This window comes from Phalangium opilio, unplaced genomic scaffold (assembly GCF_054372755.1).
Source record: "Phalangium opilio isolate 3A_F unplaced genomic scaffold, DU_Popi_V2 ptg000209l_1, whole genome shotgun sequence".
NCBI classification, from domain to species: Eukaryota; Metazoa; Arthropoda; class Arachnida; order Opiliones; family Phalangiidae; genus Phalangium; species Phalangium opilio.
Genome location: NW_028324217.1, coordinates 13,738,033 through 13,810,121, shown reverse-complemented (window position 1 = coordinate 13,810,121; position 72,089 = coordinate 13,738,033). Strand labels below are relative to the sequence as shown.

Genomic DNA, 72,089 nt, shown 5'->3' with positions numbered 1-72,089 from the left:
GTAATTCGGAGCAGGTACTTAAAACTATTAAAAACCATACTTAAACTTTGTTTTTCTTAATGAAACAAAAATTGGCGCCCACTTTAAAAATGGGGCTTTCATTTATGACCGTTTTCAAATCTATCAAACGTATAGTTATTTTTGTAAGGGTAGTTACAAAATGGGTAAGTTTGGAAAATTTACCATGTTATTTCTATGGAGATTCTCTAGTTTTTTGCCAAAATCTGTGATTAATTTTATGGAAATGAAAACCACCCTTAGCAACTTTATGCTTTATAAAATAAACTATTGGATGGATCATCTTGAAATTTTGACCACATATTAAGTTCCCGGATTTTAGTTCAGTAGAAAAATTTCAAAACAATAAACTTAATACGAAAAAAGTTAAAACCAATCCAAAAACCTTCCTTATACATTAGAGCCGTCATCAGGCCTTATCTAAGGGAGCTACCGCTCCCTTAGAATTACGATTTTATTTCCTGGATGGTGTTAATCATAAGTTTTGGTTTGAATAATTCAAACAACCATTATGCTGTTTTCGATATAAACCCATTCATCTATGCTGAATATGCGATGACGCCTCTACAGATAAACCACTATTGAATTGAGGAGTTCAAAGGGAAAGATAAAAAAAACGACGCCATCATACGATAGACTTTATATACTATGCTACAAAACGTTATTAGGATTTTTAACATTGATTCAATCCAGATCATTCCGGAATATTCACGACATTAAAGGAAGACATTTAGGGTTCAATAAAGTTGACTATACCTGCTTTATAATTGTAAAGTGGGCTCACAAACGATAATCAAACTTACAACGTTGTGCCTTGATTTTATTTATCGAAGTTGACGAAATGTGGCTTTGAAGGTCCGAACTGATTTCAATCATAAGTAAGATAAGGGATTAGAAGTATCGTGGTAAACAAATTCTTCACTTGGCGAAAGTGAATATTGTTGAAACACACCAACAGTTGACCCTCTGGTGGCGGTTTCTGTATTTTCCCTCCAAAACGTGAGACGCTAGCTGCGGTAGACGTTCGATCTAGATTCAAGCACCCGCGTCCGTGTTACGCGGCTTTTGGTTGAGGGGAAGGGGGTAGGAAATGTTTTTGGATCTCGACCAGTTTTTAGCCACATCGTAGTATACGATGAGGCTCTTAGTTTGACCCGAGCCCTAGTAGTAGTGGCCGGGGTTTTCGCTTTCGTTATCGTTACATTTTAGCTTAAAAGAAACTCGATGGTGCCTCAAGCCCAACGTATATGGGTACCTCAGCTCGGTTAGAGATTTTATTCTAATAAAAATTATCCAGATTACACCCGGAAATCGAACCCGGGTCGCTCGCGCAGACAGTCTACCATTTTACCATAGACACTCGATAAAAACTTAAGATTTTTTATCGTTTAGTTTATCTTCATAGTGGGGACGGGGGTGTTCCTGTATCTTTGGGCTCTTTCTATTTATTTTCTTTTTATTTGTGTGTTAATTATATAGATAACGATGAAGATACTATTAAAGCCCAGCCTTTGGCCATCTTGCTTTCTCTCAAGTGTAGGCGCGATGGAAGCGGCATTAGATCCTCAAATTTGTTCACTATTGCCAGGATCTATTACCAATGTTAGAGCACTTTACTTCTAGTCCGAGACGTTTTATTCAAAAACACTGAAAATACTATAAGTTTTGGCATGATACAAATGTAAGCTTTATTCCGAGCAAGAACAAAAATCTGGTGACCGATTGTGCGGTACACTCGCGGGTGTGAGGTGGCTCTTAATTTAGTCGAAAGTACCTAGATCACGTGGGGAAAAGGAACTTAGTTCTCCAGATTGCTATGTTTGAAATTTTAACCTTTCACGCAGATAGAATAAGTGTGATTTTTGTTCTCACTCATTCTTAAAATTTATCAAGGTTCGAACTTTTGAAAACTGTAAATCGTGTTTTTTCCGGACATTCTCGGATAGCTAGGAAAGAGTATGTTATGTTGTTGACTACGTTCAGAGAGGAAAGTCGATCCCAGATACTTTTCCATAACCAATCTCTTTATTATGGGCAATGCGTGACAACAACAAAATTCGTAAACCCACGGAAAACAAAAAATTTTACGAATAATCTGTGGGATAGTATTTAAAGCTACATATCCATGGTTTCAGCTGCCCAAATAAAGGGACGCTTTTCAAATTCCCGGTCGTGGGTTGGTTTGGAATTTGATCAAAAATACAGAGTCTAGATGGTGGAATTCTCTTCGGATCGCTTAAGCCTAAAATAGGAAACGATGAAAATCACTTAAAAATAAACACAAAGTCTTATTCACGTTTTTGAAAAAGTTTGACTATTCCCTTATGAATAAAATCAAATGGTTTGAACCATTCACGTTTCCTTTAATGCATTTTTTTCTTCCTTAAACGTTTCAGAACTATCTTTTTACTAATGATTTGACACTTCAATTTTATTTTATCCGATAGCTGGAATTATTGGCATCGTTACCGTTATCATCGCTATAATAATACCGTTTATTGGCGGGTTGCTTCCAGTTTTGCTCTTAGTTTTGGGCTGCTTTATCGGACCCACTGGAGGCATTCTATTTGTTGGATTCTTCTATAGAAAAGCCAGTTTAAGGGTAAATATATAGTCTTGCAGGTCTGAAAAATTGTTATATAAAGTGTTTAGTGTATCTTGAAATATTGTATCGAATTTAGTTGTTTGATTGCCCCCACTAGTTCTCAACGGTGTTTGTTTACGTTTGATTTTTGTACTATATTATTTGGTGGAGACATTTTGCAACTTTGGCAAATATTTCGTGATTCGTAGTTTTTAAATTTCATTTAAAGTATAGAATTTTTTTTTCGTATATCGAACACCTGCCAAGACCTACTTTTGAATACGTTGACCGTTCTTTAATATTTTTTAGGCTTGCAAGATATCAATTTTATTGAGTCTTGTATTCAGCACTTGGATGTCGCTCGGTTCTTATTTGTATTTTCCTCATCGGCCTCAGTTTATTCACTCAATCGTGCAGAATTGTGAGAATGGACTCAATTCAACTATTTACAACATAACACCCAGTAATTCAACACTGCAAAACCAGAAGTAAATATGAAGTGTTTTTCAAACTGAATAAAAAAGTGAACCACACTTAGGATGATACTAGTCTAAAACCATATTAATGGCTCTTGCCCATTGGCTGACTGATTTATCGCAAGACCTGCATGCTTTGATCTGAAACTTAGGGAGACATTCATGGGTTAGGATTGATGGGGAAGCCATCAAATGAGAGAATCCCATTATAGTGGTCCTCATTACAGCGGTTCCCTAAATAGCGGTTTCCCGAAAATGTGCGGTTTACCCGTTACGGCATTTCCCTATACAGCGGTTCTCGTGAACGTGTCGGAGCGTTGCAATAGTTCCCTAAAGAGCAGTCGACGATAGTCTTTTGCGATAGTGGTATGTTTTGTTATTTTAACCTCAATAGTGTTAGTTTCGGTATGGTTAATTATTTCACGTTTAATTTGGTGATTTATACCTATATAGTATTAGGTTAAATTAGATTTGGTAGTTTGATCCAAACTAGTATTAGGCCAGTTTAGATTTCGATATTTCAACCCAAATAGTTTTAAATCAATTCAAGTGTTGTTATTTCAAAACCAATTTTTTTAGATTAGGTGAAGTTTCGTTAGGTTAGGTTTGAGTTGGGTGAAGTTTCGCTAGGTTAGGTTAGGTTGGGTAGAGTTTGGTTAAGTTAGGTTTAGTTAGGTTATGCTAGGTTAGGTTTGGTTATTTGAACCCTAATAGTATTACGACAGCAAAGGTTAGGATAGGTTAGGTTAGTTTGTGATGATCTATATGTACTTAACAAGTAAGGTGAACTGTAGTGTTAAGACGTTTTCAAAACTCTGGTAAGTTTAGGTTTGGTTATTTGCACCACATTAGTATTAAGCCAACCCCAATAGTATAAGGTCTAGGTTTATTATTTTAACCCCAATAGTAATAGGTCAGGTAAGGTTACGTTCGTTGTTTGAACCCCGATAGTATTAGGCCAGGTAAGGTTTTTTATTTGAACCCAAATATTATTTGGTCAGGAAAGGTTAGGCGATGTTAGGTTTGGTTGATTGAACCCCGATAGTATTAGGCAGGTAAGGTTTTTACCTCTCCGAGTGACGTATGTCACGGAGAGGTTCTGTAACGATCGTGTCTGTCTGTCTGTGTGTCTGTCTGTTGTTACACCCACGTGACCGCGTTCGCAGTTTCCAAATCGCAGCAAACGTGTTCGCCATTTCCGAACTGCTTTCACAGTCACAGAAATGGCTCCGCTACTTGAGTTCTCACACCACCATCTTCTGGTCTTTGTCCATCCCACACGGACACCAGTCTGTACTTACTGGCTTCTAATCACCACCATCTTTTGATCTTCGTCCATCCCACATGGACACCAGTCTGTACATACTGGCTTCTAATCACCACCATCTTCTGGTCTTCGTCCATTCCACTTGGACACCAGTCTGTACTTACTGGCTTCTAATCACCACCATCTTTTGATCTTCGTCCATCCCACATGGACACCAGTCTGTACATACTGGCTTCTAATCACCACCATCTTCTGGTCTTCGTCCATTCCACTTGGACACCAGTCTGTACATACTGGCTTCTAATCACCACCATCTTCTAGTCTTTGTCCATCCCACTTGGACACCAGTCTGTACATTCTGGCTTCTAAACACCACCATCTACTGGTCTTCCGTCTATTCCACATAGACACCAATCTGTCTCATTGGCTTCTACTCCATTATCATCGTTTGGTTTTAGGATATACGCGGCGATCAGCTAGGGTTACGAGAAACGTCTAGCCTCCCTAAGGTGGGATCGCCACCAAAGGTTTTCGCAATTGCGCTTTTTTCCTTACTATTATAATGGAAACGAATCGTATATATACCCCAAAATTTGAAGAAAGCGGGCAAGAGGGGTACCCTTCACTTTAAACCTCAATATTAGCAAAGTTTGAGATGATAATAGGTATAACTTTATTTTAAACGATTTAACTATTATTAATGTTAATTATTGAAGATTAAAATAATTAAAAATAATTATATTTATTTAAATATTAAAGATAATCTTGTTTCTCAACTCAAAATTAATACGGAAAGAGTTAAAAAGCAGTCTATGTTTTTGTCTGTGTGTGTCCGTCCATTGTTACACTAGTGCGTCGCGTTAGCAGTTAGCCTTGTGTTGATGTGTTAAGAAATCATACAGCACCTTAATATTCCCTTTTTCCATAATATAAAGTGAATATGTGGAAGTATTTTTCGTAATTATGATGCATTTAGTACTTTTGTAGCTTTAAAGCTCTGTTTCATTTTGATATTCCAAAATTTTTTTTTAATATTGTTATTTGAAATGGCTGTTTATATATTACTTAAGCTATACTACATCTGTATATAGAATAATCCTTGGTTTAGTGATTTCATGAAGAAAACTAAGACCTAGACTCCGGCGGGTATATTAAGTATCATCCGCAATAGGCTTAGTGAAACAAAGAGTAAATAATTGAGGCCTGAGGTGAAGTAAACTTTGGGCTTTGATTTTCGTGTCTGAAATGAAGAGACATCAACGGTTCAGAGTGAGCCGAAAGTTAAATACACTATTAAATAATCAGGTTAAGGTTTTATAATAGAAGAAAAGATCATGGTGGCAATTAGAATAGTAAAAGGGCTAATTGTAAACGGGTAGTAGCTACAGACTTTTTATTCTCTTTATGGTGCGCATTGACTATTAGTGCGTCTAGCTACAATTTAGCTTTGGTGTTATTTAACGTTAACATTCATGTTGGCAAACTAAGAATATTGTTGAGGTGAGACGAGACGATAGTGTTTACACTGCAAACCAGTTGTGAATGTAGCTATCAGAATATACGGTAAACAGCTGAAGCGTAGACTTCATTTCCTGATCTTTTCCACATTGACTGATTTCCATGTGTCCAAGATTTATCCTTATTGGATGTAAAATGTCGTCTGCTTTACTGTATATTCGCTATGCTTGGAATACTGCTTCAATATTTCGTAAATGTTTACTTCAAAAAAGAGAAATAATTCCATATCTAGGTAAATAAGTTTGTAGTAGTAGACCTCTTGACTCGGAGAGGTAATATTTTGGTTTTCCCAACTTGTTTTTATTTGAACCCAACATTATTTTGTCAGGTAAGGTTAGGTTTTGTTAATTGAACCCTATTAGTGTTAGGTCAGGGAAGGTTTGTTATTTCAACGCCAATAGTATTAGGACAGATAAGGTTAGGTTTGTGTTGGTTATTTGAACCTCAATAGCATTAAAATTGTAGAAATTAGGTTAGATAATGTTAGAGTATGATCATTTACTTGTATTTAATAGGAAAACAAACTGTTGGGTTAATAATTGTTCAATACTTCAGTTTAACATTACTATTTCCCCAAACAGCGGCCGCTATATCTAAAACAGTAGTTTTGAATAACGCCGCTGTTTTTTTGGGAATAGCTGTTGCTAGTTTGGGAACTGCTGATACGAGGTACACCCAGCTTTGATGAAACGGATGGAGCGGCCGCAAGTTTGAATTTAAAAATCCTTTCGTCAAACTTAATCAAAACTTAATCTAAGAGTGGGGAAGTAAAATGACACAGCTACTGCAGTCAAAATAGGAGCCCGTAGTGCGAAACAATGATTTTCCCAAAATTCCCCGCCTAAGAAATAATAATTTTAAAATTTGGCATGTTTGGGCAATGAATCATGACCTATGACCATTAAACAAAATTGACTCGTTGATAAAGACTAATCGCTATCTCACAATGTAGATCGAACTTAAGAAAGTTCCCGACTTTCAGACTAAACACATAATGGACTTTAGCAAAACATTTTTAGCTTCATAAATGCAGGAGTTCATAATAGCCCCCCTTCGGGGAAGTACTGGAATTCTTATTTTAAAGATACTGGGAATAAATTTGTCCAAACCGTTTTAATTTAACCACGGAATTCTCACTCACACATATCACAACAAAACATTAATGACGATCGTTTAAATGTTTTGTAGAAAACTAGAAACCATCGCATAACTTTTTAGCGCCGAGCCGCCGACAGACACAGACGCGAGCCATTTTCGCTCCCAAAATCACAAGATAGAAATAGTGCTAAAGCGGAAGTGTGGAATTTAATGCGCGTGGTCGCTAAAAATTAGTGTAACTATTTCTTTGGGAGTTAAGCGGTGTATAAATCCGCTGAACTTTACGGCGAAATTTTGTTGTTACGGGCTTTTTAACCAGTTTCGTACTTCCCCCTAGAAGGTGGGTTATTATGAACTCCTGATAAATTTTATTGTCAAATTGTTTTAATAGCCACAAAAGTTAAAAATTGACTTGTCGAGATTAGCGGCACTGCCGACTCATATATTTTGATTGCAATACATCATTTTCCTAAATGTTTACACAAAATAGTGCCGTTTGAATAGCCATTTATTTTCTACTAAATTTAATCTTTTCTTTGAAATTAGCAATTTGGAAAGGCATACTTTAAATTTTCAAGAGACCAATCTCCATCGAAGTCTACTTCATTTTAGTAGTCATAATCACAAATTCACAATGAAGCAGGAATCGTTGAGATGTTTATAAAGCATACATTATTGTGTGCTTATGTGAATCACCATACAACCTTTTCCATATAAAACAGAGACAATGAAAGCTCTATCTATGGTTTGAGTTCAACATGGATCGCCATGATTTCATTTGTTTTGGCGTGTATCTTCGCAGTTCTACTATCCTTCATATTTCGTGAGTTGTAACATTTTCATTCATTAGTGTGTTCTCGGTTACTATTAGCGTGTAGTCGGTTTTACTCTAAATCACTTAAATTAAGTCTCGGTTGTGGTTTTGTTAAAGCAAGTGCCACTAGATTGTACCTAAGTCGAGGAGTGTAGTTAACTTTCCCGCGCCGCAAAGGCTAGTTTTAACTCCGCCCTCGTCGACGAATTCTGATTGGTTCATGCCTTTTTAAGGTAAAATTAGTGCGTAGAACACTAAATTTTGGTTTTCGCAACTTCTTATAGTTAAAAGATAACCTGATAATCGATTTTTTAGACATTTTAAATTCGTTAGCGTACTTTTATTTTGTTTTACTTTTTCGCTAAGTAATTTCTGGCAATCTTCTTTATGGTGATGAAGTAGATAATAAAATAAAATAAGAACTCTAGTGATCAGTGTTCATCAATGAACAGAGAAACCAAAGACGCTACATGGACCAGGTGGATGGGAAGGACGAAAAGGGTAGCGAAAAGGGCCAGAAAAATCCTTGGTAAAATTTAGAAGAGAAAAAAATCCCCAAAGTTTTTACCACGCGCGAGAAGATCTACCTTCGATATTGATAAAACGATCCAATAATGCCCGTACTAAGTATAAGCTTATTGTTTTTTACCATAAAATTTCCCTTAGATATCGTTTTCACACTATTATTTCCAATATAATGAATTAATGGATTCGTGTAATCTCTCTCAACTCATTAGTGAAATTGACGTACACTGAATTGAATGTACACTGTTTCTTAAAACATCTAGCAGATCTTTCTGTGTTTAAGCTAAATCCAATTGTGTAAGCATGTAAACTCCTACTGGGGTAGCTGGCTATAAATTTGGTAGCCCCATAGCCTCAAATTCGTAAAGGAAGCGTTCTCTCTGGACCATTTCCACCCCTCCCACCCAACTTGGCGAGGCTGGACATTCACACTTTTGCTCTAGCTTTTCTAGGTCCTCCCCCTCCCCCCTGGCGTCGCTACGACAGAACAGAGTTTGTCAGTTTGAGCAACAGTTTTTACTTCTCTTACATAAAACTTAAATTCAAAATATTCGTTCCTGAGCAACCTACCAAAATATGATAAACCAAACATTTATTATACTCTAACTTCATGGAAATAAATCCATACTTCCAGGTTTCGAGAAAGAACCAGATTTTCGACTACTAAGTCCAGCTGTTTTAACAATTGCGGAAAAAGAATCCCTTTTAAGGTGAGTAAATCATTATGTAAAAACTCATTTCGCGTGAAAGCGTCTTCAATTCAATTTAGATTTCTTCATTATTGTCAAGAAACCTCCATTGGTCCTCACTTTTGTTTTAAGCCCATTTGAGTAGGTTAGTGGAGAGTGGAATATAATTTCTGCTTTGAAAACACTTCTAACAGCAACAAATTCACCATGAATGCTTCAATGCTTTAGAATAAATTCTTACACACACATTACTAAATTACAGAATCAAGAGAAATGATCAAGAAATGGAACTCCTCAAATGTAAAAGTGCAAGCAACACAGAGATAAATATGTAAAAATAAGGGTTTTAACAGAGGAAATAAAACTTGATTTTCTAATTCGGTGATGGAACTATACTGAGAGCTATATCATTTACTGTAATTATGAGCATTCATATACTGTACATAAGATTTTAATCTTCGGGTATCGACGTTTGCCGCGTAATTACTATCACTGTAGACTTTCAGTCGTGGGTTAGTGACGTTTTCATAAATTATCCCATAAGATGCGGTTTAGATTACGTATCGTAGTAATTCGCATAAAAAGCCCAGTTTCTTGATCCGGGATTACTGTTGTATTGCAAAAGAGCAATTACTGAGTAAAATATGTCCGGCCTGGTTCTCAGTGCTAAAAAGAGAAGGCTCCCACAATGACGGCACGATATGGGACGTTATCCATCTGTTCTTGTTCTACTCTCGATACAGGACAATCCTTACGTGTTAAAATAGCATTTTGCAAGATGGGTAGACTTAAGGGCTCATCTAGGGTTATACCATAGTTTCGTTCCATTGCTTTTACACTTCCCCCCTCCTGGGCCGTCACCAGAGGGGGGGTCCAGGTGGGTGGTGGGTCTGACCCACTCTGCAGTTGGTCTGGCCCTCCCTATGAAATTCATGGGGGGGGGGGAAATATGGAATAGCTGGCCCTAAATATACTTTTGGTAGAATATAGAACAACTAATTTCTGCGATAAAATGTTAAATGTGATGTGACTGATGTGACGTCTTGGAATTTTTAAAAAATAATTGCCATTCTGCTATAGACGCTAGAAGATTCTTATCAAAATAGCATTTTCACTAAGAGAATGGGCTATTTACCCGGAGGAGTAGGGCATAAAACAGTTTGCTTTTTTTTTCTCCAGGCAGCTTTTCTTCCTTGTGTGAATGGTATAAATCCTCCATGTGTGAAAAGCAGCTATATCAGGCTGAGAAATAAGCAATTTTTTTAAACTGGAGCTGTGGCCAGTATAGCAAAGGGAGTTTAATTTAAAAGCTGGTCAATTACCATTTTTAACCTTCAAAATCAGGCTTTTTTAATTAATGGTCAAATTATATTTTCTTGTCAATATGTGCTTAGCTGATCTATGTGCACTTTAAAAGATTCAAATTTCAAAACAGGCAAAATTGGAGGTAATTTTTAAAGAAGTCTCCATGTCTTCAAATCAGAATCGTATTATCGTCGTCAACATCACTTCGAAAAAGAAATACTCCGAATCCGAAATTCGGCGGATGCAGCTGTTAGTGAATATCGTGCGGCTGGATAGTGCGGTCAAATTGAATAGTTGCGTGGATAGCCATCAATTTTAGACATGAGTCTTAATAGTTGTAAAACCCAATTAAAACCGAAATCCGCTTTAAGATCTAAACAGAAAGCAGCCTCTAATCCCTCACGGGCCTTAGTTTTGACAAGATTCTTTCTGCCTAAACCTAAACCCGAAAAAGAATTGACCCATGATGGTGAATCCCCTGTTTCAAGCTCGATATGCAGTACAAATGATAGTAAGCATATTTGTAGGGGTGTGCGAATACCACTTTTTGGGTATCGAACCGGTTACCGAATACCAAAACTGTTCCTTATCAAATACGGAATCGAATAGTTTATTCCTAATCGAATACCGAATAGTTAGGCCTTGGTAATTTTTTACTTTCCGATTAATCGCGAATAGTTAAGCCTAGTATTCGCGAATAGTTGAACCTAATACTCGCGAATACTAAGCCTAACTATTCGCGATTAATCGGGTAGTAACCCTAATATTTGCGAATAGTTAAAGCAATGCAAGGAGATAAACATTTAGAAGCTCCTAAATTTCAAAATACCTCTCCTCATTGGTGGCCATGTATTTCTTAAAATTTTCCTAGGCACTTGCTGCAGAAGTAAATAGGGGGAAGTACGTTTCTCCAGCTTTAGCTAGTTTAAGGCGTCCCTTTATTGTAAAATCACGCTTTGCGGCCCAAAATTTGAATTCGTCCAATCAGAGCAAGGCAACTTATCCAGGGAAATTTTCTTTCATGCGCCACCACTCGGTCATAAATTTAACTAAAATCGTTCAACCGGAAAGTAGCATAGATAATTTGAAATAGTTTTTCAAGATCGCCGTTTTATTTAAGGTTCTCGAACATATTTTTCCTATTTTCACATAGCGCCTAGTGAGACCGCCTTGAATAAGTTGAATTCCTCTTTGGCCTATTCACTATTCAGGTTAGTTGTGTAACTTGTGTTGTTAAGCTTAGGCAGAGGCTTAAGTTGATCTTAAAATTTTAAGCATCTGATTCTAATCACATCTAAATTAATATAACCAGTAAATATTTAGTTTAATTATCCTATTTTTTATTTAGAAAACATTCAGTTATTATTAAAAATTTACTAAAACAGGATATCAGGCTGAATAAAATTTTACGCTGTTACCAGAGCCAGGCAGTCGACTCCGTACTCCGTAGTCCCGGTCCGTAGCTGGCCGCGCCGACTACGGAGCGAAGGTACGGAGCCGACTTGACTCTTGAGTTGAATCTGCTATAATGAACAGGAGCAGACGAAAAGAAAACAGTTTCGGCCCTTTCGGGGAAATGTTCCCGCCAAAAACGCGGTTGCGGGAAGGCGCGAAAAATACTATAACTCGACGCCTCTCGAAACCCCCTTTGATACGTACTTCCCCTTATTTACTTCTGCTTGCTGTTAATAGTCAGTTCGGTCAAGGATGATAGGGGGTGGATACGAATTCTGAGAGAAATACGCGCCGTAACTTCGGAAACGATTGGGTCTGGTGGGACGCTAAAAATGGGGGAGGAATACTCGGGTCGAAAGGTGGGCTACCTCAGAATTAAACCCTATTTAGCGCCATCGTGTTGGCCTAATTTTGCATACATATTGCCAAAGTTATTTTAAACTTTTTTTCTCATAATTAAAATTTGCTATTGAAACATTAAATTTTATATAGAGTTAATATTTAATAATTATTGTTTCAAAATTATTGCAAAAATAATAGTGCATGTAGATGACGCTGCAATTGGGAAACGCCGGTTGGGATTTTTTGGAACGCGCTGGGCGTCACCTAGAGTTGTTACTTCCTATTTTATTACATATTTGTAATGAAATCACGGAAGTTCAGCAAGTAACCTGTACGGTAGGACTTCACTTTGCTGCACCCCATCAACTAACAATTGTTTCTGACTAATTAGATCACGGGGAGTTCATAAAAAAATACTGAAAAAATTCCTAGTACGTCGCAAGGATTTTTGAAAAAGTTTTGAACATTTTAAATTTCATGTTGAAACTTGAAACTAAAGGCAGTCTGCACTCAATATTGCAATACTATAAGTAGGGGGGGACTTCAACTAATTGAAGCACTCGCGACGGTAGTATAACTATGAAATATTAAAAACCTACTTAAACAGTAGTAAAGATATTTTTAAAAAGGGGTCGAACTCTTGAGTGAAGTAACAAAATGTAAGCAACAATATTTTGGAAAAGGTGTCAAAAATTTGGTTTAAGTAAAGATATGTAAGCAAAAATAGGTTAGGTTGACACCTTTTCCAAAATATTGTTACTTACATATCGTCACTTAAAGCAATAATTTTGGTTATATTTTGATTTCTTCCACCAGGAATTTGACCTCTCTGTCAAAATATTTTTTCTATATTTCTTTCAGAAATGAATTGTTTCAGTAGGTCTTTGATATTTCATAGTTATACTACCGTCCCGAGTCCTTCAATTTGTCCTCCGTACCTTTATTGCAATATTGAGTGCAGAATGCCTTTAGTCTCAATAGTGGTAAGTACACATGAAATTTAAAATTTTCAAAAATTTATTAAAATACTTGCGGCAGGCTAGGAATTGTTTCAGGATTTTTTATGATCTCTCCACGGTCTATTTAGTCAGAAACTAGTGTTAGTTGATGGGGTATCGTAAAGTGCAACCCTACCATCTGGCCTCTGTAGTCACACTTTCACAGCGGTTTAATAGAAAACTAGAGTTCTAAATCAGTAAATTACCATGGTATTTACCTGCGTGACTCTAATTTAAGATTTTCTCGGGTAAAATACGAAAAGGTAATTACCATGGTAATTTACCACCGACTTTTCAATTTTTATGGGAAATGTTGTAAACGCTCAAGACGCAAATAAAGTCCATTTTCTTTGGCCCTTCCGTGGCCAACCTAAAATGTTAAGCTGGTGACGGCGCTTCCCCCCTCATGTAATTTTAGCGATCCATTAGGTTGAAAATCAAACATTACTCCTAGTACCATTTTTATTGGCCCTAGGGATCGTAGATTGTATTTTGTAGCTAATCGGTTGTATCTGTCAATAACTGGTCATTTAAAAGCAGGAATTTTTGCAGATAGGCTAAGGAAGATTTTGGGCAGGCGGGCCCTTATAAAATTTCAAGAGAAAAATTTAGTTCCACAGCGTCGATAATATTAAATAAACAACTATTTTTATCATATTATTCATACAGAGAAGTTTAATGTATTATAGCAAAGCGCGGGTTTAGCTTGGCGAAGGCTAGTCACTAGTGGGCGGGATTTATAAGTGCACTTATAAATCCTGCCCACAAATGCCTCCTGCCTTCGCCAAGCCAAAACTGGAGTTCGTAAGGAAAGTCAACTTGTAGGGGATCCACTGAACCCGCGCCTTGCTTTAAAGTTCAGTATTATCAGACAAGAGACACATTAATATTAACTATAGTTTGCAAAAATAATAAAACACGGAGTCGGAGAGAGAGGGGGAGCTGAGGTAGATTTTCAGTTAAGCCCCTATGAGCTCACTGTGCACAGGTCTATGGAATCTTTTTATGCGCATGTCTATGGAATATTTTTTTGCGAGGGTCCATAACCTCTGTCTGTTCACAAGTCTACGAAATGTTTGTGCATATAGAATCTTTTTGTGCAAATGACTTCTGCTTGTGCACAAGTCTATGACTTCTGTTTGTGCACAAGACTATGGCATCTGTTTGTGCACAAGTCTATGGCATCTGTTTGTGCACAAGTCTATGGCATTTGTTTGTGCACAAGTCTATGGCATTTGTTTGTGCACAAGTCTATGGCATCTGTTTGTGCACAAGTCTATGGCATCTGTTTGTGCACAAGTCTATGGCATCTGTTTGTGCACAAGTCTATGGCATCTGTTTGTGAACAAGTCTATGGCATCTGTTTGTGCACAAGTCTATGGCTTTTGTGTGTGCACAAGTCTATGACTTTTGTGTGTGCACAAGTCTATGGCATCTGTTTGTGCACAAGTCTATGGCATCTTTTTGGGCTCAAGTCTATGGCATCTGTTTGGGCACAAGTCTATGGCATCGGTTTGTGCACAAGACTATTACTTCTTTGTGTGCACAAGTCTATGGCATCTGTTTTGGCACAAGTCTATGGCATCTGTTTGGGCACAAGTCTATGGCATCGGTTTGTGCACAAGACTATTACTTCTGTGTGTGCACAAGTCTATGGCATCTGTTTGGGCACAAGTCTATGTCATCTGTTTGGGCACAAGTCTATGGCGTCTGTTTGGGCACAAGTCTATGGCATCTGTTTTGGCACAAGTCTATGGCATCTGTTTGGGCACAAGTCTATGGCATCTGTTTGGGCACAAGTCTATGGCATCTGTTTGGGCACAAGTCTATGGCATCTGTTTGGGCACAAGTCTATGGCATCTGTTTGGGCACAAGTCTCTGGCATCTGTTTGGGCACAAGTCTCTGGCATCTGTTTGGGCACAAGTCTATGACATGTTTAGGCAAAGGTCCATGAAATCGGTTTCGCACAGGTATATAGAATATTTTGTTGCACAAGTCTATGACTTCTGTGCGTCAATAGGGTGTGCTATTGCGCACACCTATAGCGTCTGTTAGTTCTTATCATAAGCATATCAAACCACCCGTAAGCGTGAATTCACAATAAGACCACGGGTAATGACCATTGTACAAGGGCGCCAAAGAGAAATTTGAGGTTCTACGCCACCTAGAGGGAAAACAAAGCAATTCTCTCCTTCCCGATTCTCCCTACCACCTTATAACCCGGAAATGTAAGCAGTCGTCTGCTTCTGCAATAAATGGCAGCGGTAATCGGTTTAGTACGGGCTTTTAAGATTTAAGTTGTTTGTTTAAGATTAGGAACAGCAAATTATCTCGAATTTTTAAAGAAAATGGGAAAAACTCTTAGTGATAAGTGTACACAGTACAAATGGTTTCTTATGAATAGGATAAGTACAAAAGATAGAAGTGTAGGTTGCCGCATGCCTTTATTACGCGAACTTCAAAATCCACGTTTTAGCCCCACTAGCAGACGACAATTTTTGTTATGATTACAAGTATTAATAGAGGTAGAGCCAGAAGAAAATGAGCCGAAGTTTCGGAACAGAGAGAAAACGTTGACGGGCGATTTTGTTATAAACCGGCTTGGGGAATGGGAGAACAGATACAGTCCCCCCCCCGGTCTTCTTTTTCGCGAGGACCGGCGGGTAGCTGAAGCGCCATCTGTCGATAAGTGTTTGACCGAGGTTTTTCCCCCTACACGAGGCAAAGACCGCATAAACACCTTGAGCTGCTTTCACTAGTCTATGGTAATTTCAGGGAATTGCGCAATTTTGTTTTTGTCGTCTGCCGGCCTGCCTGGCTCTAATATTTATTCATATATTTAATTGCCTTTAATATCCACAAAGTCAGCAAGGTAAAATTTTAAACTTAATATGGAAGAGACAATTAAAAAACTTAACGCTTTCCTGAGCAAAAATGTTAGTTTTTTTATAAAATCGTCAGTAGAACGTTCAAATTTATATACTGAGTTACTGAAATCGCATGGCATTCAAAGTTATTTGACGAAATTAATAAGTTTATTTGAGAAATCTAAAGAAGAGTGCAAACCAGATGAACCAAAGCCAAGAAAAAACAAGAAACGGAGTGTAGGAGAAAATTTAGAGGCGAATGAAGAATTGTCAAAACTCCGCACAAACAAAGCCATGGCATGGTTAACAGTTTCCTATTTTGAACAAGCTACAAAACTTAAGAAAGAAGTGGACCTAAATCAGTTTCACCGCGTGGATGCGTTTAAACTTCGCAATAATATATCATCCAACACGTTCGTATTTTGTAAAATTCTCACAAAATCGCCCGAAAAACTTGAAGAGTTTAATATTAGTGGGACTAGCAAAAGCAATTTAATTGATACGTCTATTCCGGGAAGTCTTTACGAGGACTGGGCAAACGAACCCGATGCTGGACTGTATTTGCTTGGCGGGGGTACCATGGGAGAGATATACAGGCGAACACTATGCCATAAGAAGAAAAACATCAGCTTTAAACAACAACTAGCAGACAATTCCTTGAATAAATGCACAGTTTTGTTAACGATGACCAATAGCGAAAAAGAAAGAGATCTTCCAATTGAGTTAAAGAACCGAGACAACGGTAACATGTCATATCCTAAGTCAAGTTTTCTGCCATTTATCCGTAGTCTAAATAAAGTTGTCGCTAGTTATGCAAACAAAAATGCACTTTTGAAGTTTGGAACAAAAATGATAAAAGGAAGATGTTTAACCATATATTTAATTTTTAAAGGGTAAAATTTATTATTTAATTTAGATATGTGCAGAGGAGAGTTTTTCTTTCCTAAAATCTGAAACACAGCGAGATATTTTTCATCAAGCCCTTCCGGAAAACTTGCCATTGGACAAACATGCCATAGAATGTTTCTATCAGGAATGGACACGTAAAATGGTGCATGCTAGAATACAGGAATTTGTTTCGAGTAGCCGGAATAATAAAAAAAGGTGGTCACACCTTACGGGACCAATTATATGCCATTAAAGAGCGAAAAAAACAAGAGTTTAAGCCAAAAGTCAAACAGTCAAGAAAAGGCAAAGGGAAACCTTGCAAAACTATTATTTGTGAGAGCAGAAGTGATAGCGAAACTGAATCCCCTAAATTACCACGGAAGATAAAAAGATTGAAGTTGACAAAGAGATTTGAGGAAACTGATGCTTCACAGGAGAGGAGTTTGACTGAAAATAGAATCTCAATTTCTAACCCTACAACTAGAAAGAAGCCAACAGGAAGAAATCCTAGGAAAGCGACTGAAAATTTTGAAATTCAAAGTACGAAAAATAATACCAAGAGAAAACCAAGAGCTAATACTAGTCAAATAAGTGATATTGTAAATTCCCTTAAGTCACCTCAAATGTGCAAAACCAGATCTAAAGCCAGGGAATCAAAAGTTAATGTTCCTACCAGAAATAAAAAGAAGTCTACAGGAATAAATAGTCAATTGAATTATTTTGTAAAATCCGTTAAGTCACCTCAAATGTGCAAAACGAAATCAAAAGGCAAAGAATCAAAAACTATTTTCATAGGAAAAAAGTCCAAGAAGCCCACAGCTAATTTAAGTTTAGAAACGCCAGAACCTAGTCAATGCTGTTTGGAATCAGAATACCCTAAAGTTCGCAATCAAAAACTACCCAGAAGGACAAAAATTTTCAGTATTAGTAAACGTGATCTAAATGTGATAACCTCAAAATAATGTGATACAAGCCAACCAAAATGTATTAAACTCTTTAATAAGTAGATTAAATTGTTTTACAGTTAAATCATTTAATAAATAAGACTTGTTTGTCTATTGCTAAGAACTAAATACAATCAGTATAATATATGTGAATTTAATTATTTACTATCCCTTTATTTTAATCATTAGAACTACAATTCTAATTAGTACAATTAGAAGTTCATAATTATAAACTTCTGTCGCAATTAGTATAAAAAAATTAATCTTAATATTCTATTATTATCTTTTACTATAATTGTTTGAACTACAATTCATATTTTTGATTCTCTGACACATAGTGGTTGATCCCGGTACTGTTTGTTACCACGATGGCTACCATGCACGTTTACTAACGTGAAAATAGCTTTGCATGCAGTTGGATAATTCAATGATGTTAATTTGCTATTGGAAGCAAACTTTAACTGAGAGAAGAGGGCCACATCAAGACCCTCTATAGCAAACCTTCTAGAGAGTACTGCGGAAGCCGCCTTATTATGGTGCAGATTGATTTGAATCGCACGTAGCGTCCCCATGTTCCTTAAGAGAGGGGTTCAGAAGGAACCTGGCTACACCTCATCTGTGCCGAGATGGCCTGTAGCACCTCCCTTCCTGACAGGCGAGTTACTAGTCCCAAGATCCTCCCCCCGTCAGGATCACTAGAACGCTCATCGTCTGGACCCCGAAGGGTCGTATCCGATTTTCCCCGTAGAGGGGACTCATCCATGGAAGATAAATCTTCCGAATGAGCCTCTCCCTCTGTACCTAAAGCGACACCAGCGAGCTCTAGAGCAAGATCTCTCAGCTCGCTGGTCCCGTCCACTGCGCAGACTCAGCTGCAGCCGTTGGCGTGGTTTCCGTGGGCTGCAGGAGCTTGAAAGTACCCTTATCCACTCCAGTAAAGCCCACAAAACCAGCATTCTTAATGGCATCCAAAGAGGAACTATCAATGGACAGTACCCAATACCGTACGGCACGATCCACGTACAGTCGCGGAAATAAGTTTCGGATCATTTTCAATCGACGATAATTTCATGATGGATCGTCGTATCGCAAAATTTTTGACATTATTAGTTAAGTGTGAATGTCAAGAATAGGTCAACACCTTATTTTTGAAAATCAGAAAATTATTGCGCTCGTGACTACTAAAAAACCAAAAAATCACTTTTCGACCAATTAAAATCTTCGCGTCACGTGACATTTTTTAGATGCATCACATAGCTCGCGTCATTTGGAAACGAACCCTTTTTGAAATTTTAAAATCGGTCCAGCCGTTCAAAAGTTATGGCGTAAAATGTGACTAGATTTTGGTCACAAATTAAGCCTAACGTCCAAAAGATTGTTTAAGAAAAGCCAATGAAGCCAAAGGCGGGTAATGTTATTTCAATAGAAAAAGGAAAACACCAAAAAATTGCTTTTCAAAAATATTATAAAATTGAGTAATTTAAATAATTAAAATAAAAAATTTAATAATTAAAATTAAAACTCATTGAATCATATTAAAATTGATTAAATCAAATTAAAATTGATTAAATCAAATTAAAATTGACTAAATCAAATTAAAATTGACTAAATCCAATTAAAATTGACTAAATCCAATTAAAATTGACTAAATCAAATTAAAATTGACTAAATCAAATTAAAATTGACTAAATCAAATTAAAATTGACTAAATCAAATTAAAATTGATTAAATCAAATTAAAATTGATTAAATCAAATTAAAATTGATTAAATCAAATTAAAATTGACTAAATCCAATTAAAATTGACTAAATCCAATTAAAATTGAGTAAATCAAATTAAAATTGACTAAATCCAATTAAAATTGACTAAATCAAATTAAAATTGACTAAATCAAATTAAAATTGATTAAATCAAATTAAAATTGACTAAATCAAATTAAAATTGACTAAATCAAATTAAAATTGACTAAATCCAATTAAAATTGATTAAATCAAATTAAAATTGATTAAATCAAATTAAAATTGATTAAATCAAATTAAAATTGACTAAATCCAATTAAAATTGACTAAATCCAATTAAAATTGAGTAAATCAAATTAAAATTGACTAAATCCAATTAAAATTGACTAAATCAAATTAAAATTGACTAAATCAAATTAAAATTGATTAAATCAAATTAAAATTGATTAAATCAAATTAAAATTGACTAAATCAAATTAAAATTGACTAAATCAAATTAAAATTGACTAAATCAAATTAAAATTGACTAAATCAAATTAAAATTGACTAAATCAAATTAAAATTGACTAAATCAAATTAAAATTGATTAAATCAAATTAAAATTGATTAAATCAAATTAAAATTGATTAAATCAAATTAAAATTGACTAAATCCAATTAAAATTGACTAAATCCAATTAAAATTGAGTAAATCAAATTAAAATTGACTAAATCCAATTAAAATTGACTAAATCAAATTAAAATTGACTAAATCAAATTAAAATTGATTAAATCAAATTAAAATTGATTAAATCAAATTAAAATTGACTAAATCAAATTAAAATTGACTAAATCAAATTAAAATTGACTAAATCAAATTAAAATTGACTAAATCCAATTAAAATTGACTAAATCCAATTAAAATTGACTAAATCAAATTAAAATTGACTAAATCAAATTAAAATTGACTAAATAAAATTAAAATTGACTAAATAAAATTAAAATTGACTAAATCAAATTAAAATTGATTAAATCAAATTAAAATTGACTAAATCCAATTAAAATTGACTAAATCCAATTAAAATTGAGTAAATCAAATTAAAATTGACTAAATCCAATTAAAATTGACTAAATCAAATTAAAATTGACTAAATCAAATTAAAATTGATTAAATCAAATTAAAATTGATTAAATCAAATTAAAATTGACTAAGTCCAATTAAAATTGACTAAATCAAATTAAAATTGACTAAATCAAATTAAAATTGACTAAATCAAATTAAAATTGACTAGATCAAATTAAAATTGACTAAATCAAATTAAAACTGACTAAATCAAATTAAAATTGATTAAATCAAATTAAAATTGATTAAATCAAATTAAAATTGACTAAATCCAATTCTAAATTGACTAAATCAAATTAAAATTGACTAAATCAAATTAAAATTGATTAAATCAAATTAAAATTGATTAAATCAAATTAAAATTGACTAAATCCAATTAAAATTGATAAAATCAAATTAAAATTGACTAAATCCAATTAAAATTGACTAAATCCAATTAAAATTGACTAAATCAAATTAAAATTGACTAGATCAAATTAAAACTGACTAAATCAAATTAAAATTGATTAAATCAAATTAAAATTGATTAAATCAAATTAAAATTGACTAAATCCAATTAAAATTGACTAAATCCAATTAAAATTGACTAAATCAAATTAAAATTGACTAAATCCAATTAAAATTGAGTAAATCCAATTAAAATTGACTAAATCATATTAAAATTGACTAAATCATATTAAAATTGACTAAATCATATTAAAATTGACTAAATCAAATTGAAATTGATTAAATCAAATTGAAATCGGTTCATTCAAATTAAAATTGACTCATTCAAATTAAAATTGATTAAATCAAGTTAAAATTGAATAAATCAAGTTAAAATTGAATAAATCAAATTAAAATTGATTAAATCCAATTAAAATTGAGTAAATCAAATTAAAATTGATTAAATCAAATTAAATATGACTAAATCCAATTAAAATTGACTAAATCAAATTAAAATTGACTAAATCAAATTAAAATTCAGTGAAATTTAAATTTAATAATTAAAATTAAAATTTATAGATTAAAATTAAAATCTATTAAATCAAATTTTATTTTATTAATTAAAATTTAATATTATAAATCATAATAAAAATTTATTAAATCAAATTGAAATTGAATAATTTAAAGTAAAATTCAATTTAAGATTGATCAATTCAAATAAAAATTGATCAATTGAAATTGATTATTTAAAAGTTCATTTACAATAATTAAAGTTCATTTACAATAATTAAAGTTCATTTACAATAATTAAAGTTCATTTACAATAATTAAAGTTCTTTAACAATAATTAAAGTTCATTATTAATAGTAAAAATTCATTATTAATAGTTAAAATGTATTGCAATTCGACTATTTATACGAAACAAATACTATACTAATGGGAGTATGAGCTATAATTATGACTATTTATTTTTTACAAAAATTTGTGCTTTGCCTTAAATTTGTATTCGACGTAAAATCGGATAGGTTTTTCTTGCACGGCATGTGTAATGTGAAATAGGCTTATTGCTGAAGGTTTCACGTCATTTTCTGGAGTGGCTATTTCATTTCCATTAGTCTCTCATTTCGACGCAAGAATCCTTTGAAAATATGAAAGGCTGGTTGCCTGGTTTCAGTGGCTCTGCCCCATTGGACCGAATCGCATTCGGCCGAAACCAGTCCCAATCAACCGAAGAACCCGCACTTTTGGCGGATTCGGTCCAATGGGACAGTCCCACTGGAGCGAAAACCCGCACTTCCCAGGGTTTCGGATACACCTCCAACGTTCAGTGGCAAAGCCATTGTTGAGGACCTTCAGGCGCCGGAACAGCACCGCCGATTCCTTTGTAATCTGGTCCCTGGTTCGGAACATCACCTTAAACGGCTTAGGGAGTTCGCTAGCTCTCATCACTGAGAGCACCGCATCCCCCACCACCAAGTAGGTCAAGTTTTCCTTCAACCATTGCCCAGTAAACGCGTCGTCACAGGAGTACGTTAGGGCCCCGGCCATCAGGCTGAAATTCCCAAGGCGCGGTAGATGGCTCCCCGAAGGTATCTCATCAAGCGCCCCTAGAATCACCTTCTGGATTGGGCCCACATCATCCTCCGTGATGACCGCAGTCGGATCTCCATTTTTGACAATGGCCATCTTTTCTGATCTGGCGGCATCCCTATAGGACTTAGCGAATTGCCGGGCGAAGGAGTCGAGTCCTTCATTCTCGGCCTCTTTGTCGGGTTGTCGCGTGTCGCCGCACCCCTGACTGGGGTGGTGACCGCTTCAGAGCCCAATTCTGCTTTTTGCCGAGCAATCTGTCGTTTACGACGGCGTCGCTCGGTGCGTTTGTTAGTCTTGGGGGGGGGGGCTGGGTCCTGCCAAAGTTAGGCCCTTGCCCCGAGACATTAGCACAGGCATCACTGGAGTCAGACACACGCACCGATAAATATATATATACACATTGGTGCCTGACGTGTTAAAGATTTTTACAGGCGTTTGGTCTAAAAGAGGTGGAATTTGTCCAGATTTCTTGGACGGTTTTCTGGGGAGTCCCTTTGCAGTTATAAAAGGAAATCTTCCCAGAAGTTTTATTGATTCAGAGTTTAGATATGTTCCAACTCTTAAGTCATTTCAAGTGGGGAAGACCGTCTACTCCGGGGTTCAATCCACCTGTTTTGCCTATCTCTAGCATTATGGAGCGAAACTTAAACTGATCTCAACTCCTATTATATTGAGATTTATTGCCATTTTTCAACAAAACGATGGTGATCCAAGCCACGTAGAATACGCAAGTGAAAACACAGCAGCAGCGAACAAATTATTTTTAGCATTATTTCGCCCAAAATCCTATGGGCTGGGCCCTTATTCTTTCCAACTTTAAAATTAACGAACAAGTTTTCTTTAGTTTTCATGCTAATTTTATTTTATCAATTCTATGAATTATTTTATGTCCTTTTTTATTCTCCCACGAGCTGTTACCCGCGGCTTGTAATTAGAGCTTCTATTAAAATGATATAAAGAGTGGGTAGATTATACTGATGACTAATATTTTTGTATCACCCTTGAAGCAAAGGCACCCGGCGTTGCCCGTCAGCCCGTCGGGACATTTTTTATTTCTTTTCACTCGGACATTATTCTATACAGAAATGTTGTTAAGTTTTTGGCAGCTTTTTAAAAAGAAGCCAACAAATCGAACCCAAAAGACCATTCAGCCCAATGATAGGTTAGAGGAAAGCAGTGTACTACAAAATCGGTTGAAAAGCGCGGACTTTGTCGCATAGAGAAGATTTTTTACAATTCTGGTCGCCATTTTTTAAGATGGCGGCGAATTGGAAAAATCTTTCTTAGTACGCGCCTACTACTTATGAGTAACGTTCCGCAAATTTTCAGCCTTCTAGGGCAAGCGGTTTGAGCTGGGCGTTGATTATCAGTCAGTCAATCAGTCAGTCAGGACTTGGATTTATATTTTCCCATATATAGACAGAATACATATACCTAACTGTAAATTTTTAAGAAAATATAAAATACACACTTTATTAACCCTAAACGTTACGCGTACTATTTTTAAAATGATACACAAATTGCATAATAAAAAAGTTAAAAACTAAGATAGAAATATATTTATTACTGAAAAATTGGATATCTGGACTTCAGGGACTTAACTTTCTACATTTTATCTTTTACTTCTTCGCGTCTTTGTCTACAACGTAAATTTTTATTAATATCAGAGATGGCCCAAACGGAATGATACATTACGTTTTTACCACACATAGCCAAAAAGTTATGTTTACCTCTCCGAGTGACGTATGTCATGGAGAGGTTCTAATTTCAACGTTTCTGTCTGTGTGTGTCTGTCTGTCTTTTGTTACACCCCAGGGGACCGCGTTCGCAGTTGGCAAATCGGGGCAAATGATGTAACGTTCAATAAGGTGAATAACTAACGAAGAAAATATAAAATATTAATTATATTTATTTTTAAGATCATCCTGTTCTCTACTCAAACTTAATACGGAAAGAGTTAAACAGCAGTCTATGTGTTTTTCTGTGTGTGACCGACGATTGTTATACTGCGTTAGCAGTTCGCCAAGTGTTGATGTGTAAAGTAATCCTACAGTACCTTAATATTCCCTTTTTCCATGATATAAAGTGAATATGTGGAAATGTATTTCGTAATTACGATGCCTTTCAAATAATAATATAGTAGTTTTGGAGCTATAAAGCTGTGTTTCATTTTGATATCCCAAGGATATTTTTTACCTCTCCGAGTGACGTATGTCACGGAGAGGTTCTAATTTCGACGTGTCTGTGTGTCTGTGTGTGTGTCTGTGTGTCTCTCTGCCCGTTGTTACACCCACGTGACCGCGTTCGCAGTTTGCAAATCGGAGCAAACGTGTATTCAATTTCCAGACCGCATTTACAGTCCCGGAAATTGTATTCCACTTACAGGCTATTACTACATTGCCTGACAAACAACTCTGTTCATTTGTCCACCCCACATGGACACGAGTGTGAACTTACTAGCTTCTAAACACCACCATCTTCTAGTCTTTCGCCCATTCCACATGGACACCAGTCTGTACTTACTGGCTTCTAAACACCACCACCTTCTCGTCTTTGTCCATTCCACATGGACACCGGTCTGTACACTTGGCTTCTAACACCACCATCTTCTGGTCTTTGTTTTTGTCCATCCCACATGGACACCAGTCTGTACACCTGACTTCTAACACCACCATCTTCTGGTCTTTGTTTTTGTCCATCCCACATGGACACCAGTCTGTACACCTGACTTCTAACACCACCATCTTCTGGTCTTTGTTTTTGTCCATCCCACATGGACACCAGTCTGTACACCTGGCTTCTAACACCACCATCATCCTTAAGGTTAAGACATACGCGGCGATCGGCTAGGGTTACGAGAAACGTCTAGCCTTCCAATGGAGGGGTCTTCCTCCACGGTTCACGCAATTGCGATGTTCTTATCTACAGCTGCGATTCGAATCCTTTATATACTACCTATTTGAGTAAGGCGAAACAACAGTCATATCCTTCAATTCAAACGTCAATATTAGTCAAGTCTCTCAAGGTTGTTTAATTATTCTTTATAAAAACGATGCAACGCTCAATAAGGCGAACAACTAACGAAGAAAATATTAAATATTAATTATATTTATTTTAATATTTAAGATAATCTCTTTTCTCAATTCAAAATTAATACGGAAAGAGTTAAAAAGCAGTCTATTTTTTGTCTGTGTTTGTCTGTCCGTTATCACACTAGTGCGCCGAGTTAGCAGTTCGCTTTGTTTTGATGTGTTAAGAAATCCTACAGAACCTTAATATTCACTTTTTCCATAATATAAAGTGAATATGTGGAAATCTTTTTCGAAATTACGATGCATTTAGTACTTTTGTAGTTTTAAAGCTCTGTTTCATTTTGATATTCCAAGGATGTTTTTTAATATTATTATTTGAAATGGCTGTTTATATATTACTTAAGCTATACTACATCTGTATATAGAATAATCCTTGGTTTAGTTATTTCAAGACGAAAGCTATGGCCTGTATTCTGTCGGGTGAATCAAGTTTGATCCGCAATAGGGTTAGTGAACCAAAGAGTAAATAATTGAGACCTGAGGTGGAGTAAAATCTGGGTTTTGATTATCGTGTCTGTAATGAAGGCACATTAACGGTTCAGAGTGAGCCGAAAGTTAAATACACGTTTAAATAATCAGATTTAGATTTTGAAATAGAAGAAAGCATCATCGTAGCAATTAGATCAGTGAAAGAGCTAATCGTTATTCGGATCATAGCTTTGAAGTTTTCATTCTTGTTCCACAATATAAAGTGAATATGTGGAAGTATTTTTCGTAATTATGATGCATTTAGTACTTTCGTAGCTTTAAAGCTCTGTTTCATGTTGATATTCCAAAGATTATTTTTAATATTGTTATTTGAAATGGCTGTTTATATATTACTTAAGCTATACTACAACTGTATATAGAATAATCCTGGGTTTAGTGATTTCATGAAGAAAACTAAGAACTAGACTCCGGCGGGTATATCAAGTATTATCCGCAATAGGCTTAGTGAAACAAAGAGTAAATAATTGAGGCCTGAGGGAAAGCAAACTTTGGGCTTTGATTTTTGTGTCTGAAATGAAGAGACATCAACGGTTCAGAGTGAGCCGAAAGTTAAATACACTCTTAAATAATCAGGTGAAGATTTTATAATAGAAGAAAAGATCGTGGTGGCAATTAGAATAGTAAAAGGGCTAATGATAAACGGGTAGTAGCTACAGACTTTTTATTCTCTTTATTGTACGCATTGACTATTAGTGCGTCTAGCTAATTTAGCTTTGGTGTTATTTAACCTTAACATTCATGTTGGCAAACTAAGCATATTTTTGAGGTGAGACGAGACGATAGTGTTTACACTGCAAACCAGTTGTGAATGTAGCTATCAGAATATAGGGTAAACAGCTGAAGCGTAGACTTCATTTCCTGTTCTTTTCCCCATTGACTGATTTACATGTGTCCAAGATTTATCCTTATTGGATGTAAAATGTCGTCTGCTTTACTGTAAATTCGCTATGTTTGGAATACTGCTTCAATATTTCGTAAATAAACTTCAAAAAAGTGAAATAATTCCATATCTAGGTAAATAAGTTTGTAGTAGTAGACCTCTTGACTCGGAGAGGTAATATTTTGGTTTTCCCAACTTGTTGATATTATTATTTGAAATGGCTGTTTATATTACTTAAGCTATACTATTATCATGGGGTGGAAAAGATCGCCGCGAGCTTGGTACTATGCGATTACCTAGAAGAGAGAAGGGAAAGGTAGGGGGGACGCTTGTCTGGATTCAGACTAGTTCAGTTCAGCAAATTGTTCATTTTCCCCTCCAAACTGGATTTTGTCGTCAGACATTTTTAAAAGTCATAGTGCTGGCTGCGTACAAATTTAACCCGTACATTGTTGAAAACATTTATCACAATTACGCACGTCAGAAATTTAATATCAAAACAAAAACTTCTGGAATGCAAAACAGTGAGTAAATTAATTTATCTGTGATTTAAATCTTTTAGTAGTATTTCATGTTATAGGCCCTCAAACCAATTTCCTATCCCCATTTGCTCCATTGTTGTGTCTTTATGCCAAATATGGTAGAACTAGTCTTTATAATCTTATAATGAAATTAAATTTAGACATTTTTTATGTTTTCAGGAATAGATGAGCAAGTTTATAAAGCAAATTTATCAGAAATTTTGAAAGAAAGCTCAAAGTTGGTTTCGTTACCTAAAGAAGAAATAGTGTCACCAGAACTGCCTTTCGCGAAGGTAGGTAATATATATGATTTGTAAAAAGTACATGGCTAAAATATAACTCCTCTTAAATAGCGGGAAGCCCTCACATGAGCGGTTCCCGTATGAGCGGATTTCATAAAGTTGTTTACTATGTTGTAAGCTGGCCCAGCTGGTTTATATGAACTCAAAAAGAACTAGGTCAGATATGGATAATTTGGTTAGGTAAAAGTTGATTATTTCAACTAAATATTATTACGTCGGGTCAGGTTAGGTTAGGTTGGGTTGCGTTCGGTTTTTTTTTTTAGGTTTTGTTTCGTTTGGTTAGACCAAGTGTAAAAATGTCACTCCTTTTCCAAAATATTGTGTTTTATCTTCATTGACTTCCCAAATAATAATATGCCTTTTTCCAAACATTACTGTTTACAATTATCTACTTCCGAAATAAAATAAGCTTCCTCGAATTATTTCTCTATCCTGGTAAAATGAATTTGAAACTGATACAGCGTGAAGAATAGTACAATATTTAAGTGTACTTTAAAAAAAATTCAAAAACACGATCCGTTACTAGGTCACATCACTGATTAAATGATCACAGAAAAAGTTAGTTTTTGAAACCAAAGAATATAACTTTTGTTAAGAAATGCGCAAAACTCAATAGCAGCCGCTAATTCTAAAAGAGCAGTTTTGAACAACGCCGCTGTTTTTTTGGAATCGCGGTTGCTATTTCGAGAACTGCTCTACCGGGAACTGCTCATACGAGGTACACCCTAAATAGCTTTGTTTGGAAGAAATTAGGGAAAAGGAGGTGAGACTGATGACAGATGAAGCATTAGGCTATTTTTCTATTTTTAATATTGAAGGCTTAAACATATTTGACAAAGCAAGCGCGATTTAATTTTAAGCGCTCGCAGCTACTGATTGGTGAAAACTTCTTTCAAGACATGTTACTGTCATTTCGTCATCTAGAAATATTTGGAAAATTGAGCAAGGGTGAAAAGAGGACAGTAATTTAAATTTTTGATATGGAGTTTTTAGATTGTCTTTTTGTCCAATTGTCTAAAAAAACAATCCAAAAAGCCCAAACAATCTTTTTCTGGTACTAAGACTTTCTTAAGCCCAGATATTCTAAGAAAGAAAGACCAGAAAGTCATTCATTAAAATGACGGTTATGTCATAAACGAAATAGTTGGATTTTACAATTGCAAAACATTTGCGAGAAACTGCCTCCTAAAACGAAATTAATTGGGAGAGACTTATCATGGCTGGACGCTAAAACAGGACAGAGGAGGATTGCTGTTTCTATCACAAAAAGCATTTTCATATTTTGAGGAAGCTTCTAAAATTATTGCTCCTTTTGTCCAACCCCTGAAAGTGATAGAAGAAAATATTTGCCACAGCACATCAGCAGAAAACAAGAATGAAATGATAATCTCTAAACTTGAAGCTTCCAAAGAACTTAACGAAACATGGTTTCAACTATGGGGTGATTCAGGAGAGTCTTCAAAGAAAGCTCAAACTAAATCTCGTCAAATTCTCATTAATTTTTGTCTAAAAGGTGTGACACTAAATTTCAAAAATGCAGTTCAGTTTACTAAGCGAGAAACTTTACTGTGATAAATTCACTTCTTTGCAATATTGTTTTACAAACATAAATAAAATATGTTTACATGAATGGATGAATTTTACTTAAAGTTCAATGATTTTCGAGCTAGCTTCTTTCTCTCAACTCAAATTTTTTGTATTCAACTACAATTTCCTTTTTGTGGCGTCGCAATTAAAGACTTGGCAAACTTGATCAATAGTCGGATTGTCTCCGCATCCGATTGAATATTTTAGTTAGCCAAAATGATTCTCCAAAAGATCTTGATTAAATGAGGCCGTTAATACACAAGGGGCTTCTTTCTGAAGCAAGAACTTAGTTGCTCCCATTACAGAGTAAGCTGTAAATTAAGGGTTAAATTTTTTTTCTTTCCAAAACTTAAAAGTTATTCTAATGCCTTCTAAAGTTTCCCTACTAATTATTTTTTTGAATTTTTCCAAGCCCTTTTCTTCTTCTAAACTCTCAATTTCTTGTTCCCATTTTTCAAAATAAGGAAGAAATTCTTCATTGAGCCACTAAATTTATGAGTGTGTTGTGTTATTACCGTACTAATAATCACGAGTTAAGTTCACTAATTAAGTTCGTTTTATTTAGTCCGAGTAAAACTATACATTTACAAGCACAGTACGCATCCAGGTAATCACTGCCCGAATAAGGGGGGAGGGTTTCTTTATACACAATATCTAGGGTAGGTCAGTTCAATTCAGTTCATTATTCTACATCCTTTCCCTAAGTATACATCCATATTTACAATTGTACATTTAGCCTAAGATACAAAAAACCAAATTCTACAAGTTTTGTTTAGTTCGGGGTTTGCTTTTTCGACCACTTTTAGTTCGTACCACCGTATCTTGAATATTTGAGGCACGTCTCTCGATACCGTCGTTGCTCGCAGTCGACTCTTCTACTCGATCATTAAGTCGTTTAGTCATGGGTTCTCTACTATTATTCTTCTTTGATTGGTTTGACCCGGCAGATGTGTTCCGATCCATCTCCAATGTCGCCTGAGCTGGAACCGCTGATATCGTTTCTGACGTCGCCTGAGCTGGAGTCTCTGGTATTTCTGACGTCGCCTGAACTGGAATCTCTGGTATCGTTTCTGACGTCGCCTGAACTGGAATCCTTGTAACATAGTTACTGGTCTTTGCGCTTGTCCCGTTCGTCTCGATCAGTTCTGCCGGCTGTGATATAGATGGCATAGGTATTAGATGATGATATCTATTCCTTCTGACGGTTCCATTAGGAGTGTTCAGTATGTAAGATCTTGGTTCTATAGCGAGATCCTGCACAGTTGCCTCGACCCCAAGGTCGGTTATCCATACTTTGTCTTCATTTTGAAGAGGAGGTAGAGTTTTAACACGATGAACCTTGTCGTAGTGTTCTTTTTGTTTCCACCAACGATGTTCTTCTCATTGTCTTAGCACTTCTACGGGAGGGATAGCTGGATTTAATTCTTCCTCCGAGATAGGCCGTAAGTTTTTTCCCATGAGTAGCTGGGCTGGCGTATATCCATTAGCAAGGGGTGTTGTGCGATATGATAGTAACTTTTCTTCAATGTTTGTTTGCCGATTTTCACCGCCGCTTCGACAAAGCCATTACTTTGGGCGAACATGGGGCTTGACGTTACGTGTACAAATCCGTATTCTTTAGCGAAATGGTGAAATTCGGAGGTAATCGCTTTCTTGAGTTGAGGTCCATTGTCGCTTTTGACTGTGTTGGGAATTCCATGCGTTGCGAAGATTGCCTTTACGTGATTGATTACTGCTTAAGAACGCAAATCTTGTAGTTGGCGGATCTCAAAGTATCTTGAATATAGATCTGTGACCAGGAGGAACCATTTTCCGTGCAAGTGGAATAGATCCATCGCCACAATTTCTCATGGTCTATCGGGAAATTCGCTTGGTAGTATCATAAGTACCATAATTACCCCTGATAAGTAAAACACGGCCGTTGGACTAATGTAACCGGCATTTTCACCCAAAAAACGAAGCAGGCGGCCTCTTGTAGTCATTTGAAACTGTAAATAGTCCGCGGAGGCTCATGTTCAGACCTCCCCTACAGATATCTTGTAGGCCACGGACTAGTGTTGGTGTAATGGCGGCCTTCAAGCGCGCTAGTGTAGGCATGGTTTAGGGTTGTAACTTAAAACACTATTTTTGTTGCCACATATATTAAACAATGATGGATAACGGTACTAATTCATCAATTTATGTAGGTTAAATAACAATAACCATTAACACTTACAACATTTGTAGCTTACGCTTCTGTGGCCTGTGCCCATTAGTGTAGCAGACGAAACCTTAATGTTTACTTACTCAGAATTCTGACTGAGAATCTAAGAATTCTATCCATTTTCCGAGATTCTAAGTCAGACTTCTGGGAAGCTAGAGGCAGCCTTAGAAACGTCTCCCAATGGCTAAAAAGGTTGGGACAAAAAAGGCCGCACGGCGTCGCATATACCTAACTTGTATAGGACGCAGATGAACATGCTGGTTACATTAGTCCAACGGGCGTGTTTTACTTATCAGGGGTAATTATGGTACTTATGGTAGTATGGGTTCTCGGCGATTGGTAGTCTCTCGAATGCACGCTGAGCAGTTTTTGACTTTTCGTTCTATGTCTTTCGAAATTCCAGGCCACCATACTGATGTCTTTGCCCTTGCTCTGTATTTGGCCATGCCTTGATGTCCATCATGTATTCTTTCGAGAATGTCTTCTTGAAGAGCCCGTGGAATGATAATCCTTGATCCCTTCATGAGCATGCCTTCTTGTATCGTTATTTCATCTCGAAATTAATAGTACTTGACAAGGTTATGGGGCAAGTTCTTGTTGTTCGGCCAACTTCCATTCGCATTGAAATGAATTTTTTGACAAGTGGCTTCTCGTTTCTACTCTTCCCATATTGCAGCCAATAGTGTATCCGATGCTGGTATGCAAGCTGTCAGCAATTGGACATGGACGGCCACTTCTTCTTCTAGCTCGCTATTCCTAACTTCTTGTAATGGGCTTCTTGACAGCGTATCCGCGGGAATCAACTCTTTTCCAGGTATGTACAGGACACGGTAATCATAGCGCATCATCCGTATTCGGAGACGTTGAAGGCGAGGAGATAAATCATCCAGGGATTTTGTCTGCATGATTGTGATGAGAGGCTTGTGATCGGTTTCTATGTCAATTTTGATACCCATTACATAATCCTTGAAACGCTCACAAGCCCATGTCATGGCTAAGGCTTCCTTTTCAATTTGGGCATAAAGTTGTTCTGCACTACTAAGGGTTTTTGATGCGTAAGCTATTACTCGTAACGTCTTATCCGGTTGCTCTTGTCTGAGCACAGCTCCGATTCCAAATGAAGATGCATCTGCTGATATGATGGTTCTCTTCCGTGGGTCGAATATCGACAATACCAGTTTGGTTGACAGAATTCGTTTGACTTCATTAAAAGCCATGTCTTTTGGCGCGGACCAATTCCATACATTCTTGGCGCTGAGCAAGGATATTAGTGGCTGACTTACGAAGGACATGTTAGGGATAAACTTCGCCAGATAGTTTGTCATTCCCAGAAATCTTCTTAATTCGCTGGCATCTTTCGGTTTCGACATTTCTGTATCGGCTTTGACTTTTCCGTCATCGGGACTAATGCCTCTTGAATCGACGATGTGTCCCTCAAACTTCACTCTTGATGCCGAAAATTTCCATTTGTCCTTATTCAGAGTTACACCAGCATCTTGTAGACGATGTAGGGTTTGTCGAAGATTGATATGATGCTCTTGTTGATCTTTGCCGTAGATTAAGACGTCGTTTTGAAGATTTATTTTTCCTGGAATTCCTTCCAGTATATTACTAATTTGGCGCTGAAAGTGTTCTGACGCTGAGCTGAGTCCAAATGGCAGTCGGTGAAAGAAGTAAGTTTTTACTGATTTGTGCAGCGACGGCCCCCTCGATCTGATCTTATTTCAAAAGTAGTAAATGGGATTGGGATCGCCTGATAGCGCTCCGAGATCGCTCCATATTTTGTTGATACGTCATCGCTCTAGCATGGAGGACCGAATCTAGTTGCAACCATTGAAAGACGAAACTCCATTCAGAGCGGTTTTGTGACGTACCGATATGAAAAAGATAGGCATCCCTAGAAGTAACGTCCGAATGGCCTTATGAAAGTTGTGAGTAGTGCTGATCCTTTGTCCAGTGGTACCTGTCAGTAGCCACTGTTAGCGTCTAACTTAGAGAATACTTTCGCATTGGCCATCTGACCAAGGACGTGATCTACCGCTGGCATTTGAAAACGTTCCCTTTGGACGGGTGAAATCCACGCATATACGTAGATGGGGTTTATTTGCCGACTCGTCCTGGTTGATAGAAACTTGTGACTTCAGTACGATGACCATGGGCGCACACCATGCTGTTGGTTCATCAACTTTAGATATGATTCCTATTTCCACCATACGATCTAGTTCCGCCTTGGTCTCTTCCATCAACGCAATTGAGACTCTGCGTGGTACCGATAATGCAAAAGGTTTTGCATCCACTTCTAGCTGGATCTTGTACGGTATCTTCAGCTTGCCCAGACCGATGAAAAGTGCCGGATATTTCTGGGCTAGGTCAACTGTGGAACGTCCTTGGTTTTCGGTTCTAATTTCCGCTAGCTTGGTCAATAGTTTTAGGTCTTCACATGTTGCCAGTCCCAGGAGTGGTATTTGCAAATCTCGAATGACGTATAAGCAGTCGTTGATTTGTCGATTTTTATAACGCAAAGTGGTTTTTATTCGGCCTTCCGTTTGAAGTCCCGTTTTCCCTGGTCCAAGCAATCGTTTATCAGAAGGAAGTAGCTTGTTGTCGCTCAGTGTTGTTTTGTAGGTTTCCAATGATATGGCGCTGACATCGGCTCCTGTACCTACTTTAAGTTGTATTGGTTTTTTGTTAACTTGTATTTCCACTATCCATTTGCGTGTAAAGTTGTCAGCCAATGAATCGATTTGAGAATTTTCTTCATCGTGATCTTTCTGAACATCTGCATCGTCTTGGTGAACATCTGCATCATCTAGGTCTCCCAATCTCTCATTTATTGTTGGCGAGTTGGTGTTTGATGCTACTGCTCTTTGAAATACTGCTTCCATATCTACTTTGGCTACTTCGTGTACGTTCTTATGGTGACACAATTTCGCATAATGGCCTGTATGGTTTCATGCGTAGCACTTGGCGCTTTTAGCTGGACACTTATTTCGCTATTGCCTTTGTGAGGCTCTGCAACGTTTACATCCGTTGGTGCGTCCTTCCTTTTTGTTACAGGATTCTTTTTGGTGATAGGATTTACCCAATGAAAAATCTCTGGCTAGTTCTTGTCGCCGTTGGTGGCGAATAGGCGTTGTCTTCTCACAATTTTGACCCTTGATGCGATCGATGTTTTTGGGTTTTGTGGGACCATGGAGATCAAGCTGTTTCAGTTGCCGATCTTCTAAACTTCGTACCCTTTGTATTGCTTGTTCCAAGGTGAGATGCTCATCGTCTTGGAGTCGTTCTGATAGCACTTTATGACGAATACCGACCACTATCCGTTGTCTAATTAGCTCGTCCTTTAATCCTCCATAATTACAATGCTCCGCTGAAGCATAGACGGCCGTAATGAATTCGTCTGCTGTTTCACCTTCATGTTGTATTCTTGTATTAAACTATGCTCGGTTGTATATAACATTCCGGCGAATGATAAAATGACCCTCGAAAATGGCTAACACTGTGGCGAAGACTTTTCCTTCTGCTGGAGTTAGTCCGAACGAATCGAATATATCGTCAACCTTTTCACCCATCAGGTATATTAGGGCATTTACTTGTTCTTCTTCGCTTTTCGTACTGAGGCCTGATGCTCGGCGAAAGCGGTCGAAACGACGTTTCCATAATGGCCATTCATTAGGACTTGCAAAGTTGAAAGAATCTGGTGGAGACACGTGAAACGCGCTTGATGGGACAGCCATGAGTGATTGAAGCTAAGCCTTGGACTGTGGTGAAAGCCGCACTGCGCGAAATGTTTTACGCGGATTTAAAATTCTCTTCGTAGTTCCGTACCGACTTCTGACACCATGTTGTGTTATTACCGTACTAATAATCACGAGTTAAGTTCACTAATTAAGTTCGTTTTATTTAGTCCGAATAAAAATTATACATATACTAGCACAGTACGCGTCCTGGTAATCACTGCCCGAACATGGTCAACTTAGATTGCCGGTGGTAGAAGGCCTGCCAGCTTTACCCGAGCCCCATGTTAAAAAACGACTAGAAAAAGCACGCCTAGTTCCAACTTTTGCCGTTAGGTGCGCTACCAACCCAGTTTTCTTCCTAATGCTTTTTTTATGGGAAAAAATATTCGGAAGTGGACTCGGTTTTACAGCATTTTTAATATATTTACCCATTTTTTTCGTGGCCGAGTTTTAAATGAGAAGTCAAGTAAGTTCTAATCTATATTTTGAGACCTATTTCATAATTTTCCGTCCGTTATTTGACGATTAATCAACCATCAGTAAATCCAGGTTTCTCAATTTGGTCTCTTGAATAACTGAAAAGTGTTCTTCGGCATGTGTTAGCTCTATCTAAACGCATATTTGAATGAGACACCAAAACATTCGACGATCAATAACGAAACACGAGGTTAGCGCAGTAAAAGGCTAGAGACAGGCATTCAAGCAGTGTTGTCGAACCTACCGAAAAATCGGTATATCTACCGATATTTAGGTTGATCTATCGAAATTTAGGATTTTCTACCGAATTTCTAGGATATTTCTAGAATCTACTGATTTTTCTACCGATTTTCTACGATAGTTCAAGAATTTACGGATTTTTCTACCGATTTTGATGTGATTGGGTTTTTTTTGCTTTTTTTAATCCAAAAAGTACATTTTTTGAGTCTTGTTTGCTATTTTTTCGTCAATAACTCTTGGCATGGAGGTTTTCCATGGAGTAATTTCCTTAGAGTGAGAGAAAAGTTTCTTTTAAAATTGAATTAGTTGTACCTGTGGCTCCAGTAATATCGCTCCATGGTGGCTTATTGTTGGTAGCCAATGGAAAACTGCATAAAATTTGCCATTCAGAAGGCTAAAATGGCCTTGCGCGCGCCGTACCGATTTTTCTACCGGTCTACCGATTTTTAGAAGCGAAATCTACCGATATGGCAGTTTGCGGTTCGGCAACACTGCATTCGGGATTTACGCGTGAGCATGTAAAGACGATCAATAAACGTAACTCTTTTTATCCTTTTCTATAACCGCAAATCTTAAACAATAATCATTAATTACACACCTGAATCAACGACAATTAACAATTAACATCTCAGAAGTGGGATTCACCAGAATTATTGAATATTTAACGACGATTTACAACGATCGGTACTGTAGAGTATAAAAATGTACATTAGTTTTTTAGTTGGTTTTTATCTAAACTCACACCTATTTTTTATAGACTAAGTAACAAATATAATCTATCCGCTGTATTAAAAACGTACCATTATCTCGGCGGCTAGTGTAACATGTAGCACGGTGTTAAATAATAAAGCTGACAGTTCGTACCGACGACACGGTAGTTAATACATTCAAAGCTTAATCCAACCATAACATTGGCGACGGACCTATGATTCGACACTCGCGTACCTAAACGACGATCTAAACCACGATTCGTTGCGAAAATCTTGACGTTCTGCATAACCAGCACTCATGGCCGCCATCAACACATCCTTCGGCCAATTCCCACCGTTCAACGAACATTCGGACCACTGGACCATATACGCCGAGCGCCTTGACCAATTTTTTCTCGCAAATGGCGTGAAGGAACGCCCAACAACTCCTGCGTCAGCCACCGCCGGAGCCGACGCCTTATTCAACCAGGACATCCAAGAACAGAAACGCGCCGTCCTCCTAACAGTCATCGGGACCACGACGTATACGCTATTGCGCTCCATCGTGGCGCCGGTGAGGCCTCACGAGAAACAGTACACGGACCTCATCGCCATCCTGACCAAACACTTCAATCCAACGCCCACTGAAACTGTTGAAAGCACCAAGTTTTTTCAACGCATACGCCGTAACGGCGAAAGTGTCGCCGAGTACATGGCCTCCCTACGCAAGTTAGCCGAGTTCTGTAATTAAGGTACTGCTCTCAATCGCCTCCTTCGCGACCGATTCGTCAGCGGGATTAATGATGAACACATGCTTCGACGCTTACTGGACATAAATAACATAGATTTGGACAAGGCTCTCAGTGCCGCCATCGTCATAGAGACAGTCGAACGCGACATTCACCAAATCAGAAGCTTTAACGCCGATGAAGCATCCTCGGCTATCAACCGCATATACATCAATTGCTCGGAGAATCCACCCACAGCACCAGTCCGACGCCCCGCAGGACTACAGCAAATATCACGACACACCGCGCCACGCCAACAACAGAACCCATGCATTCGTTGCACGTCAATCACTCACCCGGAGTGGGAATGCCCGTACAAACCATATGAATGCCGAGACTGCCAAACCACGGGCCACCCCGCAAAGGCATGCCGCAAGAAATTTCTAACCAGGCTACCAGACGCCAGAAGAAACCCCTATCGACCTCGACCTACCCACCGTACGCATCACATAATGGACACACCTGATCTCGCAAATCCTCATCAGATCCAGCCAGACATCGCAGGATATTTACCGGAGTACGACGCATTCACGGTATATGACCTCGTCAATGACGTCAAAGGCATGCTCCTTCCGTCATCTACCAGCGTTCCCGATGGAAAGTCTGAACCAGCACACGGTCGACCGCCACCAGCCATGACAATCACGTGTCACGTAAACAGCGTACCAGTCACCTTTCAAGTGGACACAGGATCCGGGTACACCATTGTCTCTACAAATACCTATAATCAACTGCACGGCGCCCTACCGCTCGAACCCGGTCCGGATAATCCTGCCGGGTACACGGGACATTTTCTCGACATCAAGGGCCAAACCAACGTCAACGTCACGTTCCGAGGAAAAACATTGCGATTACCCCTAGTCGTTGACGGAGGTCACCGTCCAAATCTGCTGGGCAGGAACTGGATATACTCTGCATTTAATATACTTCCGAAACCGGGAGAGTACGTTAATCTGGTCAACAACACGCAAAAAGTTCTCACCGACCTGGTTATCAAACACAAAGGACTCTTCTCACCAGGAATGGGATGCATTAAAAACGTGCTAGTCAAACTGCACCTTCGCGACAACGCCCCAACACCTCGATTCTACAAGGCACGTTCGGTCCCTTACCACATGAAAGACAAAATCGAAAAAGAGATCAGACGTCTTGAATCGGAAGATATCATTAGCCCTGTCGCACATGCGGAATTTGCCACACCCATCGTGCCGATCATGAAGAGGAACGAAGATGTTCGCATCTGTGGTGATTTCAAAGTCACCACCAACAAGATTATCGACATCGAACGCTATCCATTGCCACGCGTCGACGACATTTTTGCCAAACTCGCCGGTTCCAAAGTGTTCGCCCGTTTAAATATGCGCAATGCATATAATCAGCTGGAACTCGACGAAATATCACGAAATTTTGTCATCATCAACACAACCAAAGGTCTATATCGCTATGACCGTCTGCCCTTTGGTAAAGCATCAGCGTCGGCAATAATTCAGAGGTATATGGAAGTACTGTTACAAGATCACCCGAGCACGCATCCATTCCAAGACGACACAGTGGTAGGAGGGACAGACGAAAACGACCTTTTGGACAAACTGGCCAAAATATTCCAGACATTAGAGCGTGCAGGCGTCAAGCTGAACCAGGACAAGTGCGAGTTCTTAAAGAAATCCATCAACTTCTTGGGTTATCGCTTAGAAGGCAACGGATTACATCCGCAGCAAGAAAAGTTGGCCGCCATAAAGAATGCACCGCCACCCAAGAATGCTGATAAACTTCGCTCGTTTTTGGGACTAATAAATTATTATGCCCGTTTCATTCCGAATGCCTCCACCATGTTATCGCATCTCTACGGTCTACTCAATAAATCAACACCATGGAACTGGTCGAAGATCCACCAAGAGTCGTTCGAAGCGGCCAAGAAAGCGCTATAATCGACCAATTTACTCACCTTATTTGACCCTATCAAAGAGATCATCCTGGCTTGTGACGCATCACTTGTCGGAGTTGGCGCCGTCATATCACACAACATCGACTCCATCGAAAAACCCATAGCGTTCGCATCCCGTAAATTATCGTCGGCAGAGAAGAACTACCCCCAGATAGAGAGGGAGGCGCTATCCATCAACTTTGGCGTCACGCGGTTCCGGGACTATTTGCTAGGAATGCAGTTCGTCCTGGTCACCGATCACAAACCGTTGGTCACAATCTTCTCCGAAAACAAGCCGATCCCGCAGATGGCTGCTCCTCGCCTGCAAAGATGGGCACTGATGCTGTCGGCGTACGACTACCGAATCGTGTACAAGAAAGGCAGTCTGAACAGCAACGCCGACGCTCTCAGCCGACTTCCACTGCAGACGATGGACATTGAACCACCGCTACCTACCGAACTGGTGCTCCTGACCAGAGACACAGAGAATGCGCCCGTCACAATTCAGGAACTGGCCAAAGCTACTAAAACCGACCAGATCCTGGCAAAATTTATTGTACACACCATCAAGGGTTGGCCCAAGAATGGCAAGAACAACGAGGACATAAGCAGATATTTCCGGGGGTCTACGGAGATATCCACCGCCAAAGGCATCCTTTTCATCGGTAACAAAGTCATCGTGCCCACCGCACTGCGAAAGAAGGTCATGAACGAATTGCACAGCACACACCAAGGTGTACGGGCAATGAAGGAGCTGGCACGGGCCAAAGTATGGTGGCCTGCCATCGACCAGGATCTACAGAAACTATCAGACAGCTGCAAAATATGCAGGATTAACGCACCTGTGCCACGCAAACAATTCTCACCGTGGCCGGAAGCCACGGCGCCATGGCGCCATGGCAAAGAGTACACGTGGATTTCGCTGGGCCGATAGAAAACCGTTACCTACTCATCACTGTCGACGCGTATTCCAAATGGATCGAGGTAGACAGCTCCACGTCCTCCGCAACCGTCATACAGTGCCTTCGTAGACACATCGCACGCTTCGGAATAATGTCGACGCTGGTATCAGATAACGCCACTTCGTTCACAAGCGATGAATTTAAGACCTTCACAACGAACAATGGGATCACACATATGACCACGGCACCATACCATCCACCATCCAACGGTCAGGCCGAAAGATGCGTCAGAACAATGAAGACCACGTTAAAGAAAATCTCCGGAGAGTCATGTTCCGAACTGAATCTGCTCGGCAGTAGTCTGCAACACCATTCCAAGAACCCGTTAGAAGTACGGATATCGCGATTTTTGCTGAACTACAGACGCACACCGATAGATGGTCACCTGTCACCAGCGGAAAAGATGTTCAAAAGACCGATCATGACCAAGTTGGACGTGTTCAATCCAAAAGTCGCCAGAGCAAGCATTACAAACAGCATTGATAGGGTTCTAAATCGGTAAATTACCATGGTAATTTACACGGTAATTTACCACGGTAACTGTAATTTACGATTTTCTCGGGTAAATTACGAAAACGGTAATTACCCTGGTAATTACCGTGGTAATTTACGCTGGTAAATTACCACGATGGTAATTTACCACCGAATTCTCATTTCTTTCTTTTGAAAAATGGTCTAAAAGCTCCATATTTTGCTCTACCCGCGCAGGCACACTTATTTCTTCTCATGAGACATGAGTAAGTCATACCTGAGGTCGTACAAAGTCAAACGGCAAGCGTGGGAAAAATTTGATTACGAAAATGAAATTTTATTTTCTCGTCTATTCTTGTTGTCGAGTTCCTTTGCGTCAGCTAGAAACCATGTAGTTGTTTGAATTTTGTAGAGATGGGCCGATACCAATATTGGTACTGATATTTGGCTATACCTATATATCGGTATCGGTTTAAACTATTATCGGCCTGTCTCTAGAATTTTATTCTAAAACCATAAATAGCAATAATTCGCAAAATAGGTAAGAAAAAAAAATGGATGTTTCTGTTCAAAATACTTTTGAACTACAAACATCCAAAATCGGTGTTAAATAATGCACGATACAATGCTATAAAAAGTATAGCTATGTTCAAGTGATATTTTTCATTATTTAGCTTATAAACGATCAATATAATTTATTTTTGAATTTTCGTAAATTACCATGAACGGTAATTTACGCGGTAAATTACGGCGTAATTTACCATTTTCCAAAATTACCGTCATTTTCGAACCCTAAACAGCAATCATAATCAGACCATAGTAACCATGATGCCTGGACAACACGTATACGCCCGCAACTTTGGCAGAGGCCCGTAGTGGCTACATGGCACAATCACGGAAAGACTCGGCCACGTCATGTATTCAGTCAAAACCAGCACGGGCATCATCCTTCGACATAGGAACCAGCTACGCGTAACGACCGACGAGCCATCTTCAAGCGATGCTAGCCCAAACGAATCCAACCACCCAAGCTTCGACAACATTACGATACAACCTTCTTTCGCCCTACGACAACGCAAGACCACGAGCGGCTCAACAATCATCGCACCACAGGAGACACAGGCCGCAAACGAAGGCCCACGAAGATCGCAACGCGCGAGACAACCACGACAACGTTACGACGCATAAATAAATAAATAAAAGTGTGAAGTGATGTAGAGTATAAAAATGTACATTAGTTTTTTTAGTTGGTTTTTATCTAAACTCACACCTATTTTTTATAGACTAAGTAACATATATAATCGCTTGTGTCCCATTCGACCGAACGCGTTTCCCATTCAACCGAAAACAGCCCAAATGTGCGGTTTTGGGAAAATATATATCAAAATTTAAAAAGCAAACGTTTTCACTTATTGTAAGGAATTTTTTTTACCCTACAGTTTTCGTTGTATATATATATTGATGTTTGAAATGCAAAATTGAATTTTTAGAGTGATCGATAATGGAGAGAATTGCTAATAAAGGCGGCTTTCTTTACATTAATAATATTTTGGAAAAGGCGTAACATAGTTAAATGATTTATAAAATATTACTAACCTAACTTAACCAACCCAAACCTAACCTAACATAACAGTAATGTTTTGAAAAATGCATATTATTTGAGAAGTCATTGAAGCTATAAAACATCAATATTTTGGAAAAGGCGTACCATAGTTAAATGATTTACAAAATATCACTAGCCTAACCTAACCTAACTTAACCAAACCAAACCTAACCTAGCATAACAGTAATGTTTTGGAAAAGGCATATTTTTTGAGAAGTCCATGAAGCCAAACATGAATATTTTGGAAAAGGCGTACGATAGTTAAATGATTTATAAAATATTACTAAACTAACTTAACCAACCGAAACCTTACCTAACATAACAATAATGTTTTGGAAAAGGCATATTACTTGAGAAGTCAATGAAGCTAAACATCAATATTTTGGAAAAGGCGTACCATGGTTAAATGATTTATAAAATATTATTAATCTAACTTAACCAAACCAAACCTAACCTAACATAACATAACATAACAGTAATGTTTTGGAAAAGGCATATTATTTGAGAAGTCAATGAAGCTAAACATGAATATTTTGGAAAAGACGTACCATAGTTAAATGACTTATAATATATTACTAACCTAACTTAACCAACCCAAACCTAACGTAACATAACAGTAATGTTTTGGAAAAGGCATATTATTTGAGATGTCGATGAAGCTAAACATGAATATTTTGGAAAAGGCGTACCATAGTTAAATGATTTGTAAAATAATACTAACCTAACTTAACCAACCCAAACCTAACCTAACCTAACATAACAGTAATGTTTTGGAAAAGGCATATTATTTGAGAAGTCAATGAAACTAAACATCAATATTTTGGAAAAGGCGTACCATAGTTAAATGATTTATAAAATATTACTAACCTAACCTAACATCACCTAACATAACCTAACCTAACCTGACCTAACCAATCTTACGATTTCCTTCTCGCGGTTTGAACCCGAGCCTCTGAATTAAAAGCCTGATATTCTACCATGCTGCTGCGGTGATTCGAAATCCTCACAGACATTTAATTAACTAATTCTTTCAAATAAATTCCCATTCAGCAGAAACCCGCCATTGGGCTGGAAATTTAAATATATTCTCCATAAAAAACCAAAAAGCGGTTTCGGTCGAATGGGATTCGGTCCAATGGGAATATACCATATAATCTATCCTCTGTATTAAAAACGTACCATTATCTCGACGGCTAGTGTAACATGTAGCACGGTGTTAAATAATAAAGATGACAGTTCGTACCGACGACACGGTAGTCATTTCATTCAAAGCTTAATCCAACCCTTACAGGTACTGATATAAAAAAAGAGAATCGAGCGCCTTTACAACGAGAGGAAAACGTGGCCGCCTGACTTAACGAACAATGGACAACGTTTAGTACGTGTACGAAAAACCTCCTAAGCCTAGGACCAATGCAACGCGAATCCAACGAAATCAACGAATGCACTCACTTTAGAAGAAGTGTTAGCGTTGAAACGAAAAATCGACTTAATTATCTACTAAGTTCAACGGGAACGCGGATAGTCAAAGATATCTCACGTAAGGACATAAAACAATGCACTGCGTGTAATCAAACAAACGAACTAGCTATATTACAACGTGTAAACGCAGTTACATTAAACGAACCGTCCGAAGAATTCGACTCCGCCGACGAAACCAACGAGAACTTCAACGAACAACAAAATATCCTCGGAACTTTTAACGTCGAACGGACAGTAACTCCCGATATCCGTAGTTGCAACGAGTATGGAAACGATAGTGAATTGGCCCACAACGAACAAGAAACAACGATGGCTGACAACGAAAGAATACAACCACAAGCCAACGACGGAAACGAAAACCCGGCTACGAAACCGATACCGCCAGGTTACGTATCGATGGATGTATTCCAAAAGGCAATTCAAGATTCCATCGCGGCTACGATTCAGCAAACCCTAGCTGCAGCCCTTGGCGCAGATGCAGACGATGATTCGAGCCAGCATTGGTGCAGCACTAGTGAACCAGCCAAATTTGGGAGGAAGTTCAACGAATATCACGGCACCTCAGCCAAGCACTGCAGCGAATAATTTACCCAGTACGTTGGTACAGCACCACCACTGGGGTGAGTCCAGTAAGATCATCCCAGAATTTGACCCAGAACGTGCACCACACCAAACGATGACCATGTGGTTGAAGAAAATCGACGACCTCACCCAAACATCTCGTTGGTCAGAACAAACAATCATTAGCAATGCTCTCTCACGACTACACTTTACGCTAAAATTTTGTATGAATCATTGGATTCGATGAATCATTCCGGTGACATAGAGTGTAATGAAACTCCAACGAGAAATGGAAGCCAGAACGTGGCGAAAGGGCGAAAGTGTCACCACGTATTATCACGAGAAAGTAGCCAAATTACGCCAATGCGGTTACTCGGAAGCAAATATGATAGTGTATTTCATAACGGGATTGGACGATAAGGAATTAATTACAGCTCTAACAATGAAAGAATTCCTTACCCCGCCAGAAGTTCTACAGTGTATACACCAGTTGGAAGGAATATTAAAATTAACGAACGGAAACGGTAGTGGCGCAAATATTAAAAACGACGGCAACGACCAGGCCAAGCATAGCCACAACAGACATTTTAGTTAACGTAACGCACCTTCTAACCGGAACGGACACGATAACGAAAGAACATTAGAAACTAAAGACAACCACGCTGCCCCAAAGATTAGAGCAAAGTGTTACAATTGTAACGAATACGGCCACTTCACCCGGAACTGCCCCAGTCCACAGAAGAGACCACGATGCGATCACTGCAAACGACTAGGACACGAATCTAAAGTTTTTAAGAATCCAAAGCAAGTCCACCACGTTGAAGACACGAAACAAAGTACCGTAGATAATCACAAGTACTTTATGGATGCTACGATTAATGGCTATCCAATCAAATCGTATGTTGACCAGGGAAGCAAATGAATGAACATTCAATTTATTCAATTTCAAATTTATTTTATTTCAAATTCATGCATACAAGTGTTACGTTTCGTAAGGGCCTAAGTCAACTAGCGACTTCGTGAAAGTACGGCACAAGAAATGGATTTCCTTGTTGAAGAGGATAAAGATGGATGCTCTATTGGTGGATATGCCGGAAAAGGAAGTACCAGGCCGATAGGTGTAATCAAACAGGCTAGGATTACTGTAGATCAAGCTACGGCAACGACAGACGTACTAGTAGTCCGAGACGAGGTACAAGAAATCCCATTACTAATTAATGGACAATCCCTGACGGAACAAACTCACATCACCATCGTGAATAGAGGGAATACCTTACGCCTATTTGAAGAAACGGAAGAACCAACTGAAGAAGATAACTGCTTGAAGAACACAAAAATCCCCTATATAAATCCTCCTCCACAATATATTTGCGGCCAAGGAACGCAACTGTCATACCAGCAAGTTATGTCGTATTTCTGGACGTTTGGACACAGAAAACGGGTTTAAAACAGGATGTTTACGTTGAAAGCCAAATGAGGTTACGCCCCGAAGAAGAATATTGCATTCCGAGAGGCATCTACCAAATAGATAAAGAAGGTTGCACTAACATCCCAATAATAAACATATCTGGCAGTCCTATCGTCATAAAAGGAGACCAAAAGATGGTCATGTTACATTTGAATCTCGTACTTATTTAGTACTTGTAATAACTTCCACTAGAGGACGCCATCCTCTTAACAAGGATGACGTCATCTAGGTGAGGAGTCCGGGAAAGGCTCGGCAAGCGGACAGCACTCGAACTCGCGCTTCAAGGGCTCCAGTTATGCAGTCGAATAAAGCTATTAGTTCTTAAAGCAACGTGTCATTTAATCACACTTAACATGGTGATAGAGGTTGGATATCGCTAACCTCGCTTCTATTTCGTCGTACTACGTTTTTATTTCGAATTTCGTGTATAGAATAGCACCTTAATAACGTGTTTTAGTCGCGCTATTGTCTCGTTCATTTCGGACCTTGTCGACCACGATGACGTCGTTCAAGAGTCCGCCTGTTTTCGTTCCTGGCGCGGACCCCGCTTCTTCCTGGACAGAATACAAGGAAAGTTTTGGGATTTATGCAGTCGCTGCTGATTTAAGCACTTCCACTGTAGCAAAACAACGTGCTACGTTTTTACATATATTAGGCCCTGAAGGGCGCCGTATTTACAACACTCTATCAATTTTACCTGTTGGTGACAACCGTACATTGGCAGTGATTTTTGAGGCTTTCGACGCCTATTATCGCCCATATAAAAACATAAGCATCTTAGGTATCGTTCTTTCAAACGAAACAAAGTTCGACGCAAACCTTTGACAATTTTTTTCACTGACTTAAAGACGAAAGCGCAAAATTGGGAATTTTTGACTCTGACGAACTCTCTTATCGCCACTCAGCTTGTGTGCGGTATTCGTAGTGACAAGGTACGTAAAGACCTCCTTGCTATACCTGCTCTTACGCTCGAAGAAGCCGTGAAACTTTGCCAGGCTGATGAAATTGATTGCTTTTCTTCATGCTGGCGCGATGGGGACCGCTAATATTGCTCCCAAGGCTCTATACGCCGCGCCTACGAATGATGCTCTACACCGCCCCTCCCAGCCTATCTGGAAACCGCTCACGCGCTCAATATCCATCCAACGGTGCTCAGCAATACCAACAGAACAATCATCCTCAACCTTCGGAGAACTCTCCGTACCAACCTCCATACCGAGCAAATCTTCAAAAAAATATGAAAATGAAAACGAAATAGGACCCACTCTCAAATTTTTTCCCCTAAAGAAAAATGGCGGCCACAAACGGGGTGAAAAAGGCGAAAAGAGCTATCCAAATGACGATTTGGCCGGCCATTTGGCTGCCCAAATGTTTGGATAGGGTTTGAACCAAATCAAAAGGGATTTGGAGTTACAGAATACCCATTAGTGTCATTTGGGGATGAATCGACCCCAAATCCAAATCATTTGGATTAGGAACAATCCAAATGTAGTTAGAGAATAGGGTCCCAGGCATGCTTCCCTTCCACACTATTCATATGGACCACCTCTGTCCATTTGTTCGTAGTCTACGCGGGAATACTTACGTTATAGCAGCTATCGATGCATTCACGAAATTTACGATTCTACGTGCCGTAAGAGACACTGGAATGGCAGCCACGAGAAAATTCTTAGAAGATATCATGGGAATCTTAATCTAATTGACCAAGTCAAGCGACGGGAGCGTTATAACGTTAAACGAGCCAAAGCGCCTACGTTTCAACCAGGAGACCTAGTCATCGTAGAACGAGACCCTCCAAGCACCGGTTTACCAAGAAAAACGGCAGTCAAATACAAAGGCCCTTACGTGGTATCAAAGCAACTTTAATACGATCGATACCTAATTGAAGATCTTCCAGAAAATCAAAGAACCAATCGATTTTACCGGAACACACCACCCGTCGATAAATTGAAACGTTTCTCAATTATTGACAATTCCGACGAGACCCTGGACGAGTCCGACCACGAGAATGAGACAGATTCAGACGTCGCAGACGATATTCTAACTGGATCAGCAACGACTTCAATTCAATCGCACCCTGATGATTCAAACGGTGTCTTGGACGAAGACGAAACGGAAGCAAGACGTAGTAAACGAACCAAGCAAATGCCCAGTTACTTAAAAGATTATATTACGAACTAAAAGTGACAGTGTGATAGTTAATTAATATTCACAAAAATTAATTTCATAACGATAAGATCTCTTTTCAGTACAAATACCGTTCAATGTATTATTTTGACTAACTTTTAATGTTTGTGTGACTTAAATTTTTTTTCGCCGCGATCTTGTTTTCTTGTAAAACAATTTTTTTTTTTTGGTTTCACGTTAGATTGTCGACGCGCTTAATCAGGAGATTATCAGGTAGTCAGGATTAGCCGAATGTTAGCTCTATCTAAACGCATAGTTGATAGAGACGCCAAAACACTCGAACCAAATATAACATAGATGGCGATAGCATAGCTATCGCCGATCAATAACGAAACACGAGGTTAGCGCAGTAAACGGCTAGAGACAGGCATTCAGGTTTTACGCGTGAACATGTAAAGACGATCAATAAACGTAACTAGCCGGGAGTGTGGCGCACTCCTGTAAGCCAAGCTTCTGGGCGGCAAAGTTTGAGAGAATACGACACATATCGGCGATCCTGCCCTTTAGATTCCGACTGTCCCGCGTCCGCCGGTGGTGACTTACCCCAATTCCACCTTCCGTCACCTCCCAAGTAAACCTCATTTCCTTCCCTGTTTACACACATACGACCTAGCGGCCCCCGTCAGTGTTGGGCCGCGTAGGGTCTCACGCTCACTTCTTCCTGGTGCTCAAGGCCTCACGGCTAAGCACTAGTGTACGTTGGTGGAAAAAAAAATTAAATAAACGTAACACTTTTTATCCTTTTCTATAACCGCAAATCTTAAATAATAATCATTAATTTACACGTCTGAATCAACGACAATTAACACATAGTAAAGAAAGAACTTTACTTATGACGTTGTAAGTGGCTGGTGATTTAGATCTAATGTAATGTGGATGCCACTTTCTTGGTCTTGACTTGTTCGATTTAAGTAGTTCAAGTTGTTCGTGTAGTAGGAACTTCTGGAATTTTTTTGCACTTTCAAAGGGATTTTTCTTTAAAATCCCTTCGAATCCCAGACTATCCTCATTAGTCAAGATTACACCCTTTTCATTTATCAACTTTTTAATTACATTTGGAGATACGTGTGTCTTCGAGCCCGCCGTTTTATATTTAGAGATGCAGATTTTAGTATTGATGCGTTTTTATCTAAATAGCGAGTGTTGGTTCTCCTTGGGGTTGTGTTTTCGAATTTATCTTTCTTACGCCTCTTTTGTAGAATTATTTTGGTGCGCCTGCACTTTCCACAAATCTTGGCTTTTGAATTCTTAAACATAAGCTCGCATTTTTTGGATTTAAAACTCTGAGTTACTTGGCAAAAAGTGTCATTTTTCAGGTATCTTTCTTTGAACATAAGCAATGAACTCTCTTTGGCACCTTCGCAACAGGACCACAAATCTATGTGTCAAATATATCCAGTAAATCCTTTATGGTAGAAATGCAATTAGTACTAAATTCTTTGTATATGTCATGACTCTCAGCAATGGTATTTTGTCCGAGAAACATGGAAAATTCCAAATTAGCAGTGACACTGACAACCAAAGAGCTTACTAACAATGGTTTTGAGAAAGACACCACATCTAGATTTTCATTACTATTTTTGCTAGCAGCTTTAAAAAACCAATTCAATGTGTTCACATTTTTCGCTTGATATAATAAAAACTACTGACAAAGTTTATCTTGTGGCTTATCCACTTTAGTGAGGTCATAATAAAACGGAAAACCCGGTAAAAGATTTTCAGAGACTGAAACTACTTGACTCAAAATAAACGGAGACGTTGCTGTGTTCACTGTTCTCGCTATTGGTGATGTTGCCTTATCAATGCACTCATTTGTCATTGGTGAATTAGTAATGGAAATGTCAATCCTCCCAATGGGTTCATTTTCATTTTCCACATACACTTCAGGAAGTTCGGGCTCTTGTTTAATTGATGTTTCAGTTTGATCGGAAATACTACTTTCATCTTTCTTACTTTTACCATATGTATGATACCAATTGTATAATTTTTCATTATTTGTAAGTTTCGTCATCGTACCGATAGAGAAATTAATAGATTTTCATAAGCTTTTACGTCTTCTGGAAGGGGGGTCTGGATATTCGCTTGTTGAACCTTTACCTCCAACAAAGTGTTTTGAACAAACATAGTGGTTTTTGTTTATTTTTTCAGGCATAAGACCCTTATTAATAACAATTTTAAACCATCTTTCGCACTTTCAATCGCATTTTTTTAGGAAAAGGAATAAAAAACGCTCCTTCAATTTTCCTACTTGTCGTTTCTTAGTTTTAGCAACTCTTATATTGGCAGGATTTTCCCATTTTGATTACTTGCTTATTTTACTTTACTATTTTCAAAAAGAAAGAGAATTAAACTCAAATTTCATTAACTATTAGATTAATATTGTTTAAAAATATTTTATGAAACCGTACCTTTAAAAAATAGACACCATCAAGGCGATTTTGAGTTCAAATTAGAGTTATCAAGTTGGGAAACCAAAATATTACGTCTCCGAGTCAAGAGGACTACTTAAAAACGTATTTACCTAGATATGGAATTATTTTCCCACTTATTTTTTAATGAGCAATTTCAGAAGTTACAAGTTGGGAAAGCCAAAATATTACCTCTCCGAGTGGAGATGACTATCACTACCCCTTAAACAACCTAAATATATGCATCTAACGCTTTTTTTTAATTCTTTGCAATTGCAAGAATTCAATTTTAAAATAGTCAATTGTTCAAGCCTTTTCAATATCTCTCAATTGCTGTGGAAACTCTACTCTCTCGCTATACCTCAACCGTATTCTTAGTCTACCAGTATGATTTGTAACATTTGTCCATATCAAAGCTGAATCATACCTCGCCACACAAAAAGCAAATGTCCCCAAAACATGGGAGCCACAACTCAATCACACATAAGCTAGGCTCCCACTTAACCAAAATAATTATTAAACAGTTAAATACTCACAAAGATTGGCAAAATCAATCTCCTTCAGTAATACGTAGCGCTTAAATATATTATTTTCCGAACAAAATTAATCGAGCAAATTTAACGCTTAACTTCTTCTCTTGAAATTCTATCAAAGAGTGATTCAACTGTTTAAAAAAGGTTTTTTTCGCAAATAGGGCGCTATCATATCAACCGCAATTCCGTCATATTTAAAAAATATACATTGCCAACAACTTTTTTAGACACAATAGTGGAAGTTTTAGCCTCATTTAAAACATGTAAAACATTATCTCATCTACAAATAGCTTACACATGTCTTTTTTACCAATACCTAGCCGTTTGGATTTTTCTAAAGCAATCTAAGCACCAAAATATTTTTTGATACAAAATAAATATTCTATATTCTTCATTTTTGAAAATATATTTTTAAACGTTTATAATGATTACTCTCTACACCTACACTAACCTTACACAAACAAGGAGTATAAATCCACTAGTGGAAGCGGTGTTTTTATTGAAAATATATATTTTTAAACGTTTACCATGATTACGCTCTACAGCTACACTAATCTTACACAAACAAGGAGTACTATAAACCCACTACTGGAAGCGGTATTTTTATTCAAACGTAAAACAATTTCGCTTAACTTAATCATCTCTAGGCATCGTTAAAAATGTCTCTATCACTCCTAGGTAATTGTATGCACAGGGTTTTACGACATTGTAACTCAAATTCATCTGATTATGTTTTAACAAGGTTAAATCTAACTGGGAGTGAGATGAAAGGAGCAGAAGCTTATCTGTCTTAGGAAATATGAAATTTTATCTTAACAGTTCGTTAAATCATAAGTTTATAACGAAAAAACGCGGAAGGGGAAAACGAGCAGACAACAGCGATTTTTGGGGGTAGAAGGTTAAGAGCGCCATCTGTCGTCCGTGCCAAAGTTGAACTTCCTCTCGTAACGCAATGAGAAAGTGGATAAAATAATGCCATCAGCTATTTAACTGCGTCGATATATTTAACGACTTGACCCATGACATGCGCTTAACACTGGCTTTTTTGAATCCTATTTAATGTTGGATGCTAGGAAGCTTGGTAGACGTAACAGTCTGTACTAGTACCCAAGCATCCTTCAATAAACGCCTGGCAACATTGTGTTACGCATGGTACAACTAAAAACTAGGATGTGTATTTATCTTTCGACTCACTCCAAGCCTTTAAGCCCTCATTACAGAGGATTTGAAACACTATCGTAATTCCTAGTGTCTCGAATCTCTACGTTCCTGTCCATTATGGACAGTGCTGAGAGAGTGATACATCAGAAAAAGCCATTCAAATCGAATTGCCGAAAATATTATCCATATTTTCATTTCATATAACAGAGAAAACTAATTATTATGGTTCTGAGAGGAGCTTCCCATTTTGGTTGTTGTTCTCAAAAATATATCGCAATGCACGGGCCTCGATACATATAGGAGGCAATGAAGGAAATATATCACAACGCACGGGCCTTGTTGGATATAGGAGGCAATGAAGGAAATATATCACAATGCCTGGGCCTTGATAGATACAGGAAGAAATGTAGGAAATATAACCCAATGCACGGGCCTAAATAGATATAAGAGGCAATGTAGGAAATATAACGCAATGCACGGGCCTTGATAGATATAGGAGGCAATGATTTAACGACTTCGGTACTTGGGTTTATCTTTAATATTTAAATAAATATAATTATTTTTAATTATTTTTATCGCCAGTAAATAACTCTAAAAATAGTTAAATCGTTTAAAATAAAGTTGTTCCTATTATCTTTCGAAACTTTGCTAATATTGACGTTTAAAGTGAAGGGTACCCCTCTTGCCCGCTTTTTTTGAAATTTTGGGGTATATATACGATTCGTTTCCATTATAGTAATAGATAAAAACGCATTCGCGTGAACCGATGGTGGAAGCCCTGCCATTAGGAGGCTAGACGTTTCTCGTAACCCTAGCCGATCGCCGCGTATATCTTGAAACCAAACGATGACGAAGGAAAAGAAGCCAGAATGGACTGACTGGCGTCCATGTGGAATGGACAAAGACCTGAAGATGGTGGTGCATAGAAGCTGGTGTCAATGTGGAATTGACGAAGAACAGAAGATGGTGGTGCATAGAAGCTGGTGTCAAGGTGAAATTGACGAAGAACAGAAGATGGTTGTGCTTGGAAGCTAGGAAGTACAGACTAGTGTCCATGTCGAGTGGACGAAAACCAAAGCTGGTGGTGTTGGAACTCAAGTAGAATAGCCAGAGGAGACAAACCCAAATTTCCGTGAACTGTCAATGCAGTCCGGAAATTGGGAACACGTTTGCTCCGAGACGCAAACTGTGAACGCGGTCACGTGGGGCGTGACAGACACACAGACAGACACGGCCGGTGTAATACCTCTCCGTGACATACGTCACTCGGAGAGGTAAAAATTTATGAATTATTAAAGCAGTAATCAAAGCTTTGCGAATATTAATAAAAACTGTCTTTGTACACAAAGACGCGAAAAAGTAATATCAAATTAATTGTTTGAAGTAACAGATATTCGAATTTTCATTTTTGAGGACGTGATTATAAAACATCAATTATTTGAAAAAATTTCTTATCTTAGTTTTTTTCACCAAAATTCCTTAAGTAAAATATTTTATCCTTAAACATGTGCATCATTTTAAAAATAGAAAACGTATGCATTTTATTTTCTTTTTAAAATTTTAGAGTTAGTTTGAGTATTCGGGCCTATAAGGAGAATAAAATGGGCAGAAAATTGTTGATAGCAGACAAAATAAAACAAGCATGAAAACTTAACAAAACGTGTTCGTTTATTTTTAAGTTTTCGAGGTTTCAAAAATTGACGTGTTGTATATCTCTCAAAGCTACAGATCCTTTTGACTCTAATAACTACATCACAGTCAAAGGGCGAATGTAATTTTCGGTTCGCAATATTTTCAATTTTGAAATATAAAAATAAATACTTCTAGCTCTACTTTTCGGGTATCCGAGTATTTGAACTTCCTCGAAGCAAATATTTCTCGAAAATAAACAGTAGTATCAAGGTAGTTTCTCTGAAATTTTTTGTGAGAAAAACTAAGATAAGAAATTTTTAAAAATAATTGATGTTTTATAATCACGTCTTCAAAAATGAAAATTTGAATATCTGTAACTTCAAACAATTAATTTTCTACACTTATCTCTTACTTTTTCGCGTCTTTGTGTACAAAGACAGTTTTTATTAATATCTGTCACTTCAGTCCTAATATGAATTAAAACTGTTTAGAAACTAGTATTTTAAAACGTATACTGAAAAGCAGGCGCTCCATTTAAGTCTTGTGGTGTTGCGCGTATATTAGTTACCACGTTTGAACTAACAAGACCCTAACAATCTATTATAGAAGTATTAATCTTGATTGCTTCAACGCCCAGTCCAACTCAAATTGCTTTCTCGTCGTTTTCACGTGCAAAGCACAGTGGATGCAATAATACAAATAGATTCCGAAGACTTAGGCTAAAAAATTATTACGTAGACCTGTGTACAAAAACAATCTATACACCTGTGCACAAACATATTCCATAGACCTGCGCTGGGTGACCACATTTCCAAAAATTTTATAATTTTTCCTATTTTTGGATGTCTTCCTATTAGTTCCTATAATTTCGATAATTTTCCTATATTTTCCTATTTTTTGAAAAAGTTGATATTTTGTGCGCTCTCACTTTTGGTTTTGTTATATATCAACAAAGCTATGGAAGCCTCTAAAAATATTTGTCAGGGAAGTCTGTGATGTTTTAAAGTTATAGCATATGTTTCTAAGATTACGTTCCATAAGTATGACACTTCCTATATTTCGAAATGCTAGAGACTTAATGAGAGCTAGTTCGAGAACGACGCGAGAATTGACTACACGCGATTTTCTACTCCATCTTCCTATTTAGTCTGTACTAAGCCTTTGACAGGGCCTCATCAGGCGTAGCTTTACGAGAATCTATGACGTTTCATTTACGTCACTTCGAGACAAGCTCTCAGTTTCCAGTGACAAATTTATGTAACATATTTTACGAACTTTTGGTTATAATTAAACCAAAGCTCCTTTGTAAATCTTGTCTTATTACTTTCAAAGCATTTGCAACCTATATTTTGCTATTTTTTCAAGAGTAGTTCTCTTGTCTTTTCCTGTTTTTTTAATTATACATCTATATCTATGTAAATCAAAGTTCTGACTGACTGACAGACTGACTGATAATCATCGCCCAGCCCAAACCTCTGGCCCCAGAAGGCTGAAAATTTGGAGAAACGTTACTCGTAAGTAGTAGGCGCGTACTAAGAAAGATTTTTCCAATCCGCCGCCATCTTCATAAATGGCGCCCAGAAATGTAAAAAATCTTCTCTTTGTAAGAAAGTCCGTAAGTTTCAACCGATTTCACAAATATTTAGTACACTGGATTCCTTTAACCTATAGACGGGCTATATGGTCTTTCAGGATCGATTTGTTGCCATCATTTAAAATGGCGGCCAGATATTTAAAAACCTTTCTTTATAGAATGTCAGCGTGTAAAGTAATAAAAAATGTCCCGACGAGCTGATGGGCGACGCCGAGTGCCTTCGCTCCTAGGATGCTTCAAAAATATTAGTCGAATCAGTAAAATGTACCCATATGTGAACGTTGGAACTCGTAATTACGATGAAAATGACAACAATAATTTATTTAATGGTAAAAGTGTACTATTGGGATAGACAACATTTTAAGGGAATGTTTCAAGCGTTAATTAAATTCTCCAGGTGACTCGGAACCAAGCTTAAGTATGTCATCATCAGCAGATGAGTCTTTTTCGGAAGATGAAATGGATGATCATGATAGTCAACTGTACCGAGGTTTAAATTTAAGTCTGGGAGAGAGCATGTTAGCAATATTGCTGTTTGCTATGCGGCACTCTTTAACGGGATCAGCGTTAACAGATCTACTTTTGCTCATTAATCTTCATTGTTTGAAGCCCAATTCCTTAAAGACAACACTATATTTGTTTAAGAAACACTTCGCCCATGTTAAAATACCACTAATTATTCACCGCTATTGTAATGTATGCCTATCAGATCTTCAACCAAATAACATTTGCCCACGTTGCCTGGTAAAGCGATCATATCAGATTGACGCATCACTGTTTGTAGAAATTTCCATCTTGCCTCAAATGCAAGCCATGTTTTTAAGGAAAGGATTTCTCGATGATCTAGAATATAGGTTTAATCGAACTAAAAAAGCTCCTGATAATATTGAAGATATTTATGATGGTTTGCTCTATAAAGAGTTTGTTAAGAATGGTTTTTTAAAAACCAAGCATATCATTTCATTTATGTGGAACACTGATGGAGTTAAACTTTTTTCTTCATCAAATTTCTCGTTATGGCCATTATATTTAAAAATAAATGAATTACCACCTCATAAGAGAAATCGAACCGAAAACATAATAATTGCGGGTATATGGTTTGGGAAAAGTAAGCCAAACATGAATCATTTTCTAAAACCACTTCATCATTCATTCAGTGAAATGAAAAATGGAATTCACGTTAATGTTTTCAATCAGGTAGAACCAGTATTAGTTAAGGCCATTCTTTTATGTGGTACTTGTGACTTGCCTGCAAAATGTTTAGCTTTGAATATGCACCAGTTTAATGGTGAATATGGATGTGCCAAATGTATGCAAAGGGGTCAGACATACCGAACTGAAAACCGTGGGCATAAACATATCTATACTTTTGACAGAGATAACTTTAAGGGACCCAAAAGAACACACGAAGAAACTTTAGAACACGCGATTAGAGCCACGAGGGATGGTAAACAAATATTTGGAATAAAAGGGCCATCAGTGTTAGCACTGATAGTTCCCGACATCATTAAATCAACCTCAATTGATGTTATGCACACTGTTTACCTTGGTGTATTTAAAAAACTTTGCACATTATGGTTTGACGGAAAGCATAGTGACGGCTTATTTTCCCTAACCAAAGTAAAGAATATCGTAAATGAAAGGTTAGCCATGATCAGACCCCCAATTCATGTTCAAAGAATACCACGTCAATTAAAAGATATGAATTACTGGAAAGATTAGTTTAAAAACTTCCTCTTATATTATTCAATACCCATATTACATGATATTTTGCCACAAAATTATTTTAAACATCATATCCTATTTGTTACCTGTGTATTTATTATGAATCAGGGTTCAATCACGCCCCGAGATTTAGATTTTGTAGATAAATTAATGCTTCAATATGTTTCTATGTTTGAAGAGCTTTATGGAATTCAATTCATGACTGCAGTGATACATCAATTAATTCATTTAGCTGACGATGTTCTCTATTTGGGTCCTTCTTGGGTTACGTCATGTTTCCCATTTGAGGATCTGAATGGAAAACTAATCAGAATGATTCATGGCACCCAGCACCCCGAACTTCAGATCTCATCTTCGCTATCATACATATTGAACCAACCTACTATGATGGCATCATTAAATGAAGGTACGGATGTTGAAGAGTTTTGTAAAAATATGCTTCACCATGAAAATAAATATAAGATAGCTGAAGTTATTTCCAAATATATATGTGCTGTGGGTACTTATAAAAGTTTAAATGATTTGCCATTTGATTTGAGAGATGCGTTGTTGGATGCCACCGATAGCATAGGTAAAATTCAGACTTTTCAAAAAGTTAAGATTAAAAAATTCATGTACAATAGTGTTAGACATTCTGAAATGAAACATGACTCTTCAACAGTAAAATATGTTGACGCTAGTACAACAGGATATGGCAAAATTATATATTTTGTTAAGAAATCGAAAGCATGCGAATATCACGAATATGAATGTTACGCTTGCAACACTGAATATTTTGCTTTTGTTATGAAACTAGAAATTTTAGGTTATCAATCTTTTCAAATTGAAGAAATCGGTAACATCGAATTTCCCGTGAAGGAGATTAAAAGTTTAGATGATACGAAAATTTTAATACCATTAAAAGATATATTATATCCATGCTTTTTAGTTAATATTCGAGATAAAAGTAAAATTTACTGTTGTGATTTGATAAATTCGCTGGAGGCTGAATAAAACTGTTTTAAGTTGGTTTAAAGGTCTCTATTATAAATGCCATAACATTGTTTTGAATATGTGTACTTTTATTCACCAATATATTCTAATCCTTATAAGGTATAATTATTTGTTTATCATGTATGGTATTTAAAATTACTATAATTTTAGCTTCATATAACCCTAAATTATCATACAGCAAGTCTATATTTGACGCCTTTGGGCTACGAAATGACGTCCCACCAGCCACGAATTAGCATACAGCAAAAGGCTATAGTTTCAGCTTTGGCAGCCTAGGCTTTGGGCTTCGAAACAGCGACCTACCAGCCACGAATTAGCCTACAGCAAAGGCTATAGTTTCTGCTTTGGCAGCCTACGCTTTTGGGCTAAGGAACAGTGTCCCACCAGCCACGAATTAGCCTACAGCAAAAGGCTATAGTTTCAGCTTTGGCAGCCTAGGCTTTGGGCTTCGAAACAGCGACCTACCAGCCACGAATTAGCCTAGAGCCAAAGGCTATAGTTTCAGCTTTGGCAGCCTACGCTTTTGGGCTACGAAACAGCGTCCCAACAGCCACAAATTAGCCTACAGCAAATGGCTATAGTTTCAGCTTTGGCAGCCTAGGCTTTGGGCTTCGAAACAGCGACCTACCAGCCACGAATTAGCCTACAGCAAAAAGCTATAGTTTCAGCTTTGGCAGCCTACGCTTTTGGGCTAAGGAACAGCGTCCCACCAGCCACGAATTAGCCTACAGCAAAAGGCTATAGTTTCTGATTTGGCAGCCTACACTTTTGGGCTAAGGAACAGTGTCCCACCAGCCACGAATCAGCCTACAGCAAAAGGCTACTGTTTCAGCTTTTGCAGTCGGCTGCAATGCAAAGATATTACAGTTAAATACCAGCCGGCTTAATTTAAAAAAAATGTACAAGCTGTAACCCAGCTTAGTTTCAGCTACATTTACAGACAAATTTTAGCCTGATCAGCCTTTGTAGTCAAATTACAGAAAACAAAAATGGCTGATTTTTGGCTGTAAATTGCTTGTAGCGCAATACAGTTCCCAAACAGCTTACATCTAGCCAGTCAGCCTAAAAACAGCTCAGCTGCGTTTTGAAATCAGCCCATAATTTTTGTAAGGGCAGCCCAACACGGGTTTCTCCCTAAACGTTCTTGCGTAACCAACCTCCTTACTGCTACGAACCAATGGACAAGTTGGCTAGATGAAGGGCATAATGTCGATGTTATTTATCTCGATCTCTCTAAGGCCTTTGACTCTATCCCCTATTGTAGTGTTTGTTAGTCGATTGAATAAATGAGGGTTAAACTAATAACATTAACTGATTTTTATTGTGGGTTTTATCTCTGTGGTATTTACATGCGGCCTCGTACTAAAGGGCCGGGAACAAGAATGTTTTTCTTTCCTCTCCTAATCGGAGTTGAGAGCCCGTAGAGCATGGCGCGCTCTAGCGGGAGTAGTGGGCGGCGGGAGTTATGAATGTGAATGTTACAATCTGGTGAATTCCTTGAACTCGTGGCTTGTAAAAGATGTGCCATTGTCCGTGACCAGGGTGGTCATTATGCCAAATCTGGCGATGTGTTGTTGAAGACATCTTATGACGGACGCGCTTGCTGTGTTGGTTGTCACGTCTAGCTCCATCCATTTGGAGTAGGAATCTACAGTGACTAAAATGTACTGATTATTGATTGGACGTGCGAAATCGGTGTGGACTCTCCCCCACGGAGAAACGCTGGGAGGCCAGGGCAAGTGTTGCGTGCTAGGCATGGGTGCATGTTCTTGACATTGCGGGCAACCTTTGGCAAGCATTTCCAGGTCACTATCAATGTTTGGCCACCAGAATCTGGATCGAGCCATAGACTTCATCGCGACGATCCCTTGATAGGTACTATGAAGTTCCGTCATTAAGGCTTGTCTGTGTACAATGGGTACAACGATTCTGTTTCTCATCAAAATGATATGGTTCAGGTTGGATAGATCATTGCGTATTCGGTAGTACGGTACGGCCGAAATATGGGGCATGAATCGATCTGCGATAGGAGGAAGACATATTCGGCGGGTAGCGGCGTGTGGTTCACCATCGTGATCGGCAGAGGCAGACGGCTTAGGGCATCTGCATTGGCATTTAGGGTACCCTTGCGAAAGTGGATTTCGTAAGAGTATGCGGCCAGCTGGGTGGCCCAACGTTGTATTCTGGCTGCCGCCATCGGTGGTATTGGTTTGTGCGCCGCTAGTAACGATACTAATGTTTGGTGATCCGTTTGTATGTAAAATTTTCGACCGTATAAATAGTCTTTGAATTTCGTAACCCCGAATATTATGGCTAAACCTTCCTTTTCAAGTTGCGAGTAGTTACGCTCTGCCTTGGTTAGGGTCCTCGATGCGAAGGATATAGGGTGTTCCTTACCGCCATCTATGTGGGAAATAACGGCACCTACCCCAACGGGTGACGCATCACAGGCCAAAAAAATATCCTCGGAAATATCATAGTGGATGAGCATATTGGATTGGGCGAGAGCTGATTTGGATTCTTGAAATGCGAGTCTATGTTTTTCCGTCCACTGCCATTGTGAGGAATTGGCAAAGAGCTCGTAAAGAGGAGCAAGCTTGGTCGAAGTGTCTTGGATAAACTTGCCGTAGTTACATCAGAAGGCCCACGAAAGAACGAAAATGTTCCAGATTTTGAGGTTCAGGTGTCTTCATGATTGCTTTCAGCTTCGCTTCCTGCGGGTGTAGCCCTTTTTCATCTAGGACATGGCCTAGAAATTCCACGGAGGATTGCAGGAATTTGCATTTTTCTGGTCGTAACCGTAAACCACTTGCTTCCAAGACACCAAGGTCCTTATCTTACGTCATCCAAGGTTAACGGTTCGGCCGTAGTTGGTGCAGTAGCGGTTCGCTTGAAGCCACTCTCGTTTGGTTGACGGCTAATTCGTTAAGCGATGGTAAAATGGCTAGCGCTGAATACAGCCATTTTCGTCCGCATAGGCTCGGTCCTGGTCCTTGTTATAATGAGGTCAAGGGTCACCCCTTGACCGACCAATAGGAATCGTTAACGTAAGGTGACCTCTGACCCTAGGGGATAACCTGAAGGCAAAAGGATTGATTGTAACGTCAGTTGACATGTAGCTATCATGCTGTACAGTTAGTTAATAAACTATTTTAATTCTTAAACTAAACTTGCATTACTATCATTCAACAGTCCTTGGATCACAAGCAAAGGTTCTAGCATGGTATGTGGCGGTGACTAGGCATGTACCGAGAATATCAAGATCGTTGCCGGTGTAAGATTTTAACCGTTTCGGGAATGGTTGTAACGTGCCGGCTCCCGATAGGTTGTTGAACACAGATTCCGATATTATCGTGAATCCGGAACCATTATCTACTTTAAATGGTAGGTGTTTCCCATTGACGCTGATGGAGATGATTTCAGGAGGCGGGGCCTCGTCGTCTCTGAGGTTGACGTGAGTCTCTCGCCCATTCTCAGGCTCTAAATGGCAAAGATATTGCTCTTGAATAGGCGCGATAGTATCATCCATGGAGTCATGAACGTGGTTAGTGCCATCATTATACATAATGTATTCTTGGTGAGGTAAAATGGGTTCATCGTCGGACGATTCAACCACATTGTTAGTTCCACTATTATAGTCCATTGTTTTCTTCCTACCATTGCCTCGTTTGGCCCTTACTAAAATTATTGGCTGGTTTTAAAACGCAGCTGAGCTGTTTTTAGGCTGCCTGGCTAGAAGTAAGCTGTTAGGGAACTGTATTGCGCTGCAAGCAATTTACAGCCAAAAATCAGCCTTTTTTGTTTTCTGTAATTTGACTACAAAGGCTGATCGGGCAAAAATTTGTCTGTAAATGTAGCTGAAACTAAGCTGGGTTACAGTCTGCAAATTATTTTTAAATTAAGCCGGCTGGTATTTGACTGTAATGTCTTTGCATTGCAGCCGACTGCAAAAGCTGAAACAGTAACCTTTTGCTGTAGGCTGATTCGTGTCTGGTGGGACGCTGTTTCTTAGCCCAAAAGCGTAGGCTACCAAAGCTGAAACTATAGCCTTTTGCTGTAGGCTAATTCGTGGCTGGTGGGACGCTGTTTTGTAGCCCAAAAGCGTAGGCTGCCAAAGCTGAAACTATAGCCTTTTGCTGTAGGCTAATTCGTGGCTGGTGGGACGCTGTTTTGTAGCCCAAAAGCGTAGGCTGCCAAAGCTGAAACTATAGCCCTTTGCTGTAGGCTTATTCGTGGCTTTTGGGACGCTGTTTCGTATCCCAAAAGCGTAGGCTGCCAAAGCTGAAACTACAGCCTTTTGCTGTAGGCTAATTCGTGGCTGGTAGGTCGCAGTTTCGAAGCCCAAAAGCGTAGGCTGCCAAAGCTGAAACTATAGCCTTTTGCTGTAGGCTAATTCGTGGCTGGTAGGTCGCTGTTTCGAAGCCCAAAAGCGTAGGCTGCCATAGCTGAAACTATAGCCTTTTGCTGTAGGCTAATTCGTGGCTGGTGGGACGTTGTTTCTTAGCCCAAAAGCGTAGGCTGCCAAAGCTGAAACTATAGCCTTTTGCTGTAGGCTAATTCGTGGCTGGTAGGTCGCTGTTTCGAAGCCCAAAAGCGTAGGCTGCCAAAGCTGAAACTATAGCCTTTTGCTGTAGGCTAATTCGTGGCTGGTGGGACGCTGTTTCTTAGCCCAAAAGCGTAGGCTGCCAAAGCTGAAAACTATAGCCTTTTGCTGTAGGCTTATTCGTGGCTGTTGGGACGCTGTTTCGTAGCCCAAAGCCTAGGCTGCCAAAGCTGAAACTATAGCCTTTTGCTGTAGGCTAATTCGTGGCTGGTAGGTCTCTGTTTCGAAGCCCAAAGCCTAGGCTGCCAAAGCTGAAACTGCCAACGCTGAAATGGGGTGGCGTAGCGGTTAGCGCTTTCGCCTCGCAGCAAGAGGATCCCGGGTTCGATCTCGGACTGTGGCACCGGGTTAAAATCTGGGAACAAATCCTTCAGCGTAGAGTTTCCAAGTTCTCTCCCCGCTTGTTAAAAGCAGTTCTCCTCCGCGGTCTAACCCGGTTTCTCCTTTCCATCAAAACTTGCAGAGGTTAACGGTAATAGTTAGTATAGGGCGCTGTAGGTTAGCTGTGGCATAGGGGCTAGCCATCACCCCTCTATGCAATATAAAGGGACCCACCTGTAAACAAGCCGCAGGCTTAGTGTGGACTTCCCTTCGTAGAAGAAGCCTAGATTATTATTATTATTATTATAGCCTTTTGCTGTAGGCTAATTCGTGGCTGTTGGGACGCTGTTTCGTAGCCCAAAAGCGTAGGCTGAGATGGTCTGAAATAGCACAGGAGTAGGCTGTATTGGGCTAGACTGAAATAGTGCTGCATGTGGGCTGTATTGGGCTGGACTGAAATAGCGCTGGAAGTGCGCTGTATTGGAATGGACTGGAACAGAGCTAGAAATGGACTGTAAAGCAATTAACTGAAATAGCGCTGGAAATAGGCTGTATTGGTCTGGACTGAACTAGTGCTGAAAATGGGCCGTAATGGGCTGTATTGGGCTAGACTGAAATAGTGCTGCATGTGGGCTGTATTGGGCTGGACTGAAATAGCGCTGGAAGTGCGCTGTATTCGAATGGACTGGAACAGAGCTAGAAATGGACTGTAAAGCAATTAATTGAAATAGCGCTGGAAATAGGCTGTATTGGGCTGGACTGAACTAGTGCTGAAAATGGGCCGTAATGGGCTGGACTGACAGCCCTGAATAGGAGCTGGATGTAGGCTGGAAAAGCCAGGCTGAATAGGCTGAAAATGAAACATTTTCAGTCGAATTCCTACCCTAAAGCAGTCAGTTTGTAGCATTATAATTTTGGCTGTATTGCAGCCAAAAAACAGACAAACAATTTTTGTAAGGGGGGGGGGCTGATTTGTCTTGCTTAGTTGAGTAGCAAGCTTCGACTAAGTGTCCTTTTTTTCCACAGCCACCACAAACTGCATTGATGTAAGGGCAGTTCGTGCCCACATGATCAGTCTTCGTGCACCTGGCACATTTCACGTTCTGATTTACATTATGATTCACGTTGGATTGTTCATGTGTGTTTGATAGTTTCGGAGGTCTCATACGATTCCGATTAAAGGCTTGTTGCTTGTTAAAAGTATTAACAGCGTTGACGTGCTGATTTTCCGCTTGCGGTATGGAGGATTTCAGTTCTTTCGCGTCTTTATTTATTATTTCCATTGACAGAAGTGCCTTAGTCGCGGCTGCCAAGTTGAAATTAGTTTCATCCTCGCCAGCTAACATGCGCCGATGCATCGCTTCATAGTTGATGCCCATCATAATTCGGTCTAAAATCATGGACTCTGTAGTATTCCAAATTGAGGTAAATGATTAGACTCGTCGTATAATCATACAAAGGTTTAATACTAGTAAAAAGAGTTATACATGATGTGCCTCGGATGAGGTCTTAGAGGGAAGTGAAGCGAAAGTCTATCGTTATGGATAACTTACTAGCTCACGCGACAGAATTTGGGGCGCCATCTATTTCACTATAAGTTCAATACACTACAGTACCTCCTTTTTGAGAGTTAAGTTACCAATACAATTAAGTCTTTTAACATTATACAGAATTATTTTAATATGTCAAGCGTATGACGTGTGGGGTTAGATAATAAGTTCTTAAAGGTTTAAGCGGTTCGGCGGTCTTCTTACGCGTGGAGGTAATCTTGGTGTTGCTTCAGTCGGACGGTGGTGCGCTGTACGTGCGGTTGAGTTGGTACGTCTATGACCCGCTGGTGGTGCCTCTGGAACAGTGCTAACAGTGCCAGCAGATGCTGGAACGACTGTTGGTTCTAGCTGGGGAGCTTGTTGGTCCCTTGATGGCGCCATGGGCGTAGACGGAAAGTGTGGAATGTGGGCGTCAGGCGGTAATCCGGACTTGTAGGCTTCGGTTTGAGGATGTCTAGCTCGTAATTGGTTTTGGTGACGCTTGATGAAACCTTGCGGTGTTTCGTTTTGGTACATTAGTTTGCCCTTGAGGGCTGTGACGATACCTTCAAACTATTTTGGGCCTTGACCAAAGTTCCTTGCATAGACTGCGTCCTTGATGTGGAACTTTGTGTTCCCTGATTTAGTTTGTTGTGGTGTCGTGGTGTCCTCTGTTAAGATCGGATGTGAGAGCCGTTTCAACGGGTTGCACAGGTCGAGCCTCGTGATGATGTCGCGGCCCCCGAACATGATATCATAAGCCGATTGGTGATCGACGATTGGGTTATACGATGGTACGTGAGGATGGTTGCTAATCGAGTTTCAAGAGATCCTGATTTGTGTGTTTTCAGTCCCTTGTTGATAATGGCTGCGGCCTCGTTTGCGGTGCCCCGCGTTTTTCGCAAACTTGATTTAATCGTGCGGACACTCCGCTCTGCTTGCCCGTTTGAAGCGGGGTGATACGGTGCAATTAATTTATGATGGAGGCCGTGATGCGCGATGAAGGATTGAAACTCTTTGCTAGTAAAACAAGTGGCGTTGTCCGTTACTAAGGTTTGAATCAATCCAAATCTTGCCATATGTGCTGTCAAAAATGACACAACGGCTTCCGAGCTCGTTGTACGGATGATCTCCACCTCTAACCATTTCGAGTACGAATCGGAAAGGATGAAGAGGTACTTGCCATCCAATGGGCCGGCGAAATCGGCATGAGCGCGTTCCCAAGGGGTGGAGGTAGGTTGCCAAGGATAATAGGTTGTCGCAGGGATGGAGGACTCTTGTTGACAAGAATGGCAGCCTCGTGCCAGATTCTCAATGTCGTCGTCAATCTTGGGCCACCATAAGCGGGAACGTGCTGTGGCCTTCATTTTGACAACGCCCTGATGTGAACTGTGAAGTTCTCGCAATAGGTCTTGACGTTGGCTCCGCGGAATGATTACCCGGTTTCCCATTAGGAGAATGTTGTTGAAATTGGATAATTCCGTGCGCAGGCGATGATAAATTGCCATGTGTTCGTCCGTTATGTCTGAAGGCCATCCACTTCTCATGTAGTCATGTAGTTTCGCGAGTTCGACGTCTTCTTGAGTTAGCTTGTCCAATGCTTTTGTTGTCAAAGGGCCTGACGTGACTTGATTGAGCGTGAAAACATATTCCGCAGGAGTTGGTGTTTCTTGATATGAGATTGGAAGTGGCGATCTGCTGAGAGCATCCGCATTCTGATTATGAATGCCGGATTAGAATTTGATTTCGTAGGTGTACGCTGCTAAAAGCAATGCCCACCTTTGAAGGCGAGCAGCAGCTAGTTGCAGTATCTGCCTGTGACTGGCAAGTAGAGTGACCAAGAGCTTATGGTCAGTGTGAAGTATAAACTTTTTGCCATAGAGATAATCCCGGAATTTCTTCACTCCGAAAATTATCGCGAGAGCCTCTCTCTATCCAACTGCGAGTAATTTTTCTCCGCCTTCGTCAGGCTGCGAAAAGCGAAGGCAATAGGCCGATCGAGACCATCAATTTCATGGAAGATGACGGCGCCAACCCCTACTGGGGAGGCGTCGCAGGCCAATATGACTTGCTTCGTTACGTCGTAATGAACGAGAAGATTCGAGTCCCGAAGGGTGTTCTTTGCGTCTTGAAAGGCAGTGTCTTGTTCCGCGTCCCAGTGCCAAACGACCGTTTTCTGTAGGAGTTCGTACAATGGTGCCAACCGTGTGGAGTTGTGCGGCAGAAATCGCGAATAATAGTTTAAAAGTCCTAAAAAGGAACGGAGTGTTTCTAAGTTAGTCGGCGTAGGCGCGTCCATGATAGCCGTCATCTTTGACGCTTGGGGGTGTAGGCCTTGCGCGTCAAGGGTGTGTCCCAAGAATTCGACTTGGTTTTCCAAGAATTGACATTTCTCCCGTTTGAGTTTGAGGTTAGCCTCCCGTAAGATGGTTAACGTGCGATCCAAGGTCATTAGGTGGTCCTTCAAGGACCGTCCCCAACCAGGATGTCATCTCGAAAGGGGAGGACTTGTTTCTGGTTTCGCAGAAGATTTTCCATGATACGTTGGAAAATCGCGGATGACGAAGCGACCCCTTGAGTCAGGCGCTTAAAAAGGAAAAGACCAAAAAGGCTGTTGATGACGACATACTTTTGAGACGCCTCGTCAAGTTCAATTTGGTTATATGCTTCTCTGAGATCTAATTTGGAGAAGTAAACGGCACCTAGCCAGGCGAGCAAATAGGTCCTCTGGTTTTGGGAGGGGGTATTTGTCCACGTTTAAGTACGGGTTGAGTGTGGATTTGAAATCGCCGCAAATACGGATAACCCTGCTGGCTTTTGTACCGGAACAATGGGTGATGCCCATTCCGAGTAGTGTGTTCCGACGATAATGCCTTCCTTCTCCATGCGTCAACCGCGTCAGCACGGGAGTAGGGTATGGAGCGAGCCTTACAGAAGGTTGGAATGGCATCTTCTTTGACATACAGATGAGCCTTGATGCCCTTCAGCTTTCCTACTCCCGGAGAAAAAATTTCTTCATTCTTTTTGAGAATATTTGGTAAGGTGAGCTCTTCCAGTGAGGCGTCAGCCGGAGGTTGAGATATTTCATGAACATCTGAGCTACGAGGCGTGGGGAGGATTTGTAGATTTGAATAGATCCATTTTCGCCCACAAAGGTTCGGACCTGGGCCATTAACAACTAAGACTGGAAGTGAGTCTTGTACTGTATCAGAGCTGACCATAACCTGGAGTTGACCAAGTATCTCGACAACATCTCCTGAGTAAGATCGGAGATTGTGCGTGAAAGGTTCAAGTTCTTGCGCATGAGGCAATTCTTGATACTCGCGTGCAGTGATCATGGTGTGACCTGATCCTGTGTCAATTTCGAATGATATTGGTTTGTCATTGATTTGAAGAGTTATATCGTTGGGGGTGGAATGGTGTCTTTCTGAGAGACTTGATGTGCCATGTCACCTGAGTGATTTCCGTCTTTATTAGGTTTTTCCGTCAAATGATAAATCGGGCAATCATATTCATCCGCCGCTACATGGTTTATTTTAGAAGGTTGATTTTTCTTCTTTGGACCTGTGCTGGTAGGGGTATGGAATTTTTTGAGACAAGCCCTGGCGATATGTCCAGTCTTCTTGCATAGCGCGCATGTAGCGGTCACATATCTACAATCTTTATTACTGTGTGCAATTCCAGCACATTGAGTACAGGTGTTTACATCTGCACGAAATCATCCTTGTACCCATTGACCTCTAGGTGTCGGTATGGTTGTACTTGAATTGATGCTGCCGGCTTCTGTACTAGCCCTTTCAGTTTTCTTATGTTGTTTGCGATGTGCTGGCTTTCTAGGGAAGTTGGTGAGTTGATGTACTCCCTGTCCGTCCTGAGGTTGCAAAAGCTGGGAGTGTCGAGCACCATTTTCCATTGCGAGCAATATTTTCTTTGCATTGTCCAAAGTAAGTTTAGTTGAAGCCATACCTTTAGTTTCGACTTCAGCGAATAAACGCTGCTGCATTGTTAGATCTTTGATTCCACAAACTAACCTGTCGAGAATTAAATCATCTAGGATGTTCGCTGGAAACTCGCAATGTTTGCACATTTTCCTGAGCTCAGTGAGGTATGTTTGTACTGATTCACCTTCATGGCGATCCCGAGTGTTGAAATGATATCTCTCTATTATCCTGGAGGGTTTGGTATCAAATTATTTTTCCAAAATAGCCTCTAATTGATCGTAAGATTGTTTTCTGATATCTTCGGGATGAAGGAGTTCTACCAGTAAATCATGTGTGGCAGCAGAGAGTGCAGTACGTAAAATACCAGCTTTCTTCCCGGCTTCAGTGATTTGATTTGCTACATGTTACATCTAATAAAAAAGTCAACACTAGATAAGAATAGACCTCTGACCTTTGATAAGAAAACAGTATAAAAGCCCCGAACAACATATGATAAGCAGCAGTGTTATTACGTTTTTGTCAAGATAGTCTTAAGGCGAGTTAGTTACGAATCAATACAAAATAAGCGATTAAAGTAAAAATGAAAAGGTCTTTATTGTAACATGACTTTACATGGCGACCGCGCAACGGGTGCTTATTTGCGAAAAAAAACGTCTCGCTGAAAGGAAAATTCTCTCTCCTCTCCGGGCAGTCGCGAGTGACGTAGCTGGATCCCAACAGCCTTTGGAAAGTAGATTTTTGGGGGTATTACGCGGATTTCAAAAATGTCTGTCTTAGCAAAATGCGTGAAGTGGAATATTTTTCTATTGCATATTATAACGTATACGTTTCCAAATTCTTAACACAGTAGACCTAAATGAATATGTAACTTCTTAATTTTTGATTCTATAAATTCAGCTCTGAATAGTCCATTTTATTTTTAACAAAAATGAGGTAGAAATTTAGAAAATTATCACATACTTTAGCTTTAACATGTGTTGTAATTAGGACACTTTGTTTACAATAAAATTTATTGACTAGCCTAAAAACGCTAGTGTAATACTGTATCAACTGTAGAACCAAATTTATCACAAATGTATCTGAGAATTATAAATATTCTGTTTCTACATAGTGAGCTTTTCCAGTTTCTTCTCCCGATATACCTTTTGTCCTTATTAATGAATTATCACAGTCAAGCACGGAGCACCGCAGGCCAGGCATTTTATTTCAGCTGTAACTTAAAATGAGATGCAGTCTGAACTTAGGCAGATTACAAATTGAATTGATGTTCAATCTTAATTCTTAAATGGAAAGTTGGAGCTAAGCCTTGGTCGCTATAATTTATGAAATTTAGAGTTTAATAGTAATACCACTCATGTATTGCTTGAAATTAGCATAAAAGGGGTTTATTCTTACGTTATTTGAAACTTGAAAAACTTTCAAAGCTCGACATTTTTAATTTTCATTTTTAACCAACCGCGGTGAACCGCCGCAGGACGCGGCAAGTCCCCGGCCAAACTTCGCACTCGAGTCGTTACTGGGTTCCCGGCTTCCCGCGTTTAACTTTCCTCCTATAGGAGGAACGGGCCATTATTCGAGAGGATGCTCAAACGCGAAGTCTTGTTTCCTTTGGTTCCCCGGGATCCAACCACGTCATAAGAAGGGAAAAAACCAAAGTATTGCCCCCCGTTTTTCGAGCCAGATTTTTCGTTTTAAAAAACGGCTTTATAAGCCAACCTTATAATACGAAGTTTCTATAAGAACCTTGGCGACCGCGTACCAGAGAATGCCCGTAACACGCGTAGGCGCTCCTTCCCTCTCGCACGAGGCGACTCCTTCTCAACATACATGGCTGTGCTGCCACCTGTTAGCGTTCGTAGTTAACTAAAAAGGGCGCGAAATATGAACGGCGCTAACATTCGGCCAATCCTGACAACATAATAATCGCCTGATTATGGCGGACATGCGAATGGAAAACGTTAAAAATAATGATACAACAGCAAAAATATAAAAAAAATAATACGTTACAAACAAAAAGAAACGTGCGTTATTAACAAAAGGGAAACAAGTAAAATCGGAGCATTTTGACGTAAGGAAAAGTTTCTAGGAACATTATCATTTGTTTTTTTTCTCTTTTTTTTGTTTGTTCTTCTTTCGGTTTTGTTTTTGTGAAAACTTAAAATGTTTTTAAAATAAACTATAATCGTTCAAATATGACGGTCGCTTGGGTTTGCGTACAGAACGTCTGGTCGTGATCTCGTCTTCGTTATCGCTGGTGTCTGGAGTACTTGACTGGTCCACAATCTGGGGTCCTGATTTGGGTGGGGTGACCCTTCTTCTAACCTCGTTCGCATCGGCGTCTGGTACAGGAGTCTCTGGCTCGTCGTGAGGAGATTCAGATCCATTCTCGTCTGAAGCATCATCGGTGTCGTCAGCGTTGTCGATGATAGGAAATCGTTTCAGCTTATCAATAGGGGCCGTATTGCGATAGAAGCGATTGTTTCTTTGGTTTTCGGGAACTTCTTCAATGACGTACCTGTCGTACTTCAATTTGTTGGTGATAATATACGGACCCTTGTATCGCGCTGCAGTTTTCTGGGGTACACCTGTGCTTTGTGGTTCGCGTTCGACGATCACCAGATCTCCAGGATCGAACGTTGTGGCTTTGGCGCGTTTTTCGTTATATCGTATTCGTTGTTTTGCTTGATCGTTCCGTATATTTTCTATTACGTCCTCCCGTCGTTTGAAAATTCGTTCGTGTCGTAAGACGTAATCGTCCCTAACCTTCCTCTCGTGATTCGTTAATTTACCGCCTTTCTTCAATACTTCTTTGATTTCTCTTAGTTTGGGATCGGAAAATTGCGCAGCTACTTCGGTTCGTTCCTCGCGTGATGGGCATGAAATCATCGGTTCTGACAATTTTCTCTCCTTTACTGATGGTAACTTCATTTCCAGATACATTAACGACTGGAACTCGTGTAAATCCTTCTCTGTCTATATGATATAAACCCCTCGGGATGCAATACTCTTTTCCTGGTACAAATCTCATTTGCCCTTCTATGTAGATATCCTTTTCCATTTCAGTTTGACAAGATAATAGATTCTTCAATACTTCTTTGATTTCTCTTAGTTTGGGATCGGAAAATTGCGCAGCTACTTCGGTTCGTTCCTCGCGTGATGGCATGAAATCATCGGTTCTGACAATTTTCTCTCCTTTACTGATGGTAACTTCATTTCCAGATACATTAACGACTGGAACTCGTGTAAATCCTTCTCTGTCTATATGATATAAACCCCTCGGGATGCAATACTCTTTTCCTGGTACAAATCTCATTTGCCCTTCTATGTAGATATCC

General features: G+C 39.0%; 4 protein-coding genes across 4 annotated transcripts; 2 read left to right on the top strand and 2 right to left on the bottom strand.

Annotated features, from left to right (window-relative positions):
* Positions 1-32,378: 32,378 nt before the first annotated feature.
* On the bottom strand, positions 32,379-35,459 carry LOC149620745 (uncharacterized). Its single transcript, XM_089854587.1, has 4 exons — positions 35,204-35,459; positions 34,748-35,134; positions 33,725-34,663; positions 32,379-33,310 (listed from the first exon to the last, which is right to left on the bottom strand). Exons 1-4 carry the CDS (start codon positions 35,457-35,459, stop codon positions 32,379-32,381), a joined length of 2,514 nt encoding a protein of 837 aa, XP_089710713.1.
* Positions 35,460-37,187: 1,728 nt separating this feature from the next.
* LOC149620744 (uncharacterized) lies at positions 37,188-39,584 on the top strand. Its single transcript, XM_089854586.1, has 2 exons — positions 37,188-37,597; positions 37,661-39,584. The coding sequence occupies exons 1-2, from the start codon at positions 37,188-37,190 to the stop codon at positions 39,582-39,584; spliced, it is 2,334 nt and encodes a 777-aa protein (XP_089710712.1).
* A 16,320-nt stretch (positions 39,585-55,904) lies between these two features.
* LOC149620743 (uncharacterized) lies at positions 55,905-57,913 on the top strand. Its single transcript, XM_089854585.1, has 2 exons — positions 55,905-55,971; positions 56,040-57,913. Exons 1-2 carry the CDS (start codon positions 55,905-55,907, stop codon positions 57,362-57,364), a joined length of 1,392 nt encoding a protein of 463 aa, XP_089710711.1. The 3' UTR covers positions 57,365-57,913.
* Positions 57,914-67,708: 9,795 nt separating this feature from the next.
* On the bottom strand, positions 67,709-70,920 carry LOC149620742 (uncharacterized). The gene is made up of 2 exons (XM_089855539.1): positions 70,498-70,920; positions 67,709-69,164 (listed from the first exon to the last, which is right to left on the bottom strand). Exon 2 carries the CDS (start codon positions 68,898-68,900, stop codon positions 68,532-68,534), a length of 369 nt encoding a protein of 122 aa, XP_089711665.1. The 5' UTR covers positions 68,901-69,164; positions 70,498-70,920; the 3' UTR covers positions 67,709-68,531.
* Positions 70,921-72,089: the final 1,169 nt, after the last annotated feature.

Excerpts from the sequence above, each read along its gene's own strand:
- LOC149620745 (XM_089854587.1), bottom strand. The coding sequence starts at position 35,459 with ATGGCTGTCCCATCAAGCGCGTTTCACGTGTCTCCACCAGATTCTTTC. Across the intron at positions 35,135-35,203 it reads AGTGTTAGCCATTTTCGAGG|GTGAAACAGCAGACGAATTC; the intron begins GTCATTTTATCA and ends TACAACATGAAG. Across the intron at positions 33,311-33,724 it reads GTCAGATGGCCAATGCGAAA|GAAAAATAAATCTTCAAAAC; the intron begins GTATTCTCTAAG and ends AAGGAATTCCAG.
- LOC149620744 (XM_089854586.1), top strand. The coding sequence starts at position 37,188 with ATGGCCGCCATCAACACATCCTTCGGCCAATTCCCACCGTTCAACGAA. Across the intron at positions 37,598-37,660 it reads TACATGGCCTCCCTACGCAA|CGGGATTAATGATGAACACA; the intron begins GTTAGCCGAGTT and ends CCGATTCGTCAG.
- LOC149620743 (XM_089854585.1), top strand. The coding sequence starts at position 55,905 with ATGTACCCATATGTGAACGTTGGAACTCGTAATTACGATGAAAATGAC. Across the intron at positions 55,972-56,039 it reads CAACAATAATTTATTTAATG|GTGACTCGGAACCAAGCTTA; the intron begins GTAAAAGTGTAC and ends TAAATTCTCCAG.
- LOC149620742 (XM_089855539.1), bottom strand. The coding sequence starts at position 68,900 with ATGTGCAAACATTGCGAGTTTCCAGCGAACATCCTAGATGATTTAATT.